The sequence below is a fragment of the Pagrus major genome, chromosome 5, assembly GCF_040436345.1.
Source record: "Pagrus major chromosome 5, Pma_NU_1.0".
NCBI lineage: Eukaryota > Metazoa > Chordata > Actinopteri > Spariformes > Sparidae > Pagrus > Pagrus major.
The window spans coordinates 42,270,726-42,341,150 of NC_133219.1; the positions used below are offsets into that span (position 1 = coordinate 42,270,726).

Genomic DNA, 70,425 nt, shown 5'->3' on the forward strand with positions numbered 1-70,425 from the left:
TTGGGTTGGTTCCCCCCCCCTCCCGACCATAAACGAGTTAAATGGAGTCTGATTGACTTTAACACGTCATCACCTCCGTGATTATGTTACTGATCAATGGTGAGAACAAACTGATCAATAATCAATGTTAGAGGAGCAACAGCTCCGTGCTAACGTGGTAGCATGCTAACATAATAGCATGCTAACATAATAGCATGCTAACTGAGTCGACACGGACTCAGACGGAAACTCACCGAGATTAAAAGTCAAACTCACCATGATCTTCTTCTTCTTCTTCTTCTTCTTCTTCTTCTTCTTCTGTTGTTGTTGTGAAACTCTTCAGAAGATCAGGTGTGGTCACGTCAGGTGAGTTAAAGGTGAAAGTCCTCTTAAAGGGGAAGAGTCCGGTTGATTAAGTATCCGGCCAAATAAAAACGTCAGTTTTCCTCGATTGTTAATAAAACTCTTTAATTATATTTCACAAAAGTGTCAGAACTGTTAATAAATAAACAAACAAACAAACAAACAAACTTTGTGTTCAGACAACACACAAACACACAAACACAACCTTTCACTGTGATCAATACCATGATTACTGCATGTTCCCACAGCGCCCCCTGTCTGTCTGTGTGTGCGTGTGTCTGTGTGTGTCTGTGTGTCTGTGTGTGCGTGTGTCTGTGTGTGTGTGTGTGTGTGTGTCTGTCTGTGTGTGTGTGCGTGTGTCTGTGTGTCTGTCTGTGTGTGTGTGTCTGTCTGTCTGTGTGTGCGTGTGTCTGTCTGTGTGTGTGTGTGTCTGTCTCTGTGTGTGTGTGTGTGTGTGTCTGTCTGTGTGTGTGTGTCTGTCTGTGTGTGTGTGTCTGTGTGTGTCTGTGTGTCTGTCTGTGTGTGCGTGTGTCTGTGTGTGTGTGTGTGTGTCTGTCTGTGCATCTGTGTTTGTGTGTGTGTCTGTCTGTGTGTGCGTGTGTCTGTGTGTGTGTGTGTGTGTGTGTGTCTGTCTGTGTGTGTGTGCGTGTGTCTGTGTGTCTGTCTGTGTGTGTGTGTGTCTGTCTGTCTGTGTGTGTGTGATTTGTCTGTGTGTGTGTGTGTGTGTGTGTCTGTCTGTCTGTGTGTGCGTGTGTCTGTGTGTGTGTGATTTGTCTGTGTGTGTGTGTGTGTGTGTGTCTGTCTGTGTGTGTGTGTCTGTCTGTGTTTGTGTGATTTGTCTGTCTGTGTGTGCGTGTGTCTGTCTCTGTGTGTGTGTGTCTGTCTGTGCATCTGTGTTTGTGTGTGTGTCTGTCTGTGTGTGTGTGTGTCTGTCTGTGCATCTGTCTGTCTGTGTGTGTGTGTGTGTGTGTGTCTTTGTGTGTGTGTGTGTGTGTCTGTCTGTGTGTGTGTGTGTGTGTGTGTGTGTCTGTCTTTCTGTCTGTCTCTGTGTGTGTGTCTGTGTGTGTGTGTGTGTCTGTCGTCTGTGTGTATCTGTGTGTGTCTGTCAGTGTGTGTGTGTGTCTCTGTGTGTGTCTGTCTGTCGTCTGTGTGTGTGTCTGTGTCTGTGTGTGTGTGTCTGTGTGTGTCTGTCTTTCTGTCTGTCTCTGTGTGTGTGTGTCTGTCTGTGCATCTGTGTTTGTGTGTGTGTCTGTCTGTGTGTGTGTGTGTCTGTCTGTGTGTCTGTGTGTGTGTGTCTGTGTGTGTCTGTCTGTCTGTCTGTTGTCTGTGTCTGTGTGTGTCTGTCTGTCGTCTGTGTGTGTGTCTGTGTGTGTCTGTCGTCTGTGTGTGTGTGTGTCTGTCTCTTTGTGTGTCTGTCTGTGTGTGTCTGTGTGTGTGTCGTGTGTTTGTCTGTCTCTCTGTGTGTGTGTGTCTGTCGTCTGTGTGTGTCTGTCTGTCTGACCGTGTGTGTGTGTGTGTGTGTGTGTGTGTGTGTGTGTGTGTCTGTCTGTCTGTGTGTCTGTGTGTGCGTCTGTGATTCTATCTGAGGTGTCAGAGGAGAGGAGGAGGTGTCAGAGGAGGTGTTAGACAAGAGGAGGAGGTGTTAGAGGAGAGGAGGTGTTAGAAGAGAGTAGGAGGTGTTAGAGGAGGTGTCAGAGGAGAGGAGGAGGTGTTAAAGGAGAGGAGGTGTTTGAGGAGAAGAGGAGGTGTCAGAGGAGAGGAGGAGGTGTTAGAGGAGAGGAGGAGGTGTTAAAGGAGGTGTTAGATGAGAGGAGGAGGGGTCAGAGGAGAGGAAGAGGTGTCAGAGGAGAGGAGGAGGTGTCAGAGGAGAGGAGGAGGTGTTAGAGGAGAGGAGGAGGTGTTAAAGGAGGTGTTAGATGAGAGGAGGAGGGGTCAGAGGAGAGGAAGAGGTGTCAGAGGAGAGGAGGAGGTGTCAGAGGAGAGGAAGAGGTGTCAGAGGAGAGGAGGAGGTGTTAGAGGAGAGGAGGAGGTGTTAAAGGAGAGGAGGTGTTAGAGGAGAGGAGGTGTTTGACGAGAGGAAGAGGTGTCAGAGGAGAGGAGGTGGTGTTAGAAGAGGTGTCAGAGGAGAGGAGGAGGTGTTAGACAAGAGGAGGAGGTGTCAGTGGAGAGGAGGAGGTGTTAGACAAGAGGAGGAGGTGTCAGTGGAGAGGAGGAGGTGTTAAAGGAGGTGTTAGACAAGAGGAGGAGGTGTTAGATGAGAGGAGGTGGTGTTAGAGGAGGTGTCAGAGGAGAGGAGGAGGTGTTAAAGGAGGTGTTAGATGAGAGGAGGAGGGGTCAGAGGAGAGGAGGAGGTGTTAGATGAGAGGAGGTGTTAGAAGAGAGGAGGGGGTGTTAGAGGAGGTGTCAGAGGAGAGGAGGAGGTGTTAGACAAGAGGAGAAAGTGTCAGAGGAGAGGAGGAGGTGTCAGAGGAGAGGAGGAAGTGTCAGAGGAGAGGAGGAGGTGTTAGAGGAGAGGAGGTGTTTGACGAGAAGATGTGTTAGACAAGAGGAGAAAGTGTCAGAGGAGAGGAGGAGGTGTTAAAGGAGAGGAGGAGGTGTTAGAGGAGAGGAGGAGGTGTCCCAGGAGAGGAGGAAGTGTCAGAGGAGAGGAGGAGGTGTTAAAGGAGAGGAGGAGGTGTTAGAGGAGAGGAGGAGGTGTTAGACAAGAGGAGAAAGTGTCAGAGGAGAGGAGGAGGTGTTAGAGGAGAGGAGGTGTTAGAAGAGAGTAGGAGGTGTTAGAGGAGGTGTCAGAGGAGAGGAGGAGGTGTTAAAGGAGAGGAGGTGTTTGAGGAGAAGAGGAGGTGTCAGAGGAGAGGAGGAGGTGTTAGAGGAGAGGAGGAGGTGTTAAAGGAGGTGTTAGATGAGAGGAGGAGGGGTCAGAGGAGAGGAAGAGGTGTCAGAGGAGAGGAGGAGGTGTCAGAGGAGAGGAGGAGGTGTCAGAGGAGAGGAGGAGGTGTTAGAGGAGAGGAGGAGGTGTTAAAGGAGGTGTTAGATGAGAGGAGGAGGTGTTAAAGGAGAGGAGGTGTTAGAGGAGAGGAGGTGTTTGACGAGAGGAAGAGGTGTCAGAGGAGAGGAGGTGGTGTTAGAAGAGGTGTCAGAGGAGAGGAGGAGGTGTTAGACAAGAGGAGGAGGTGTCAGTGGAGAGGAGGAGGTGTTAGACAAGAGGAGGAGGTGTCAGTGGAGAGGAGGAGGTGTTAAAGGAGGTGTTAGACAAGAGGAGGAGGTGTTAGATGAGAGGAGGTGGTGTTAGAGGAGGTGTCAGAGGAGAGGAGGAGGTGTTAAAGGAGGTGTTAGATGAGAGGAGGAGGGGTCAGAGGAGAGGAGGAGGTGTTAGATGAGAGGAGGTGTTAGAAGAGAGGAGGGGGTGTTAGAGGAGGTGTCAGAGGAGAGGAGGAGGTGTTAGACAAGAGGAGAAAGTGTCAGAGGAGAGGAGGAGGTGTCAGAGGAGAGGAGGAAGTGTCAGAGGAGAGGAGGAGGTGTTAGAGGAGAGGAGGAAGTGTCAGAGGAGAGGAGGAGGTGTTAGAGGAGAGGAGGTGTTTGACGAGAAGATGTGTTAGACAAGAGGAGAAAGTGTCAGAGGAGAGGAGGAGGTGTTAAAGGAGAGGAGGAGGTGTTAGAGGAGAGGAGGAGGTGTCCCAGGAGAGGAGGAAGTGTCAGAGGAGAGGAGGAGGTGTTAAAGGAGAGGAGGAGGTGTTAGAGGAGAGGAGGAGGTGTTAGACAAGAGGAGAAAGTGTCAGAGGAGAGGAGGAGGTGTTAAAGGAGAGGAGGAGGTGTTAGAGGAGAGGAGGAGGTGTCAGAGGAGAGGAGGAAGTGTCAGAGGAGAGGAGGAGGTGTTAGATGAGAGGAGGAGGTGTCAGAGAAGAGGAGGAGGTGACAGTGGAGAGGAGGAGGTGTTAAAGGAGGTGTTAGATGAGAGGAGGAGGGGTCAGAGGAGAGGAAGAAGTGTTAGAGGAGGTGTTAGATGAAAGGAGGTGTTAGAGGAGGTGTCAGAGGAGAGGAGGAGGTGTTAGACAAGAGGAGAAAGTGTCAGAGGAGAGGAGGAGGTGTTAGACAAGAGGAGAAAGTGTCAGAGGAGAGGAGGAGGTGTTAAAGGAGAGGAAGAGGTGTCAGAGGAGAGGAGGAGGTGTTAAAGGAGAGGAGGAGATGTTAAAGGAGAGGAGGAGGTGTCAGAGGAGAGGAGGAGGGGACAGAGGAGAGGAAGAGGTGTCAGAGGAGGTGTCAGAGGAGAGGAGGAGGTGTTAGATGAGAGGAGGAGGTGTTAGAGGAGGTGTCAGAGGAGAGGAGGAGGTGTTAGAGGAGAGGAGGTGTTTGACGAGAAGATGTGTTAGACAAGAGGAAGAGGTGTCAGAGGAGAGGAGGAGGTGTTAGACAAGAGGAGGAGTTGTCAGTGGAGAGGAGGAGGTGTTAGACAAGAGGAGAAAGTGTCAGAGGAGAGGAGGAGGTGTTAAAGGAGAGGAGGAGGTGTTAGAGGAGAGGAGGAGGTGTCAGAGGAGAGGAGGAAGTGTCAGAGGAGAGGAGGAGGTGTTAGATGAGAGGAGGAGGTGTCAGAGAAGAGGAGGAGGTGACAGAGGAGAGGAGGTGTCAGAGGAGAGGAGGAGGTGTTAGAGGAGAGGAGGAGGTGTTAGAGGAGAGGAGGTGTTTGACGAGAAGATGTGTTAGACAAGAGGAAGAGGTGTCAGAGGAGAGGAAGAAGTGTTAGAGGAGGTGTTAGATGAAAGGAGGTGTTAGAGGAGGTGTCAGAGGAGAGGAGGAGGTGTTAGACAAGAGGAGAAAGTGTCAGAGGAGAGGAGGAGGTGTTAAAGGAGAGGAAGAGGTGTCAGAGGAGAGGAGGAGGTGTCAGAGGAGAGGAGGAGGTGTCAGAGAGGAGGAGGTGTCAGAGAAGAGGAGGAGGTGACAGAGGAGAGGAGGAGGTGTTAAAGGAGAGGAGGAGGTGTTAGACAAGAGGAGAAAGTGTCCGAGGAGAGGAGGAAGTGTCAGAGGAGAGGAGGAGGTGTTAGATGAGTGGAGGAGGTGTCAGAGGAGAGGAGAAAGTGTCAGAGGAGAGGAGGAGGTGTTAGATGAGAGGAGGAGGTGTTAGATGAGAGGAGGAGGTGTCAGAGAGGAGGAGGTGTCAGAGAAGAGGAGGAGGTGACAGAGGAGAGGAGGAGGTGACAGAGGAGAGGAGGTGTCAGAGGAGAGGAGGAGGTGTTAGAGGAGGTGTTAGATGAAAGGAGGTGTTAGAGGAGGTGTCAGAGGAGAGGAGGAGGTGTTAGACAAGAGGAGAAAGTGTCAGAGGAGAGGAGGAGGTGTTAAAGGAGAGGAAGAGGTGTCAGAGGAGAGGAGGAGGTGTCAGAGAGGAGGAGGTGTCAGAGAAGAGGAGGAGGTGACAGAGGAGAGGAGGAGGTGTTAAAGGAGAGGAGGAGGTGTTAGACAAGAGGAGAAAGTGTCCGAGGAGAGGAGGAGGTGTTAAAGGAGAGGAGGAGGTGTTAGAGGAGAGGAGGAGGTGTCAGAGGAGAGGAGGAAGTGTCAGAGGAGAGGAGGAGGTGTTAGATGAGAGGAGGAGGTGTTAGATGAGAGGAGGAGGTGTCAGAGAGGAGGAGGTGTCAGAGAAGAGGAGGAGGTGACAGAGGAGAGGAGGAGGTGTTAGATGAGAGGAGGAGGTGTTAGAGGAGGTGTCAGAGGAGGTGATAGAGGAGAGGAGGAGGTGTCAGAGGAGAGGAGGAGGTGTTAGATGAGAGGAGGAGGTGTTAGAGGAGGTGTCAGTGGAGAGGAGGAGGTGTTAGACAAGAGGAGGAGGTGTCAGTGGAGAGGAGGAGGTGTTAAAGGAGGTGTTAGACAAGAGGAGGAGGTGTTAGATGAGAGGAGGTGGTGTTAGAGGAGGTGTCAGAGGAGAGGAGGAGGTGTCAGAGGAGAGGAGGAGGTGTTAAAGGAGGTGTTAGATGAGAGGAGGAGGTGTCAGAGGAGAGGAGGAGGTGATAGAGGAGAGGAGGAGGTGTCAGAGGAGAGGAGGAAGTGTCAGAGGAGGTGTTAGATGAGAGGAGGTGTTAGAAGAGAGGAGGAGGTGTTAGAGGAGGTGTCAGAGGAGAGGAGGAGGTGTTAGACAAGAGGAGAAAGTGTCAGAGGAGAGGAGGAGGTGTTAAAGGAGAGGAGGAGGTGTCAGAGGAGAGTAGGAAGTGTCAGAGGAGAGGAGGAGGTGTTAGAGGAGAGGAGGTGTCAGAGGAGAGGAGGAGGTGTTAGAGGAGAGGAGGTGTTTGACGAGAAGATGTGTTAGACAAGAGGAAGAGGTGTCAGAGGAGAGGAGGTGGTGTTAGAAGAGGTGTCAGAGGAGAGGAAGAAGTGTTAGAGGAGGTGTTAGATGAAAGGAGGTGTCAGAGGAGAGGAGGAGGTGTTAGACAAGAGGAGAAAGTGTCAGAGGAGAGGAGGAGGTGTTAAAGGAGAGGAAGAGGTGTCAGAGGAGAGGAGGAGGTGTCAGAGGAGAGGAGGAGGTGTGAGAGGAGAGCAGGAGGTGTCAGAGGAGAGGAGGCGGTGTTAAAGGAGAGGAGGAGATGTTAAAGGAGAGGAGGAGGTGTCAGAGGAGAGGAGGAGGTGTTAGAGGAGAGCAGGAGGTGTCAGAGGAGAGGAGGCGGTGTTAAAGGAGAGGAGGAGATGTTAAAGGAGAGGAGGAGGTGTCAGAAGAGAGGAGGAGGGGTCAGAGGAGAGGAAGAGGTGTCAGAGGAGGAGGTGTCAGAGGAGAGGAGGCGGTGTCAGAGGAGGAGGTCTCAGAGGAGAGGAGGCGGTGTCAGAGGAGGAGGTGTCAGAGGAGAGGAGGAGGTGTCAGAGGAGAGGAGGAGATGTTAAAGGAGAGGAGGAGGTGTCAGAGGAGAGGAGGAGGTGTCAGAGGAGGAGGTGTCAGAGGAGAGGAGGCGGTGTCAGAGGAGGAGGTCTCAGAGGAGAGGAGGCGGTGTCAGAGGAGGAGGTGTCAGAGGAGAGGAGGAGGTGTCAGAGGAGAGGAGGCGGTGTCAGAGGAGAGGAGGCGGTGTCAGAGGAGGAGGTGTCAGTGGAGAGGAGGAGGTGTTAAAGGAGGTGTTAGATGAGAGGAGGAGGGGTCAGAGGAGAGGAAGAAGTGTTAGAGGAGGTGTTAGATGAAAGGAGGTGTCAGAGGAGAGGAGGAGGTGTTAGACAAGAGGAGAAAGTGTCAGAGGAGAGGAGGAGATGTCAGAGGAGAGGAGGAAGTGTCAGAGGAGAGGAGGAGATGTTAAAGGAGAGGAGGAGGTGTCAGAGGAGAGGAGGAAGTGTCAGAGGAGAGGAGGAGATGTTAAAGGAGAGGAGGAGGTGTCAGAGGAGAGGAGGAGGTGTCAGAGGAGGAGGTGTCAGAGGAGAGGAGGCGGTGTCAGAGGAGGAGGTGTCAGAGGAGAGGAAGAGGTGTCAGAGGAGAGGAGGAGGTGTTAAAGGAGAGGAAGAGGTGTCAGAGGAGAGGAGGAGGTGTCAGAGGAGAGGAGGAAGTGTCAGAGGAGAGGAGGAGGTGTTAGATGAGAGGAGGAGGGGTCAGAGGAGAGGAAGAAGTGTTAGAGGAGGTGTTAGATGAAAGGAGGTGTCAGAGGAGAGGAGGAGGTGTTAAAGGAGAGGAGGCGGTGTCAGAGGAGGAGGTGTCAGAGGAGAGGAGGCGGTGTCAGAGGAGAGGAGGAAGTGTCAGAGGAGAGGAGGAGGTGTTAAAGGAGAGGAGGAGGTGTTAAAGGAGAGGAGGAGGTGTCAGAGGAGGCGGTGTCAGAGGAGGAGGTGTCAGAGGAGAGGAGGAGGTGTCAGAGGAGAGGAGGCGGTGTCAGAGGAGGAGGTGTTAAAGGAGAGGAGGAGGTGTCAGAGGAGAGGAGGAGGTGTCAGAGGAGAGGAGGAGGTGTCAGAGGAGACACCGGTCTCTTTGTGTGTCTCAGCAGCTGCAGTCTGCTTCTGTACCAGCCAGCACCAGCCTCCACACACATACAGACACACACAGTTCAGTTGGTTGTCATGACTCCTGACTCCTCCCCTCAGTCTCACCTGAAGATTTACTGAAGGTAAATATGAAGTAATGTCAACATTTAATTTTCATTGGCCGTCTGTTAAAGCAACGCTCGTCCTCCTGAGGTCCACGTTTTAGATCTGTCAATGATCTGCCAACGATCTGTCAATGATCTGTCAACGATCTGTCAATAATCTGCCAACGATCTGTCAACGATCTGTCAACGATCTGTCAACGATCTGTCAATAATCTGCCAACGATCTGTCAATAATCTGTCAACGATCTGTCAATGATCTGTCAATAATCTGTCAACGATCTGTCAATAATCTGTCAATAATCTGTCAACGATCTGTCAATAATCTGTCAATGATCTGTCAACGATCTGTCAATAATCTGTCAATAATCTGTCAGTGATCTGTGTGTAGAGCCAGAGAGCTCCTGTGCTGCTGTTTGTCATTATGTTTAACTGTTTTGTGTTTTGAGTCTGATCAGGGATTATCTGTGTTAACAGAGCAGGTTTGTGATGCGAGGATCAGGATCAGGTTCAGGATCAGGTTCAGGTTCAGGATCAGGTTCAGGATCAGGTTCAGGTTCAGGTTCAGGTTCAGGATCAGGTTCAGGATGATCAGGATCAGGTTCAGGATCAGGTTCAGGTTCAGGATCAGGTTCAGGATCAGGTTCAGGATCAGGTTCAGGATGATCAGGTTCAGGATGATCAGGATCAGGTTCAGGATGATCAGGTTCAGGTTCAGGATCAGGTTCAGGATGATCAGGATCAGGTTCAGGATCAGGTTCAGGTTCAGGATCAGGTTCAGGATCAGGTTCAGGATCAGGTTCAGGATGATCAGGTTCAGGATGATCAGGATCAGGTTCAGGATGATCAGGATCAGGTTCAGGATGATCAGGTTCAGGATGATCAGGATCAGGTTCAGGATGATCAGGATCAGGTTCAGGATCAGGTTCAGGATGATCAGGATCAGGTTCAGGATGATCAGGATCAGGTTCAGGATCAGGTTCAGGATCAGGTTCAGGATGATCAGGTTCAGGATGATCAGGATCAGGTTCAGGATCAGGTTCAGGATTGATTGATTGATTGAAATCTTTATTTTGAACATGTGCATGTTTTTTTCATAAACAAACGAAACAACAAAATAGTGCAGATGAAAACAGGCTATTCTAGTTTATATAAATACACACACAAATATGTGTATATGTGTATATGTATATATATATACATATATATGTATATGTGTGTGTATATATATACATATATACACACACATATACATATATATGTGTGTATATATACACACATATATGTGTATATGTGTGTATATATACACACATACCCACTTTGCTTTCTATAAATGAAAATGGGAAAATAATAATAAATATATATATAAAATATATGAACAACAAATAAAAAGCATCATGATCTCCTGGTGAAGGTTGAAGCTCTTCTGAACATCGTGAATAAAATGTTTTTGTACATTTTATTAAACCAGTTTTTGTTTGGACATGTTTTCAGCTCCACATTCAATCTGTTCCATAGTTTTACACCAAGAAGGACCAGGACCAGGTGGATCAGGACCAGGACCAGGACCAGGTGGATCAGGACCAGGACCAGGACTAGGTGGATCAGGACCAGGTGGATCAGGTCCTGGTTCTGATGTGAGGAGGTCTCACTGAATTAATTCGTCTTTTATGTATTTTTGTTCTCTAGTTTCCGGTGCAGACGGAGGAGATTCGTTTCTTTTGTACACCGGCACTGGGCCCGGTGGGCGGAGTCAGTGCTCGGTGGTTCCACGTCACACAGCAGCGCGTTGTACACTGTGCTGCGGGGGGGGGCGGGGTTAATCGACCCAGTCCAGATCGTTCGTGTTCATCACTCACGTGACCTCTGGCAGCTCTCTGATCGGCTGCTGCGTGTCACGTGACACGTTGACACGTTGTCATAGAGACTGTCTCCGCCCACACCGCCACGACACTGTCCCGGCGAAAAACCCAAGCGCTCCCTGACAGATGCGTTGGGCGGGCCTTAAAGTGCGTGCGGTGAGCGGATAGGCTGAGCGCAGCAGCAGCGGGCTGAGCTGTGATTGGTCAGAAGTAGAGAGTGGAGCTGTCCGTCAGAGAGAGGCTCCGCCCCTCGGGCTCACACTGCGGACTGCTCCGGGACCAGAACCCAACAGTCCTCCGGATTATTAATTACAGATCAGCGTGTGATCAGCGGATCGATCAGTGATCGGTTTGATTGTTGATCGGGGATGTCCCGGCTGCTGGAGAGCAGGAGACAGGACAGGATGAAGGAAATCAACCTGAAGGTGAGTTCACCGGGAAACAGAAAGAAAACGGCTCGTGGGCGCGTGCACGCGGACTTTAAGGGTCGATAATAATAGTAATCGATGATGTGGAGGTGATCAGACGGTTTGGAAGTGATCGATGAGAAACAGATTAACTTTGTGTCTGTTCCGCTTTGTTTTTCCGCTCTCTCTCTCTCTCTCTCTCTCTCTCTCTCTCTCTCTCTCTCTCTCACACACACACACACACACACACACACACACACACACACACACACACACACACACATCTGTAACCCGGGTCTGTTCCGTTACTGCACAGGCTGGACGGGTTATCGATAGTTCTGATAGATGGTTGATGAGTGTGTTCCGCTGTGTGTGTGTGTGTGTGTGTGTGTGTGTGTGTGTGTGTGCGTGTGAAGTTCAGCTCAGAAACGGGAAACGGGACTTTTTCTCTCAGTTCAGACTGAACCCGGTTCGATGTTTGCACACAGAATGTGTGTGTGTTCAGTGTGTGTGTGTCGGTGTGTGTCGGTGTGTACAGACGGACTTTCAGTGTGTTTCGGTGTGTTTGAGTGTGAGTCCGTTAGCAGCAGCGTGGCCGCTTTGTCCTGTAGGAGGAAACGAGGGGGGAGGGGAGACACTGTGTGTGTGTGTGTGTGTGTGTGTGTGTGTGGTCATACAGGAAGTGTTGGTCAGGATGAAGGTGGATGTTTGACCTCTGACCTCAGACTGTAAACTACAGATCAGACTTGATTATAAAGTGTGTTGTGTCTGAAATCAGCTGATCGTTCATCAAATACATCATGTTTATGTTTATTACCTGACGTGATGATGATGATGATGATGATGATGACGTGGTCCAGTTGTCTATCATATAACACTCTACACACTAGTGTTACCATGGTGATTACTGAGAGCCTTCATCAACATTTGTGTTGTTGTTGAGACTCTGAGGACCACACACATCAACAACAACAACAACAACACACATATGTGTGTGACAGACACACAGACCGCCACACAGACAGACACAGTCAGACAGACAGACAGAGAGACAGTCAGACAGACAGACAGACAGACAGACACAGTCAGACAGACAGACAGACAGACAGACAGACAGACACAGTCAGACAGACAGACAGACACAGTCAGACAGAGAGACAGACAGACAGTCAGACAGACAGACAGACAGACAGTCAGAGAGAGAGACAGACAGACACAGTCAGACAGACAGACAGACACAGTCAGACAGAGAGACGGACAGACAGACAGACACAGTCAGACAGACAGTCAGACAGACAGTCAGACAGACAGTCGGACAGAGAGACAGTCAGACAGAGAGACGGACAGACAGACAGACACAGTCAGACAGACAGTCGGACAGAGAGACAGTCAGACAGAGAGACGGACAGACAGACAGACACAGTCAGACAGACAGTCAGACAGACAGTCAGACAGACAGTCGGACAGAGAGACAGTCAGACAGAGAGACGGACAGACAGACAGACACAGTCAGACAGACAGTCAGACAGACAGTCAGACAGACAGTCGGACAGAGAGACAGTCAGACAGAGAGACGGACAGACAGACAGACACAGTCAGACAGACAGTCAGACAGAGAGACAGTCAGACAGAGAGACGGACAGACAGACAGACACAGTCAGACAGACAGTCAGACAGAGAGACGGACAGACAGACAGACAGTCAGACAGACAGTTTGTTAGGGTTAACCCATTTATTGTTATTATCAAGTTTTATTGTTTTTGTTCATTTTTAGTCTTTTTCCATGAAACTGATGTTTCTCTGATCAGACGTGTTGTCTGCTGATGATCTGCTGTTGACTGTTGAACAGGAAGTAGTGACTGACTGTAAACATTGTTACCATGGTGATGATTAAATGACCCAGCAACAGTTAATTATTAACCAGATCTGTCTGCCATCAGAGAGACTGAGGAGAGGCGTGAAGTCTGACAGTGGATCCAGTTTGTGTTCAGACTGACAGTGGATCCAGTTTGTGTTCAGACCGACAGTGGATCCAGTTTGTGTTCAGACTGACAGTGGATCCAGTTTGTGTTCAGACTGACAGTGGATCCAGTTTGTGGGACAGATCTGACTCAGAGATAAACTCAGTTACCTTCGTCTTTATGTTCACTCGGACTCTGCTGGTTTCAGGTTTCTGTCTCTTTTCTCCAACCCCCCCCCCCCCCCCCCCCTCTCTCTCTCTCGCTCTCTCTCCCCTCTGTCTCATGACACCCCCCCCCCCCCCGGTCAGACAGAGGTCTCTTTATTTCCCTCCATCACTGAGTTCTTTATTTATTGATCAGCTGATCACTGACTGTCACCAGTACATGGAACCTGTCTTAAACCATGTCGGGACACTTCACTGATCAATACTGTGGAATTATATTTACTGTTCACACTGATAATAACTGACTTCAGACCAGAGCTTTAACTACAGATTGTGTTTTTTATTGATTAAGCTGTGCGGCTGCTCGTTTGTCTTCAGATGTTTCTGTATATTTTATCATATTTATTGATTTCTGAACCTTTAACACTTAGCAGTCTCACACAGTAACTCCAACAGGAAGTGATGTCACATGTGACAACATGACCGATCTTCATCAGACCACACACACTCACACGCACGCGCGCGCGTGCACACACACACACACAAACACACTTCCCCTTCCTGCTCCGCCCAGTTCAGAGCAGAAGTTAATGTGAAAAACAGTCAAACAGAAAAGAGAAGTTCAGACAGGCAGGCAGAGAGACAGACAGAGAGACAATGAGACAGGCAGGCAGAGAGACAGACAGGCAGACAGACAGGCAGGCAGACAGACAGACAGACTGACTGTTACTGACTGTGGTGGCTGCTGATAGTCTGTCTTTTGAATAAGAACAAGATAATACTCCTCAGCTGTGATGCGTTCAGGAACCTGTCAGAGCCACAGGGACTCCTTAGCCATGATGCGTTCAGGAACCTCTCAGAGCCACAGGGACTCCTCAGCCGTGATGTGTTCAGGAACCTCTGAAGCTTTGGACAAGCGTTGTTTGGTTCAGTCTTAAATAAAGAAGTCCGGTGTGATGACATGTCACAGAGTGGCAGAACAGTTTGATTATTAATCAATTTATAAGTTATCAAATAGATCAATAACTGACTGATACAGTAAAAACTTGGTGATCCAATTGATCAGTTTAAAGATGGGGCGGCGTCATATAAAGAATTGATCAGTTGTGATATAAAGATGATTGGTCTGTCTGACATCACGTCTGTGTGTGTGTGTGTGTGTGTGTGTGTGTGTGTGTGTGTGTGTGTTCAGAACAAGGAGAAGGAGCGTCTGAAGGAGCGAGAGAAGGAGGCGCGAGAGAGGGAGGCCAGGCACAGCAACGGTCACCTGTTCACCTCCCTGACCGTGTCCTCCACCACCCTCTGCTCCTCCTGCAACAGGAGCATCACGGCCAAGGAGGCACTCAGCTGCCCAGGTAACATATACACAACATATATTCAACATATATACAACATATATACAACATATACAGCTGTGCTCATAAGTTTACATACTCAGCAGAATTTGTGATTTTTTGGCCATTTTTCAGAGAATATGAATGATAATCCAAAAACTTTTCTTTCGCTCATGGTTAGTGGTTGGGTGAAGCCATTTATTATCAAACAATTGTGTTTGCTCTTTTTAAATCATAATGACATCAGAAACTACCCAAATGACCCTGATCAAAGTTTACATAACCTAGTTCTTAATACCGTGTATTGTCCCTTTAACATCAGGGACAGCTTGAAGTCTTTTGTGGTAGCTGTGGATGAGGCACTTTATTTTCTCAGATGGTAAAGCTGCCCATTCTTCTTGGCAAAAAGCCTCCAGTTCCTGTCAATTCTTGGGCTGTCTTGCATGAACTGCACGTTTGAGATCTCCCCAGGTGGTTCAATGATATTGAGGTCAGGAGACTGAGATGGCCACTCCAGAACCTTCACTTGTTTCTGCTGTAGCCAATGACAGGTCGACTTGGCCTTGTGTTTTGGATCATTGTCATGTCGGAACGTCCAGGTATGTCCCATGCGCAGCGTCCAGGCTGATGAGCTCAAACTTTCCTCCAGTATTTTCTGATAACATGCTGCATTCATCATATCATCATTCATCATTCATATATATAATTCATCAATTTTGACCAAGTTCCCTGTGCCTCTGTAGCTCACACATCCCCAAAACATCAGCGATCCACCTCCGTGTTTCACAGTGGGATGGTGTACTTTTCATCATAGGCCTTGTTGACTCCTCTCCAAATGTATCATTATGGTTGTGGCCAAAAAGTTAAATTTTGGTCTCATCGCTCCAAATAACTTTGTTCCAGAAGTTTTGAGGCTTGTCTCTGTGCTGTATTGTAAGCGGGCTGCTTTGTGGCGTTGGCGTAGTAGTGCCTCCTCATTGTGCATCTTGAAATAGCCACACCACTTTTTTTCAGAGTCCTGTATGTCAGCTGAAGTTATTTGTGGGTTTTTCTTTGCATCCCGAACAATTTTCCTGGCAGTTGTGGCTGAAATTTTTGTTGGTCTACCTGACCGTGGCTCGGTTTCAACAGAATCCCTCATTTTCCACTTGAGTTTAGACTAGAGTTTGAACACTGCTGATTGGCATTCTCAATTCCTTGGATATCTTTTTATATCCTTTTCCTGTTTTATAAAGTTCATCTACCTTCTCCCGCAGATCCTTTGATAATTCTTTTGTTTTCCCCATGGCTCAGAATTCAGCAACATCTGTGCAGCACTGGATGAAACATGCAGGGGTCTGTCAGGAGCCCACAAACTCACTGACTGTTCACACACACACACTGATTACAAGCAAACGGATCACAGGTGAGGATGGTTACCTTTAGTAGCCATTTAAACCTGTGTCTATGTTATCAGGCCAAAACCTCCAGAGTATGTAAACTTTGATCAGGGTCATTTGGGTAGTTTCTGTTGTCATTATGATTTAAAAAGAGCAAACACAATTGTTTGATAATAAATGTCATCACCCAACCACTAACCATGAGTGAAAGAAAAGTCTTTTTATTATCATTCCTATTCTCTGAAAAATGGCCAAAAAATCTCAAATTCTGCTGAGTATGTAAACTCATGAGCACAACTGTACATGTACAACATACACAACATATATACAACATATACATGTATAATATACACAACATATATACAACATACACATGTACAATATACACAACATATATACAACATATACATGGATAATATACACAACATATATACAACATATACATGTACAATATACACAACATATATACAACATATACATGGATAATATACACAACATACATGTGCAACATACACAACATATACAACATATATACAACATATACATGAATAATTTACACAACATATATACAACATACACATGTACAATATACACAACATATATACAACATATACATGTATAATATACACAACATATATACAACATATACATGTACAATATACACAACATATATACAACATATACACAACATATACATGTACAATATACACAATATATATACAACATATACATGTATAATATACACAACATATATACGACATATACATGTACAATATACACAACATATATACAACATATACATGTACAATATACACAACATATATACAACATATACATGTACAATATACACAACATATATACAACATATACACAACATATACATGTACAATATATACAACATATACATGTATAATATACACAACATACATGTGCAACATACACAACATATACAACATATACACAACATATACATGTACAATATACACAACATATACACAACATATACATGTATAATATACACAACATATACATGTACAATATACACAATATATACAACATATACATGTATAATATACACAACATACATGTGCAATATACACAACATATATACAACATATACACAACATATACATGTATGATATACACAACATATATACAACATAAACACAACACATACATGTATAATATACACAACATATACATGTACAATATTCACAACATATAGACAACATATAGACAACATATTCACATGTATGTACAATATTTTCTGTATAAATTGTAATTTTTTCTATAAATCAACAACATGAAAGAAACAAAGCAATATGAGCGTGTGTGTGTGCAACACACGTGTGTGTGTGTGTGTGTGTGTGTGTGTGTGTGTGTGTGGCAGATGGTGTGTTAATCCATCTTCACAATGAACAGATGTACCTCTTCAGATTAACACACACTTGTGTGTGTGTGTGTGTGTGTGTGTGTGTGTGTGTGAGAGAGAGAGAGAGAGAGAGAGAGAGACAGAGACAGAGAGAGACTCTTGTCCTACATTGTGATTGGCTGCTGTGGATGAACCCTGAGAATTGGGTCGAGGGGACACATGTGTCTGACTGTGTGTGTGTGTGTGTGTGCATGTGTGTGTGTGTGTGTGTGTGTGTGTGTGTGTGTGTGTGTGTGTGTGTGTGTGTGTGTGTTCCAGGGGTTCTGATGGCGGTTCTGTGTGTCTCTAACTGATTCTCAATGATGGAATGTAACTAATTACATTTACTCTTTACATTTATTTGATAACTGTAGTTACTAGTTACTTTTTAGATTACATTGTGCATATTTTTTTTTATCAATATATTTTATTGGCAATCAGACAAAAAAACACATCCAGTAATCAAGAACTGTTGAATGTCAGGTCTGATCAGCCAGGCGGGTAATCAGTCGACCAATGGGACTGTGGCTGGATTCATAGATCCAGACTGTACAGACCCAGACTGCATAGACCCAGACTGCATAGACCCAGACTGCATAGACCCAGACTGCATAGACCCAGACTGCATAGATCCAGACTGCATAGACCCAGACTGCATAGATCCAGACTGCATAGATCCAGACTGCATAGACCCAGACTGCATAGATCCAGACTGCATAGACCCAGACTGTATAGACCCAGACTGCATAGACCCAGACTGCATAGACCCAGACTGCATAGACCCAGACTGTATAGACCCAGACTGCATAGACCCAGACTGTATAGACCCAGACTGCATAGATCCAGACTGCATAGATCCAGACTGCATAGATCCAGACTGCATAGACCCAGACTGCATAGACCCAGACTGTATAGATCCAGGCTGTATAGACCCAGGCTGAATTACTGATCTGAAGTTTATGTAGAATTATAGATAGGGACAACCTGACCAATAAACCTCCGAACAACACGATCAAACAAATAAATATAGAACAAAAGAACAAACAAAATGTTTCTAACCACTTACCTGTCTGTCTGTCTGTCTGTCTGTCTGTCTGTCTCTCAGCCTGTAATGTCACCATCCACAACCGCTGCAGAGACAGTCTGGCCAGTTGTGCCAAGATGAAACAGAGGGTAAGACCTGTCTTGTTGTCTTTACTGATTACCTGTCTGTCTGTCTGTCTGTATTAACTACTTGTCTCACTGCCTGTCTGTCTCCCTCTAACAGCAACAGAAGCTAACGCTGGTGAGAAACAGTTCAGCTCTGCAGAACGTTGCCCTGCGTACAAAAAGTAAGCCAACATGTCTGTCTGTCTTCCTTTCTCTCTACCTGTCTGTCTGTCTCTCTACCTGTCTACCCATCTGTCTGTTTGTCTCTCTACCTGTCTGTCTGTCTCCCTACCTGCCTGTCTGTCTGTCTCTCTACCTGTCTACCTGTCTGTCCGTCTGTCTCTCTACCTGTCTGTCTGTCTCTCTACCTGTCTATCTGTTTGTTTCTCTACCTGTCTGTCTGTCTGTCTGTCATCCTGATCCAGTGTTTTTTTTTTAAATTCTCTTTTTATTTAGAAAGGCAAACTTCCATCACATACATCAGTTACAGCCATAGTCATTCAAGGACATAGGAAAGGATGGATGTAGAAAGTTTAAGTGATTTGTCCAAACTGCCCTTCTGGGGTTTTCTTTTACGGACCACTCATTTTTCAGTTGGGAACAAAACAGAACCGGGGAGCGCTCCACAGGTTCACCCAAAGCACAAGTACATTCAAATGAAATCAGATCTAATTGGTTTTACATACTCAGTCCATTTGGACCAGATCTTATAACATTTTTCTTTTTCAACTTTGAGGGAAAAAGATATCTTCTCCATAACATAAATCTCATAGACAACTTCAGTCCAATCATCAATGGTGGGAGGTTCTACTTTAAACCATTTCCTCGTGACAGATTTTTTACTGGCTGCCAATAGTAAAGCCAGCAGTTTTTTATCTTTGATGTTCCATGTTTCACACAATATATTGTCCAAATACATAGTTTCACATTTAAATGGAATACATTTTTAATATGTTTGTGGATCTCTTCCCAGTAAGGTCTTATTGCCTGGCAGTCCCAAAAAATATGGAAGTGGTTGGCTCCATTAGACCCACAAAGTCTCCAACAAGCGTCCCCCTGATCCAGTGTTTTTGTACTTCACGTCAGAATATCTCCACTCTGTTTCTAGTCCGTTGTTGTCCAGTCCATTCTGTCAGAATCAGTACTTGTTGGTCTAACATCCGATCAGTGATCAATCAGATTCTGAGACTTTTGAAATTCTTCTTTCATTTCTTCTTCTCTGTTTTCAGCTCCGATGATGAAGGAGCGTCCCAGCTCAGCCATCTATCCCTCCGACAGTCTTCGTCAGTCTCTGCTCGGCTCCAGACGGGTTCGCTCCGGCCTCTCACTCGCAAAGAGTGTCTCCACCAATAACATCGCAGGGTGAGACTGAGTGGACACCTGATTGGTTGTCTAAACACTGTCAGGGTCTCTCACCTGTCTCTCTCATCTGTCTGTCTCTCACCTGTCAGTCTCATCTGTCTGTCTCTCACCTGTCTGTCTCATCTGTCTGTCTCTTACCTCTCTGTCTCATCTGTCTGTCTGATCTGTCTGTCTCTCACCTGTCTGCCTCTCACCTGTCCGTCTCACCTGTCTGTCTGATCTGTCTGTCTCTCACCTGTCTGCCTCTCACCTGTCCGTCTCACCTGTCCGTCTCTGACCTGTCTGTCTCACCTGCCTGTCTCTCCTCAGGGTGACGGAGGACTCTGTGGGTCTCAGGAGGATTCTGTCTCAGTCCACTGAGTCGTTGAACTTCAGGAGCAGGACTTTGTCCATGGAGTCTCTGACTGATGACGGTCTGATGATCAGTTTTATGTCAAACAATAATGTCATCATATTATTATCATCATGAAGAATATGGAGAATGTTTTTTAGATCATGCAGCTCATCATAGATTCACGTCAGTTAATGGTGTGTGTGTGTGTTTTGTTTGTTTGTGTGTGTGTCTGTGTGTGTTGTCTGTGTTTGTGTTGTGTGTGTGTGTGTATATGTTGTGTGTGTGTGTTGTGTTGCAGGTGAGTGGTGGTGGAGCCCCCTGCTGGAGGAGCTGCAGGTGGAGGGCAGCTGTGTTCAGGCTGACAGCTGGAGTCTCGTCGTGGAGCCAAACTTCCTGCAGACGCTTCATAAAGATCTCATCAAACAACAGGACGTCATATATGGTATATTAATATATACAGAACACACTGTATGTACCGTATATCTACTGTATATATATATATATATATATACAGTATATATACATATATAAACTGTATATACTGCGTATATATATATAGTTTATATATACAGTATATATACATATATAAACTGTTTATACTTTGTATACTGTATATATATAGTTTATATATACAGTATATATACAGTACCAGTCAAAAGTTTGTATTATTTTCTAAATTTATTTAAATTTATTCTAAATTTTATAAATTTGTATTATTTTCTACATTGTAGATCAAAACTGAAGACATCCAAACAATGAAAGAACACATATGGAATTATGTAGTAAACCAAAAAGTGTTAAACAAACCAGAATACACTTAATAAGGTGAAAGTGGCTCCATCCAATGTGAAGCGTCTGATCTACTCTGTGACAGAAGAAGTTTTTTTTTTCAACTTTATTGAGAAAGTGTATTTATCTCCTCAGCGGCTCTGCCTGTTAATATAATTGTTAAGGTGGACTCATGTCATTGAGGAGCTCTACAGCTCATCATGAACGTTAAACTTGGATTAAGGAAGTCCTGTTGCCTGTCTCTCTGTCTACCTGTCTGTCTGCCGTCCTGTCTCTCTCTCACCCCGTCTTTCCCCGTCTGTCTCTCAGAGTTGATCCAGACAGAGTTTCACCACGTGCGGACGTTGCGGATCATGGAGGGGGTGTACCGACGGGGGATGCAGGAGGAGGTGATGCTGGAGGCGGGCGTGGTTCACACCATCTTCCCCTGTCTGGACCAGCTGCTGGAGTGGCACTCGGGCTTCCTGTCAGAGCTGCTGAACAGGAGGAAGGAGGGTCTGATGGAGGGCAGCTCCACCAACTTCACTGTCCGCAGGATTGGAGACCTGCTGCTCAGACAGGTACGGCAGCCTGGGTGATCACTGAGGTTATTAATGCTCAGGATCAGGAGACTCAACAGGATCCAGCTGAATTTCCACATTTGGACTCTTACGGTCACATCACTGAGAGAAAGGACTCTGTTTATCTTTTAAATCAAACATCACAACACAGTGAAGAGTTCTTCTCTCTGGATGTTCAGTTTGCACATGTTGAACCCGTCGGTGTGCTGGACGAGCTGAAGGAAGCGTTTTTTCTCTGCCTTTGTTTTATTCATTGCTCCAGCGTCTAATTTCCTGCTTTACATTTAAACTTCAACTTGTTCTGCTCTGTCACATAGCCTTCTCTTTTTTAGCCACTTTATTGCTAGTCCCTCAGTTGTTTACATACTGTTCAGTTCTGGCAGCTAGCTTAGCCTTGCAGCTAGCTTAGCCTTGCGGCTAGCGAGGGCTTCTCTCCTCTCGGTGCTTGGTGTGTCAGCTGTTTAGCTCCTCCTCTGCGTCCTTTAGTGATACTGGCACATGTGATAAATGCAGTTTATTTCTGTGTTGGAGCTCAGGTTCATTTTACTGGAAACAGCGGCTGTAGTTAGCCAGCCCTCCGTAGCTGGCAGGGGCCGACCAAGTGTAGCTTCTCTAGCTGTCATCCGACAACACCCGAGCTGGCAGGAACAACTCTGATCCATCGAGGCCCCACCTCGTAAACCACAGGACTGCAAGATCCGCCCCCAATGCCATGGTGCCCGACACTACTGGACAATCCCAGAAGTCTTGTGTCCACTCCTCATTGAGTCAGAGCCAAGTCGAACTTTGTGACATCTCAGGTCATTCCTGAGCAGTTTCTGTGGTGTGACAGGGAACACTGATCTGCTTGGGGGGTTACTGACATCAGGGAGTGATGCTGCCATGAGGGGGGAGTAGCTGGTCTGAAACAGTGTCTGGGTGGACAGTGTCCAGTAGCATCCACATGACGGTCAGGACCAAACATTTCCCCACAGAACATTTAATCCTAACAAGGTGATCGATTTCAGCTGAGGGTCGCTCCACAACAGCAACAACAACAACTAAAATCTATTTTGTGTGTGTGTGTGTGTGTGTGTTTGTGTGTGTGTGTGTGTGTGTGTGTGTGTGTGTGTAGTTTTCAGGTCAGTCTGCAGACGACATGAAGAAACTTTACTCTGAGTTCTGCAGTCGACACCCTAAAGCTGTGAAACTCTACAAAGAAGTTTTAACTCGAGACCGAAGACTGCAGCAGTTCGTCAAGGTGAGGATCAGGACCAGGGCAGGTACCTGGAACTAGACCAGGGCCTGGAGCAGGTCCTGCAGCAGGACTCCAGGACTTAAACTTTCTTAACTTCATTACCAGGATGTGGATCTGATTAGAGCCCGTTTAGACAGCCTGAGACCTGACCAGGTCTCTGTGTGGTTAGGCCTTTGATCTGGTTTGATCTGGTTGACACAGCTCTTCACTAGACTTCACTAGACTCTTTGGACCTGCTTAGACTAGACTGGACCTGGTTTAGGCAGGTGGAAAGAGTGTTTATATCACATTTAATGTGACATTCTAGCTCAGGTATAGATCTGGTTTACATCTAGTTTAGCTCTGGTATAAATCTAGTTTACCTGTGGTATAGATCTGGCATAGATCTGGTTTAGATCTAGTTTAGCTCTAGTATAGATCTAGTTTAGCTCTGGTATAGATCTGGTTTGGCTCTGGTTTAGCTCTGCTATAGATCTAGTTTAGATCCGGTTTAGCTGTGGTTTAGATCTGGTATAGATCTGGTTTAGCTCTGGTATAGATCTGGTTCAGATCTGGTATAGATCTGGTTTAGCTCTTGTATAGATCTGGTTTAGATCCAGTTTAGATTTAGTTTAGCTCTGGTATAGATCTGGTTGAGGTCCTGTTTAGATTTAGTTTAGCTCTGGTTTAGCTCTGGTTTAGATCTGGTATAGATCTGGTATTTCTATCTTGATGTTCATGCTCTTGTTTCCCCTCCCATGATTCTCAGCGTGTCTGTCGTGGTCCTCTGCTGCGTCGTCATGGCGTTCAGGAGTGCATCCTGCTGGTGACACAGAGAATCACAAAGTACCCCGTCCTCATCCAGCGGATCCTCGACAACACCAAAGGTAACCTCTGACCCTCAGTGACCTCTGACCCTCAGTGACCTCTGACCCTCAGTGACCTCTGACCTTCAGTGACCTCTGACCTTCAGTGACCTCTGACCTCTGACACTTCTCTGATGTGAACTTGTTTCTGTGACCTCCTGCAGGCAGTGAAGAGGAGGCGCAGTCATTGAGTCGGGCGCTGCTCCTCCTGAAGGAGCTCATCAGTTCCGTGGACAAGGAGGTGCTGGAACTGGACCGAACTAGGAGGCTGCAGGAGATTCAGGCCCGTCTGGACCCGCGGGCCCAGGCGGAGCTCCAGGGAGGAGGAGTGTTCAGAGGAGGGGAGCTGCTGAGGAGGAGGCTCCTCCATGAGGGGACACTCCTCTGGAAGGTCCAGGGCTCCAGGATGAAAGGTAGAGAAGGTTGATACTGTACCACCTGTTTACCTGCTAGAGCTTCCTCTCGCTACCTCTCACCAGCTACTGTATGTTTTCCTCCAGATGTGCAGGTCTTGCTGATGTCAGACATCTTGGTTTTCCTTCAGGAGAAAGATCAGAAGTTCACTTTTGCATCACTGGTGAGTCACACCTGGTCACACCTACACCTCCTCATGCTTCTCCTCCTGTTCTCTCCATCCATCCGTTCGTCTTCCATCCTTTCTGACCACTAATTCAGGTCCAGGTCTCGGTGTCAGCTGAATAAAAATCGTAGCCCAAACAGCTATCTCCCCCCAGCTCCTTATTTGGGATCTCAAGGTGTTCCAGGTCTGACAGGATATGGAATCCCCTCATTGTCCAGCAACCAGGAGGTCCATGTCAGATACTGATCCAGCTTTCAACATAACAGATCAGTGGTTCTTCTCTGAGCTCTTCTCCCTGTCTCTGATGCTGAGTCCAGACAAACTGCAGAGAAAACTTATTTCACTTGACCAGGAGACCAGACTGAAACAGAGACCAGGACCAGAGCTGAATACTAAAACAGAGACCAGGACCAGAGCTGAGGACTGGAACAGAGATACACTGGTGGATCCAGAGCTTCACCTTTAGGATCAGCTCGTTCTGAGACCACCACAGTCTGAGTGAACCCAGAAGAACAACATCATCACCAATGGCTGAGATTCAAACACTTCTCTCATCCTGTGTTCTCGCTCGGGTATGGCAAAGACTGAAGGAGTAGTCGTGGCGGCCCTCGTTCCCCTAGCTTAAACAGTTGATTCACTGATCCAGGACCAGAACAGAATCTACATCGGCCCACAATCTGCCATTGTCTCCTTTCAGCAGCCTGACCGATACTTTCCCAGCGACCTGAGCAGTGTGATATCCTGACAGTTGGAGTTCTTGGAGCTTTTGAACCATCACTCTGGTCTGCCGGTCCACAGGTACTGTCCCGTGCCTCAACCAGTCAACCATCAAATCAATTTTATTTATATAGCCCAAAATCACAATCACATTGCCTCAATGGGCTTTACAATCTGTACAGTGAACGACATCCCCTGTTTAGACCCTCGATTTAATTGAGGGAAAACTTACCATGTTGATGGAAAAAAAAACAACCTTTTAACAGGGAAAAAAAAAGAAGATGGAAGAAACCTCAGTAAGAGCCACAGAGGAGGATCCCTGTCCCAGGACGGACAGACATGCAATAGATGTCACATGTACAGAAAAGAACAACAAATTAAAGTTGCATTGACAGAATGTCTGATACAAATTATAATATGTAAAGTGTGTGGATCCAGGAGACGACTGAGCAGGACGAGGCAACGCCAAGTGGTGCCCGAGCTACACGACCTCCTGTCCACCGTGGTGACCTGGAAGAGGGCAGGATCATCAGTAACAGACAGAGAGATCAGAGTGAAGAGGAATCAAATTTTACAGGAATACAGATATAAGGAGAAAACAGAGGAGAGCGAGGATTCAGCGGAGCACAGGGTGTGATGATCCGGATCCGACAGTATGTGAGGCAGCAGGAGCCAGGAGAGGTAGATGGTCCCAGGGGCCCATGGTCGATCAGAAGGGAGCCTGAATGAAAAGAGAGGAGGAGGAGGAGAAAAAGAGGAGGAGAAAGAGGAGGAAGCTATAGAGAGTGAGAGAGCGACACAGCTTGCAGCTTGTGGGGACAGAAAACAAAAGTTATAGAAATGTGATGTTAATCAGAATAAACAGATTGTTTCTCGTCGGCAGGACATTGTGAATTCTAATACTATAGCTTACCCATTGAGACTGAGACCGACCCACTGAGGAAGCTAGCAATCGCAGTCAAGGACTAATTAAAGGTTAAGTCAAAGAAGTGAGTTTTGAGTTTAGATTTAAAGGCATCAATAGAGCCAAATTGTCTGATGTCAGCTGGGAGGTTATTCCAGAGGAAGGGGGCCCGATAGGAAAAAGCCCTGCAGCCAGCTGACTTCTTCTTAACCCTGGGAACCGTCAGGAGCCCTGAATTTTGAGAGCGTTGGCCGAGTTGGAGTATACGGTATAATGACATCTGGACATGTACGATGGGGCAAGGCAGTGTACACTTCCCCCTGCTGGAACAGTATAGATTGATAAACATGTTGATCGTTGATCTGTAGCCTCAGGTGTCCGGTACACTGAGTAACCATCTAATGCACCAAACATGGGGCTTGTTACAGTCACAGTCTAACCCAACTGGTACAGACCAATCAGAAGACAGCAGTCAGGTTCAGCCTGTTCATCCAGGTCTCTGTGTTGGTCCCCACGAGTGTTTAAGTCCCCCAGCAGAACTGTGAGATCCACAGGTCTACCTGCCTGTCTTCATGTCTGTCTACCTGTCTGTCTGTCTACCTGTCCATTTACATGTCTCTCCACCTGTCTCTCTGTCTCAGGACAAGTCTCCAGTGGTCTCTCTGAACAACCTGATCGTCAGAGACATAGCCAATCAGGAGCGAGGAATGTACCTGATCAGTGCCTCCACCCCTCCAGAGATGTACGAGCTGTACGCTTCGTCCAAAGACGACCGCAGGACCTGGATGAGCCGGATCCAGCAGACTGCCCTCAGGTCAGTACTGCAGTACATTTGTACATTTGTTACCATGCAGTACTGCATGGTACTACTCTATAGTTCTCTGTAGTACTCTGTGGTACTCTGTAGTACTCTGTATGGATGGTATTGTGTTGATGACAGTCATTCAGTCTGTTCAACACATAGTGCGATCATGTTTCAGGTTTCTGTGTTCTGATCTCCTCCCTCTCTGGTCTCAAGAGGGTGAACCCTTCAGGTCTTAATGAGGAATGATCTTTCCTCTACAGTACAAACTTCACATGTTTTGTCCACTGATGATTAGACTGAACACACATTAATCATCAGGATGTTGTTTGTTCAGATTGTGATAAACTCTGCACCCTGTAGGGGTAGCTAACAGGACTGCAGACTGGTAGACCGATGGGGAGACAAAACAACCTCTCCTTAAATGAATAGCACAACACAGGAGGACCAACTCCTCACGTCAAGTCCACTTACATCTGAAGGAGACAAATCATTCCTTTGAGGACAACAATGTAAACATCTTGTCCAGAGAAGACAGATGGTTTGAAAGAGGAGTAAAAAAATCCATCTATGTCAAACTGGAACCGTTTATCAGAGCTAATGATGGACCCGAATGAATACGGTTTGGACCAGAACTAGATCAGACTGATATGAGCCATGAGGAGTGCTTGGCTGGACTCTGGTCCTAAAACAGTGTGCAGGTCTGAGGACAGTCCATCTCTGTCTGTTTCCAGACAGTGATGGTGGAGAGAATAAGGAAGCAAGAAGAGAGGCTGTAGTACAGTATGTACAGTTTGTAGTTCAGTATGTAGTACAGTATGTAGTTCAGTTTGTAGTACAGTATGTAGTACAGTTTGTAGTACAGTATGTAGTTCAGTATGTATTTCAGTTTGTAGTTCAGTTTGTAGTTCAGTTTGTAGTACAGTATGTAGTTCAGTTTGTAGTTCAGTCTGTAGTTCATTTTGTAGTTCAGTATGTAGTACAGTTTGTAGTACAGTATGTAGTTCAGTATGTATTTCAGTTTGTAGTACAGTATGTAGTACAGTTTGTAGTAGTCAGTATTTCACAGTGTGTATTTTTTGCAGTTGTCCGTCCAGAGATGAGTTTCCTCTCATCGAGACTGAAGATAAGGCTTTACTGCGCAGACTCAGAGGTACAACACCTCCTTTTCCTCCATCTCCTCCACCATCTTCACCTCTGTTGTCACCACCTCTTTCACCTCCTCCTTCTCCTCCACCATCTTCACCTCCTTTGTCACCTCCTCCTTCTCCTTCCCCTTCCTCTTCTCCTCCTCCATCACCTCCTATGTCACCTCCTCTTTCATCTCCTCCTTCTCGTTGCCCTTCGACTCCTTCTTTTCCTCCTCCTTCACCTCCTATTTCACCTCCTTCTTCTCATTGCCCTTCACCTCCTTCTTCTCCTCCTCCATCACCTCCTTTGTCATCTCCTATTTCACCTCCTCCTTCTCGTTGCCCTTTGACTCCTTCTTCTCCTCCTCCTTCACCTCCTCTTTCACCTCCTCCTTCCCCTCCTTCTTCTCCTCCTCCTTCACCTCCTATGTCACCTCCTCTTTTACCTCCTCCTTCTCGTTCCCCTTCACCTCCCCCTTCACCTCCTCTTTCTTTACCTGTTCGTCATTTTACTTGGCATAACTCAGTGTTGCTCCTCTTCCCCACCTCCTGCCTCTCCTCCTCCCCAGCTGACATCCAGCAGAAGGACAGGGAGGTGCTGGAGCTCCTGCAGGAGCGAGTCACTTTGTTTTCTGACCTGGTGGAGGCGACAGGAAGAGGAGGAGGAGGAGGAGAAGAGCTCAGCACCTCCTCCTTCAGGACCTCCTCGTGCAGCAGGAACCTGTTCAGAGCCGACACTCCTCACGCTCCTCAGGCGGAGCCGCTCCTCAGCGCCTCCATTGCTGAAGGTGAGTTTTTCTCTCCAGGTTTCATTAAAGACGAGTCGTCAGAATCAAACTGAGTTTCTGTTTTTCTGTTTTTCTGTTCCAGTCGACAAACTGAGCGACCTGCTGCTCAAATCCAACGTCCAGAAATCCTCCGTAACCAACAGCAACCAGGAGCTCAGCAGTAAGTCACCTGTTCACACCTGAGTGTCTGTCTGTAGTCTGCTGTTCATGTTTGACCTGTGTTGGGACCCTCGCCACATGGTTCGGACAATAGAGCAGCCTGCATGTAGACCAAAGCTTAAATGCGGCCTCCTTGCACTAACAAAGCAACTTAAGTGCACCGACCCTAATGTCCAGTAGGTGGTGCCTGATTGTCACAGTCCCCCCAGATGAAAACTCCCATCTCCCATTGTCTGTGAGCGCACCTGAACACATCGTCAGTGCCGCAGCGACTGGATATACGGAGAAGCACGCCAGTTTCAAGCCAGTCCCATCGTAACGTGTTGCTGGAAGCATCAGCTTTCATCTGCATCTGTTACTAAAAGGGAGCACAGAAACGTTTGGATTTTACCCGCTAGGCCACAGTGTTTAACCCTGCTGGATGAGCCAAAACTGCCCCGTGTTTAGTGAACACGTTCCGGATCAGGAGAAGACGCTGCGAAACCAGCCTCTCTCATCCCTGCAGAAGGAGGTTTCTCCTCAGAAAACGCCCGCTTTGCCCGTTTTCTTTGCCCACGTCAACTCTGCTGTTTGAACAGCCACCGCAGGACGCTGCAACGCCTTTAATCCAGGCAGAGGAAGCGAGCCATCTTGGCTCTCTTTCTCTACGACCGCCATCTTGGCTCTCTTTTTTCTTTGTCTCTCTGACACACACACACACACACACACACACACACACACACACACACACACTGCATGCTTGTTTGTTATTTGTTGCTTGGGTTTGTCTTAGTGTTTGAGTTTCATAGTTTAGCTGCTGTAGTTGAATGATGGATTTTTGTTGATTGAAGTTTTATTCACCGTTCTTTTAATACTAAATATTTTGCAAATATTTACAGTTAAAGTGAATTCTTCTTTGGGACTGTTTTTGGTCTGGTTATTGGCCCCTGATTCCAGGGTGGTGCCCCATTTGAATGATTTGATTATTCATTTTTATACATTTTTATTGATTTAATTTTAATAATTACGATCAATAATTATTCATTTCTAATAACCACACCTGCCCTACCATTTATCCCAACACCTGTGATCATCAATTATTCTGCTGATTATTTCATCTTCATCAATTCATCGATGATGATGGTGATGATGATGATGGTGATGATGATGATGATGAAGATGATGGTGATGAAGATGATGATGATGATGGAGATGATGATGATGATGATGGAGATGATGATGATGATGATGACGATGATGGAGATGATGATGATGATGATGATGATGGAGATGATGGTGATGATGATGATGATGATGATGGAGATGATGATAATGATGATGATGGAGATGATGATGATGATGATGATGATGATGGAGATGATGATGATAATGGAGATGATGATGGAGATGATGATGATAATGATGATGGAGACGATGGAGATGATGATGGTGATGATGATGATGATAATGATGATGATGGAGATGATGATGATGATGATGACACTGCCCTCTGCTGTCTGACTGATGAAACATTTCCTGTCTGTCTTTCTGTCAGATGGTGAATCTGGTTCTCTGAACGGTTCTTTAGAGATCAACAGCAGCTCCTCAAAGGTAAATCACCTCCTCACCTTTACCACTGATCACTGATCATTGATCAATGATTAGTCTGTCTGATTGTATACTCATAATGTAGTCAGGTCAGTTTAAAGATAAGTTATGTTTAATGTTGTTGAAGAAAAGATGTGGCTGAACACTTTGTTCCATTTTGTCTCTCAGGACAGAAACGGTAACCAGCTGCAGGAACGAAGTCTCAACGAGGTAACAATCACTTCCGGTTTTCTGTCCACAGATCAGCTGCTGGATCTATATTCTCTTTACTTCTCTATATTTATATTATTGTTACATCTCTATATCTCCATATTGTAATATCTCTTTACCTTTTATCCTTTATGATTGTCGCGTGACCCAGAGATAAAACCTGATGCCATGAAGATTATCATGAGGGAATGTTAACTTTAAAAATGGGGTTGTTAATGAACCAGAAAGCATCCTCAAAGCTTTCAAAATGATGTTGGCCTGGCTACTGCTGATTGGCTCAGCTGACCTAATAAGCAGCGCTTTATGAAAGACTTGATTGGCTGTGAGGTCTCCATCTATGCAGAGGGAAAGCAAAAATGATAAAAACAGGAAGTGATTTTCAGTCGAGATGCCCGGTCTCGTGCTTTTGCTGTCGATACTGTTGGCGATCAGCTGATACACGGCCAATACCGATTGTTTTTGGGTTTCTTATAGCAGCTGGTCAGTCTGACTGCTTTGTAGTGGATTGGGGTCTCCACCAGGGGGCAGTGTGACGTGTGAAGTGTGTAGTACTTGTTCACCTTCAGGGCAGAAATTATTTCATTAGCTGGGTATTTTAAGTATTGAACAAATGATCAGATAACTGAGACTTGTTTTATTCTGCACCAGTTGTGTGAGCGTTTGTAAATGGATGTTTGGATGCATTTTTGTTGCAGTGAGTGGAATAACAGTAAACAGTATTTAGAAAACCAACAGTGATTTTCAATTTCATCAGAAGTTAAATCAATCAAACCTTTTTGTTATTGTGGAGCAGCATGTGGTGCATTGATGTTGTGGTGCAGATATGTTGCTGAAGCAGACATAAAAAAACTGAAATTTAATTTGGAACTGAAATGAGCCGTGAGTACCAGCTGACACCTGTCGTCTCCACAGGAAGTCCGTCAGCGATTGGTCAATCTGAGCACTCAGCTCCACGCCCTGCAGGTATGACAACAGGACGTTTTTTTACAGACTTATCATATAAATGATATTTGATTTAGTAAATAAAGTGACACGTCTGCCTTCTTACTCTTTGACTCCACCCCCAGGCTGCTGTGATTCGTCAGGACTCGATCCTGGAGCTGTTACTCAGAACATGTCCCACCCCCTCACCTTCCCCTGGCTCCACCCCCTTGCCCCGCCTCAGTCGGTCGATGTCACGGGACACGGGGCTGGATGCTGGCGGGGAGGCAGTGCTGCTGCGGCGACAGGTAGAGCTGCTCCAGGAGGAAGTGACGCGGCTGCGTCTGAGGGGGGAGGAGCCAACCAGAGAGGGGGTGGAGCCAGGCAGCAGGAAGACCAGTAATGGAGAGATCATTGATGTCATCAGGGAAGAAAAGGTGGGTCAGGTGTGATACCGAAGTGTGCCGAGTAATCCGGGATAAACTAAACCAGGGTAAAAAAACTGGGATGAACTAAACCAGGATAAAGTAAACCAGGATAAAGTTAACTGGAATAAAGTAAACCAGGATAAAGTTAACTAGGTTCAAGTAAACTAAGATAAAGTAAACCAGGATAAAGTAAATCAGGATAAAGTAAATCAGGATAAAGTAAACAAAGATAAAGTAAACCAGGATAAAATAAGCCAGGCTAAGGTGTCTCTGTGAGGAGCAACAGGAAGTAAAGCATCCAGTGAACTGAAGACGTCTGTTAGCATCAGACTGTTCTGCCCAGGTGAGACTCAAGAAATCATCTGTACCTGCTGTGATGTCATGATGAGGCCCAATGCCAAACCAAGACCCTCCATCTTGATGAAGGAAGACCCTCCATCTTGATGAAGGAAGACCCTCCATCTTGATGTAGAGACCTTCCATCTTGATGAAGGAAGACCCTCCATCTTGATGTAGAGACCCTCCATCTTAATGAAGGAGACCCTCCATCTTGATGTAGAGACCCTCCATCTTAATGTAGAGACCCTCCATCTTAATGAAGGAGACCCTCCATCTTAATGTAGAGACCCTCCCTCTTGATGTAGAGACCCTCCATCTTGATGAAGGAGACCCTAACCCTAACCCTCCACAGCTGTCAGTGTGATTCTGTCAGAGTGTGTCGGGACTGTTTGATCTGGGCCTTGATGATGTCACTAATGACTCAGATGGTGTTTGTAGTGAGGACTGTGTTGATGTTGATGATGTCATATATAACCTTTAAATATACATTAACATAAAGGAACACGGTCACATGGATGTTTACAGGATTCTTGTTGTCCTGCCTGCTGTCTGTCCTGCATGCTTCACCGCCGGGGGAGTCATTAAGTATTCTGTGTTGTTTGTCAACAGGTGAGCAGGAGGCGTGGCAGCAGGGAACTAGAGCCCCGCCCCCTTGCCCCATTGGCCAGTCAGGATCCAGTTGACCAATTAGATGGCGTCCAGGAAGGAAACGAGGATGAGGAGGAGGAGGTGATGAGGATCTCTCCTCGCTCTGACAGCCCCAGAGGTCAGTTCACCTCATCAATAAATATTGCTAATGATCCATTTATTATTTCTGTGATGACATCATACATCTCAGTCATGTTCAATAATGTTGTCACCATGGTAACCTCTGACCTCTGACCTCTGACCTCTCAGACCTGCAGGACATCCCAGAGGAGAGCGAGTGTGGAGCTGAACCCAGTTAACCTCACACCCTCACCTGCTGATGTCACCGTGATGTCACTGTCAGAGAGCTGGAGACGATGTCATTTCCTGTTTGACGTCAGCTGAAACATTTTCTGAATATTGTTGTCAGGTCAGAAACAGGAAGTATAACCATGTGACCTGTTTACATCATCATGTTAGCTGGAGCCCCGCCCCATATGCTGGAGTGGGCGGACTTTGTGTTCAAGGGGGCGGGGTTTAAATAGTTATATAGGACTTTTTATAAGGCTGGGTAGAATTTCTCACCACACTACATTACCCAGAATGCCTTTTAGACATCAACAGCTGCAGTCACTTCCTGCTGTGTGTGTGTGTGTGTGTGTGTGTGTGTGTGTGTTCAGTTCAGTTCAGTTTAAAACCTGTATTTAACTTTAAACTAGTTTAACTTTAGAAACATGAGATTATTCAGACGTTAGTTAAAGTTTCTGTCGTGTGTGAAACCAAAAACAAATCTTTGCATTTCAAAGTTTACAGAAATCTTTTTTTAAAATAAATTATGACTTCAGCCACGAAACAAGTAAACAATAACTCAGCAGAAAGTTTAGTGTGTGTCAACAATAAACAATAAAATAACTGAAGACTTTACGGGGTTCGGGGGCAGTATGGTGTCGAGTAGTAGCTCAGTGGTGTTTTAAAGAAACAGGAAGCTGTCTGACTGAAACAGAACATCACTGCTGTCTTTTAGCATGTTAGCATGTAGCTCAGTGGTGTTTTAAAGAAACAGGAAGCTGTTTTACTGAACCATGACATCACTGATGTCTGTAAGCATGTAAGCGTGTTAGCATGTAGCTCAGTGATGTTTTAAAGAAACAGGAAGCTGTCTGACAAACAGGACATCACTGCTGTCTGTTAGCATGTAGCTCAATGATGTTTTAAAGAAACAGGAAGCTGTCTGACTGAAACAGGACATCACTGCTGTCTGTTAGCATGTAGCTCAATGATGTTTTAAAGAAACAGGAAGCTGTCTGACTGAAACATGACATCACTGCTGTCTGTTAGCATGTTTCTCCTCTACTTGTATAGAAGCTGAACGTACAGCGTGTTATTGGTTGGTTTAAACCAATCAGCTTGTTTGTGTATTTTTTTGTCAACTCTTTGTGATGTTATTTGAACCAAAACACTTTCACACTTTCTGCTGAGCAGAACTTTATCGACAGCCTGATGGACAACAGCTGCTGCTGCTCAGTGTGAACTCGTTATTTAATTATCAGAGCTGCTGAGGTAGAAGCTCTACAGATATTTGATATTCGTCATCAATGTGAAGACAAAACTAAGATTAAAATCACGTGATACAAAAACAATCTGATATCTAAACAAGAATGTTGAAGAGGAGAAATAATTCACATGTTAAAGCTGCTGTTAGGGTGTTGTTTAGCTAACTTCCTGTAGTTTTGCAGTTAGCAGTCCCCTCCTCTCTACGTCACTTCACCGCTCCTCTCAGCTCTCTTTGCCTCGTTCTTATTTTCAAGTGTTTGTCTTCTCTTGGCCTGTTGGGAGTGTCAGCCGTCACTGGACACACCAGAACTGGTAACTTTTCTTGTTGCTCCACTGCCGGTGTCGACATTAGAACAGGAGGAGCCTCTCTGACAGGACCGCCTCTTTATGGAGTCCTCTGTCCTGATTGGATAAAGTGGGCAGGGATACCAGAACATTTATTTTCTCCTTCACTGCATGAAGAGGAGGAGGAGACGTGTTACTGACCAACACTCTGTAACAGTGATTACTGCTGGAATACACAATGTTTAACATTTATTACACTTACAGCAGCTTTACTGTATAAATTAATGACATCAGTCGTCACAAACTTCTAACTAATGATTTAAAATAAACTTCATAGAATCTGAATGAAAACAAAATAAAGATGTTTGTTGTATCATGTGATCTTTACGATCTCTCAAACATTTTTCTTCTTCACAGACAAAAATGACTCGTTCGGGTTAGGGTTAGGGGTTAACTGAATTTAACTGAACTTAAACCAGACTTGAACCAGTTTTCATCTTTTTTAAAACAACATTTTTTATTAACGACAGCTGAGAGCTTTACAGACTGATTCGGGTCAGTTTGTTTAAACCGATCTGGAGTCAGAAACGCAGCAGCTTCTTTTCTTCATGTATTTTTAGTGTCTGTATAAAGATTTGATCAGAAAACTGTAAATGATGTTTGTTGTTGTTGTTGTTTGTGTGCTTGTTACGAATCTAATCCGCTGGACAAATTATTGCTGTTTTTATTTCTAAAGACTGAAATCATAAAAAAGCTTCATGTTTAACATTCAGACTCGTCTCATTCTTTTCTCAGAATTTGTGACTGCTGACATGTTGATCAACGTGTTGTCACGTTTACAGCTGGAGGTGGATCTTTTGTTCTGACCGTTGATCAACACGTTGATTAATATAAATATAAAACAGGATTATAAATGATATTTAGTGTCAGTGTTGGGACCCACAGATGAAGTCATTCATTGTGGTTTTCAAAATGGACTCTGAACTGAACTCAGTGTCCCAGAATTCCCCATTCTTCACACCTGTTCTCTGTCTCTTACTCCAACGCCCTCCACTCCTTCGACTTCTTCTCCTCAAGGGCTCCTCTCCATCCCCCCCAACATGGGAATCCCAACGTTCTCCTGCAACCACCAGCACCTTTTCTTCAAAGACTGGTAACGTTGAACTGGGCTTAGATAGCATAGCATAGCACGGCTAAGCACAGGACTTTAAACTCTGGTTGATGTAATGCACATGTTCAATTTATGTGTGTCCACTGTTTGAGTGTTATTGTGATCTCAGGTCAGGTTATTGGTAGTTTGCTTTCCTAGACGGCTAATTCGACGTTAGTTGAATGATGCTTCACATAGACTCAGGGTCTTTGCATGCAACTAACCATCTTCTATAACCTGGCATCACGTCACACACACACACACACACACACACATTCCTTGAGCCTGGAGCACATCACACCCACATGTGATGTCAGTGACCACCATTGTTTCTTTGTTCTGCCAGACACACACACACGCACGCACACACACACACGCACGCGCACGCACGCACGCACACACACACACACACCTGTATATAGTACATGTTAGTTAGTGTGTTTTCATCTTTGTGTAAATAAAAGACTTTGAACCTTCATGTTGTCTATTTAATATTGTACAAGAGTGAATGTTGCCAACCTCGACTCTGTCAAGAACTCCAAAATCCTTCGACCATTACAGCTGTTACGGTAATATTGGTTGTAATTAATTATTAATGAGAGTAACAAACAGTTTAGTACCTTTTCTGAGACTGATTTGGTGAATTGGCTCTTTTCCCTTCTTCAAGGGTGGTGCCCAGAGGTGATCTAATGTAAATTGGATCATATTATTAATAATAATTAATAATTATCCCTGATAATCATTAATTATTATTGAAAGCCAAATTTAACCCAAAACTCCCCATTACTGTTGCATGAAGCACTACAAAATAGTGCGTCGTGTGATGTGAGCACAACATCAGAGTCTAAAACAGGATTATAAATGATATATTCAGTGTCAGAGTCTAAAACAGGATTATAATGATATATTCAGTGTCAGAGTCTAAAACAGGATTATAAATGATATTCAGTGTCGGAGTATAAAACAGCATTATAAATGAACACAGTAACTTGAGGACTGTCTTTTACATTTTACAGGTCAGAGAGCAGAAAACATGCAAAACATGAGCTGATTAAAGATCCACATCTCTAAGTGTGACAGAGAACGTTATAATTTACATGAGTTATGAGTGAAGACAAAGAGCTGACAGAACAGTCTGACGTTACCTTTGTTTTTATTATATTCCTTCAGATAATGCAGCTGCAGTCAGACCACATTTAAATAGAAACGGTTTCAAAATGTCATCTGTAGAAAGTCTGATGATCGTCTGAATGAAGACGACAAGGTGCAGCAGGATGTTTTATACCTGTTGATGGGTGTTGCCTTCAGGTGCAGCAGGATGTTTTATACCTGTTGATGGGTGTTGCCTTCAGGTGCAGCAGGATGTTTTATACCTGTTGATGAGTGTTGCCTTCAGGTGCAGCAGGATGTTTTATACCTGTTGCTCATCCTTTAGTTTCCAGACTTCACATTAAGCTCATTAACTAACAAGATGTGAACAACGTGAACAAACCAACAGACGGATGGAACGAAGCAGATGATTGGATGAATTACTTAAACTTAAACTTAAATTTAAATTTAAACTTAAACTTTATTTATTTATATAGCACCTTTCATACATATGAAATGCAACACAAAGTGCTTTACAGGTTAAAAGACCCGACCCGACCCGACCCCCCCCACACACACACACATACACACACATACACAAACACACACATATGCACAAGACACACACCTACTCACTCACTTAGGCATGCACACACAGCCGCAAACATACACTCATTAAGATATGGTATGGCTGGGCACTGAGGATCCAGTTGAGGAAAGCATCGTTGGGGAGCCATCCACGCCGGGAAGTCATGTAGATATGTGGCCACAAGGGGGCACCGCCACAGGAACCGCCCAACCAGGACAGACAGAGGAGCCCACACCACGGCTGGGGAGATGGCCGTGGTGCAGTGCCACCCCATCCCTCCAGGCCAGGACAGCCCCCAGGGCAGCACCCCCACAGGCGGATCAAACTACTCCCAGCGTGGAGGGCCCCCCGTGAGGAAAACACTGGAGCTAGAAGATAAAAAGAAAACAGGATAAAATCAACATTAAAATAAGTTAAAAGTAGTTAGGAATAATAAGAAAGAGACTAAAAGAAAAAAGCTAAGAATACCATTCTTAAAGTTGTATCCTAAAAGGTCCTTAAAATAAATAAATAAATAAATAAAACAAACAACCTAAGATCTGAGTAAAATGCCAGAAATGACTAATAAAAAGGAGTTTAGAAGAAGGATAAGAAGAAATCAATTAAAAGCCAAGTTTAAAAGGTGTGTCTTGAGCCTGCTTTTAAAAACATCAACAGTCTCTGCGGCCCTGAGGCTCTCCAGCAGGCCATTCCACAGACGTGGGCCGTAGTAATAAAAGGATGCCTCACCGTGGGTTTATGTCCGAACACTTGGGATGACTAAAAGGTTGGAGCCGGAGGACCTCAGGGTCCGCGAGGGTTGGTAATGTAAAAACAAATCAGATAGATAAGAAGGCCCAAGACCATTAAGACACTTAAAAACTAACAAAAGAACCTTAAAATCGATCCTGAAACACACGGGGAGCCAATGCAGCGATTTTAAAACAGGTGTAATATGCTCCTGCCTTCTTGTCCTCGTCAGCACACGTGCGGCTGAATTTTGAAGTAGCTGGAGTTTGGAGGTGCTCTTTATGGGAAGACCAGAAAGCAGGGCGTTGCAGTAATCTATGCGACATGAGATAGAAGCATGCATCAGCACCTCCGTGTTCGACCGAGAGAGAAACGGGCGGATTCTGACTATGTTCTTGAGATGATAAAACCCTATCTTTGTAATATTTTTAATATGAGGAATAAAATCAAGCTCAGAATCAAAAATGACGCCCAGGTTCTTGACACATTGTGAAGGTTTAAAGTCTTGTAGTTTTTGTAAAAGTTTCTCTCTCTTGGCTTCAGGACCAATAATTAAAACTTCTGTTTTGTCCCGGTTGAGCTGCAGGAAATTCTCTGCCATCCATGATTTTATATCTAAAATGCAGTTAAGAAGAATGTCAACTGGCCTCGTGTCTTCAGGAGACACGGCGATATAGAGCTGTGTGTCATCAGCATAACTATGAAAATTTACGCCGTGTCTCCTGATGACGTCGCCAAGCGGGAGCATATATAGATGAAAAAGTATTGGGTCTAAAATTGAGCCTTGGGGCACCCCACAGTGTATTTCATAGGTTTTTGAGGAACATGCATCCATACTTACAAAAAATTGTCGGTCATGAAGGTAGGAGTTGAACCAGTTTAAAACAGTGCCAGAGAGGCCCACCAGGTTTTTGAGTCTGTTTATTAGGGTGTGGTGATCTACTGTATCAAAGGCAGCGCTAAGATCCAGTAGCACCAGGACTGAAAGTTTCTGTGAGTCCATGTCACACCTGATGTCATTAACAATTTTCAACAGGGCTGTCTCGGTGCTGTGGTTCGTCCTAAATCCCGACTGATACTTCTCTAAAATATTGTGTCTATTTAAAAATTCATTGAGTTGGATAAAAAACAGTTTTTCTAAAATTTTGCTTAAAAAAGGTTAGTTGGATACAGGTCGGTAGTTGTTAAGAGTGTTGGGATCTAAGTTACTCTTCAGAAAGGGCCTCACCACTGCTGTTTTGAAGGCAGTAGGGAATACACCAGTCTGGAGAGAGCAATTCACAATGCTTAACAACTCATCCTCAAAAAATCCATAAAATGTCTTAAAAAGTGATGTGGGAATGGGATCTAAAAGGCAGGTTGTTGGGTTAACTTGGGAGAAAACTCTACCAAGCATCCCTGCATCAACCAGGACAAAACGCTCCAGTGTTTCCTCAGGTAAAAAGAACGGTTCAGAAGTGTCACACACTGTCTTCTGTTGGGATAAAAGATTGGATCCGATAAAACCGATCTTACTTCTGAAGTGGTCTGCAAAGTCCTCACATAGAGAGACTGTTGGGACGCTAGAGGACTGTTTAAAATCAGGGTTGGTTAAAAGGTCAATAGTGGAAAAAAGAATTTTGGGGTTGTTTTTGTGGTCTGTAATGAGTTTTGAAAAGTGGGATATTCTTGCCTGTTTGACAGTGTTATTGTAGGTTTTGAGTCGTTCACAGAGTATTTCAAGATGGATTGTCAACTTAGTGCTTCTCCATTTCCTTTCTGCACTCCTGCATTTTCTTTTCAGTTGTTTTATCTCATCATTTCTCCACAGGGGTATGAGTTTGTGTTTAATTGTTTTAGTTACTAGTGGAGCTGCTGAGTCAAGGCTTGACTTCAGTTTACTGTTAAAATGGTCAACAATAAAATCACAGGGTGCAGGTACAGTGACAGCGGGGGAGTTGTGTATGTTCTCAATAAAATTTGCAGCCACTTCAGAAGTAAGATAGCGTTTCCTCACGGTTCTCACTGGGGCCTCCTCATGGCTAAAACTGGTGATATTAAAAAAGATGCAGTAGTGGTCGGATACAGCCAAGTCAACAACAGAGGACACACTGGTGGACAGGCCATGTGTTATGACCAGGTCCAGGGTGTGTCCTCTGTTGTGAGTGGGCTGTGAAACATGTTGTTTAAAATCCAAGCAGTTAAGAAGGTTTAAAAAATCATTTGAGATGGAGTCCGACTTGTTATCAATGTGTAAGTTAAAATCACCAGTTAAAATGATTCTGTTGTATGTAGGGTGCACAAGTGATAGTAGGTCAGAGAATTCGCTGATAAAACCACTGGAATGCCTTGGTGGCCTATAGATTGTGAGGCATAAAATAGGAGGGCTGCTAAAAACACTGGCGTAGTACTCAAAGATGGTGTAGTGGTGTAGTGAAATTTCCTTGGATGTTAATGATTCTGAAATAATTCAGGCAGTACCACCACCTTTTTTGCCCATCCTGGTAGAAAATAAAAAATTAAAATTAGGAGGAGAGGCCTCAGTGAGAAAAACCGGTGCGTCAGTGCCCAGCCAAGTTTCTGTTACAGCAGCTGGTTCTTCTTGAGGTGACATAAAGAATCCAGAAAACATCTTCAATGTCATGATGAGTTTTATTGACGGAATATTAAAGTCTGTCTTCAGTCAGCAGGACGTTTCAGAGAAACAAGCTCACTGAGTTTGTCAATCGATTCGATCGAACACATCGTCATTTAATTTAAGTCAGATCAGCCGATGAGTTTATTATTAACTGTCAGCTGGTAACAACCTCATCTGTCCACGACAACACCAGCAGAACTGGACCCACAAACACCAGCAGAACTGGACCCACAAACACCAGCAGAACTGGTCCCACTGACACCAGCACTCAGATCCAGTTTGACAGTTTGTTTCATATCTGAAGTGACTTCATGCAAAATGACTGAGAGCAGTTATTACGAATAATAAACTAAACTACAGCTGATCAGTTTATTCAAATACAGTCAGCTGTTATCTGAGAGGCAGTACACACACACACACACACACACACACACACACACACACACACACAAACATCATATAATGTGTGAGCGTCCCGTCAGGAGAAGATCAGTTCGTCTTCAGGTCGACTGACGGTGAGTCTGCTTCTCTTTATATCTGAATGATGAAGATGATTCCATGTGATGAAGATGATTCTGAGCGATGAAGATGATTCTGTGATGAAGATGATTCTGAGTGATGAAGATGATTCTGAGTGATGAAGATGATTCTGAGCGATGAAGATGATTCTGTGATGAAGATGATTCTGTGTGATGAAGATGATTCTGTGATGAAGATGATTCTGTGTGATGAAGATGACTCTGTGATGAAGATGATCCTGTGGTGAAGATGATTCTGAGTGATGAAGATGATTCTGTGATGAAGATGATTCTGAGTGATGAAGATGATTCCATGTGATGAAGATGATTCTGAGTGATGAAGATGATTCCATGTGATGAAGATGATTCTGAGTGATGAAGATGATCCTGTGTGATGAAGATGATTCTGTGATGAAGATGATTCTGTGTGATGAAGATGATTCTGTGATGAAGATGATTCTGAGTGATGAAGATGATTCTGTGATGAAGATGATTCTGCGTGATGAAGATGATTCCATGTGATGAAGATGATTCTGAGTGATGAAGATGATCCTGTGTGATGAAGATAATTCCTGTGTGATGAAGATGATTCCATGTGATGAAGATGATTCTGAGCGATGAAGATGATTCTGAGTGATGAAGATGATTCTGTGTGATGAAGATGATTCTGTGATGAAGATGATTCTGTGGTGAAGATGATTCTGTGATGAAGATGATTCTGTGTGATGAAGATGATTCTGAGTGATGAAGATGATTCTGTGTGATGAAGATGATTCTGTGATGAAGATGATTCTGTGGTGAAGATGATTCTGTGATGAAGATGATTCTGTGTGATGAAGATGATTCTGAGTGATGAAGATGACTGAGTGATGAAGATGATTCTGTGATGAAGATGATTCCTGTGTGATGAAGATGATTCTGTGTGATGAAGATGATTCTGTGATGAAGATGATTCCAAGTGATGAAGATGATTCCTGTGTGATGAAGATGATTCTGAGTGATGAAGATGATTCTGAGTGATGAAGATGATTCTGTGATGAAGATGATTCTGAATGATGAAGATGATTCTGTGATGAAGATGACTCTGTGATGAAGATGATTCTGAGTGATGAAGATGATTCTGTGTGATGCAGATGATTCTGTGTGATGAAGATGATTCTGTGATGAAGATGATTCTGTGATGAAGATGACTCTGTGATGAAGATGATTCTGTGATGAAGATGATTCTGAATGATGAAGATGATTCTGTGATGAAGATGACTCTGTGATGAAGATGATTCTGAGTGATGAAGATGATTCTGTGATGAAGATGATTCTGAGTGATGAAGATGATTCTGTGATGAAGATGATCCTGAGTGATGAAGATGACTGTGTGATGAAGATGATTCTGAGTGATGAAGATGATTCTGTGTGATGAAGATTATTCTGAGTGATGAAGATGATTCTGTGATGAAGATGACTGTGTGATGAAGATGATTCTGAGTGATGAAGATTATTCTGAGTGATGAAGATGACTGTGTGATGAAGATGACTGTGTGATGAAGATGATTCTGAGTGATGAAGATGATTCTGAGTGATGAAGATGATTCTGTGTGATGAAGATGACTGTGTGATGAAGATGATTCTGTGATGAAGATGATTCTGTGTGATGAAGATTATTCTGAGTGATGAAGATGATTCTGAGTGATGAAGATGATTCTGTGTGATGAAGATGATTCTGTGTGATGAAGATGATTCTGTGATGAAGATGATTCTGAGTGATGAAGATGACTGTGTGATGAAGATGATTCTGTGTGATGAAGATGATTCTGTGATGAAGATGACTGTGTGATGAAGATGATTCTGTGATGAAGATGATTCTGTGTGATGAAGATGATTCTGTGATGAAGATGATTCTGAGTGATGAAGATGATTCTGAGTGATGAAGATGATTCTGAGTGATGAAGATGATTCTGTGTGATGAAGATGACTGTGTGATGAAGATGATTCTGTGATGAAGATGATTCTGAGTGATGAAGATTATTCTGAGTGATGAAGATGATTCTGAGTGATGAAGATGATTCTGTGTGATGAAGATGACTGTGTGATGAAGATGATTCTGTGATGAAGATGATTCTGAGTGATGAAGATTATTCTGAGTGATGAAGATGATTCTGAGTGATGAAGATGATTCTGAGTGATGAAGATGATTCTGTGTGATGAAGATGACTGTGTGATGAAGATGATTCTGTGATGAAGATGATTCTGTGTGATGAAGATGATTCTGTGATGAAGATGATTCTGTGTGATGAAGATGATTCTGTGTGATGAAGATGATTCTGTGTGATGAAGATGACTGTGTGATGAAGATGATTCTGTGATGAAGATGACTGTGTGATGAAGATGATTCTGTGATGAAGATGATTCTGTGTGATGAAGATGATTCTGTGATGAAGATGATTCTGTGTGATGAAGATGATTCTGTGTGCTGAAGATGATTCTGAGTGATGAAGATGATTCTGTGATGAAGATGATTCTGTGTGATGAAGATGATTCTGTGTGATGAAGATGATTCTGTGATGAAGATGATTCTGAGATGAAGATGATTCTGAGTGATGAAGATGATTCTGAGTGATGAAGATGATTCTGTGATGAAGATGATTCTGAGTGATGAAGATGACTGTGTGATGAAGATGATTCTGTGTGATGAAGATGATTCTGAGTGATGAAGATGATTCTGTGTGATGAAGATGATTCTGAGTGATGAAGATGATTCTGTGATGAAGATGATTCTGAGTGATGAAGATGATTCTGTGTGATGAAGATGATTCTGTGTGATGAAGATGATTCTGTGATGAAGATGATTCTGAGTGATGAAGATGATTCTGTGTGATGAAGATGATTCTGTGATGAAGATGATTCTGTGTGATGAAGATGATTCTGAGTGATGAAGATGATTCTGAGTGATGAAGATGACTGTGTGATGAAGATGACTGTGTGATGAAGATGATTCTGTGATGAAGATGATTCTGTGTGATGAAGATGATTCTGAGTGATGAAGATGATTCTGTGTGATGAAGATGATTCTGAGTGATGAAGATGATTCTGTGTGATGAAGATGACTGTGTGATGAAGATGATTCTGTGATGAAGATGATTCTGTGTGATGAAGATGATTCTGTGATGAAGATGATTCTGTGTGATGAAGATGATTCTGTGTGATGAAGATGATTCTGTGATGAAGATGACTGTGTGATGAAGATGATTCTGTGATGAAGATGATTCTGTGTGATGAAGATGATTCTGTGATGAAGATGATTCTGTGTGATGAAGATGATTCTGTGTGCTGAAGATGATTCTGAGTGATGAAGATGATTCTGTGATGAAGATGATTCTGTGTGATGAAGATGATTCTGTGTGATGAAGATGATTCTGTGATGAAGATGACTGTGTGATGAAGATGATTCTGTGATGAAGATGATTCTGAGATGAAGATGATTCTGAGTGATGAAGATGATTCTGTGTGATGAAGATGATTCTGTGATGAAGATGATTCTGAGTGATGAAGATGACTGTGTGATGAAGATGATTCTGTGATGAAGATGATTCTGAGTGATGAAGATGATTCTGAGTGATGAAGATGATTCTGTGATGAAGATGATTCTGAGTGATGAAGATGACTGTGTGATGAAGATGATTCTGTGTGATGAAGATGATTCTGAGTGATGAAGATGATTCTGTGATGAAGATGATTCTGTGTGATGAAGATGATTCTGTGATGAAGATGATTCTGAGTGATGAAGATGACTGTGTGATGAAGATGATTCTGTGATGAAAATGATTCTGAGTGATGAAGATGATTCTGTGATGAAGATGATTCTGAGTGATGAAGATGATTCTGTGTGATGAAGATGATTCTGTGATGAAGATGATTCTGAGTGATGAAGATGATTCTGTGTGATGAAGATGATTCTGTGATGAAGATGATTCTGTGTGATGAAGATGATTCTGAGTGATGAAGATGATTCTGAGTGATGAAGATGACTGTGTGATGAAGATGACTGTGTGATGAAGATGATTCTGTGATGAAGATGATTCTGTGTGATGAAGATGATTCTGAGTGATGAAGATGATTCTGTGTGATGAAGATGATTCTGTGTGATGAAGATGATTCTGTGATGAAGATGATTCTGAGTGATGAAGATTCTGAGTGATGAAGATGATTCTGAGTGATGAAGATGTCTCTGTGATGAAGATGATCCTGTGTGATGAAGATGATTCTGAGTGATGAAGATGACTCTGTGATGCAGATGATCCTGTGTGATGAAGATGATTCTGAGTGATGAAGATGACTGTGTGATGAAGATGATTCTGTGTGATGAAGATGATTCTGTGTGATGAAGATGATTCTGTGTGATGAAGATGATTCTGAGTGATGAAGATGATTCTGAGTGATGAAGATGACTGTGTGATGAAGATGATTCTGTGATGAAGATGATTCTGAGTGATGAAGATGATTCCTGTGTGATGAAGATGATTCTGAGTGATGAAGATGATTCCTGTGTGATGAAGATGATTCTGTGATGAAGATGATTCCAAGTGATGAAGATGATTCTGAGTGATGAAGATGATTCTGAGTGATGAAGATGATTCTGTGATGAAGATGATCCTGAGTGATGAAGATGACTCTGTGATGAAGATGATTCTGAGTGATGAAGATGATTCTGTGTGATGAAGATGATTCTGAGTGATGAAGATGATTCTGTGATGAAGATGATTCTGAGTGATGAAGATGATTCTGAGTGATGAAGATGATTCTGTGATGAAGATGATTCTGAGTGATGAAGATGATTCTGTGTGATGAAGATGATTCTGAGTGATGAAGATGATTCTGTGTGATGAAGATGATTCTGAGTGATGAAGATGATTCTGTGATGAAGATGATTCTGAGTGATGAAGATGACTGTGTGATGAAGATTATTCTGAGTGATGAAGATGATTCTGTGTGATGAAGATGATTCCTGTGTGATGAAGATGATTCTGAGTGATGAAGATGATTCTGTGATGAAGATGATTCTGTGATGAAGATGACTGTGTGATGAAGATTATTCTGAGTGATGAAGATGATTCTGTGTGATGAAGATGATTCCTGTGTGATGAAGATGATTCTGAGTGATGAAGATGATTCTGAGTGATGAAGATGATTCTGTGATGAAGATGATTCTGAGTGATGAAGATGATTCTGTGTGATGAAGATGACTGTGTGATGAAGATGATTCTGTGATGAAGATGATTCTGAGTGATGAAGATGACTGTGTGATGAAGATGATTCTGTGATGAAGATGATTCTGAGTGATGAAGATGACTGTGTGATGAAGATGATTCTGTGTGATGAAGATGATTCTGTGATGAAGATGATTCTGTGTGATGAAGATGATTCTGAGTGATGAAGATGATTCTGTGTGATGAAGATGATTCTGTGATGAAGATGATTCTGTGTGATGAAGATGATTCTGAGTGATGAAGATGATTCTGTGATGAAGATGATTCTGTGTGATGAAGATGATTCTGTGTGATGAAGATGATTCTGAGTGATGAAGATGACTGTGTGATGAAGATGATTCTGTGTGATGAAGATGATTCTGTGATGAAGATGATTCTGTGTGATGAAGATGATTCTGAGTGATGAAGATGACTGTGTGATGAAGATGATTCTGTGTGATGAAGATGATTCTGTGTTATGAAGATGACTGTGTGATGAAGATGATTCTGTGTGATGAAGATGATTCTGAGTGATGAAGATGACTGTGTGATGAAGATGATTCTGTGATGAAGATGATTCTGTGTGATGAAGATGATTCTGAGTGATGAAGATGACTCTGTGATGAAGATGATTCTGAGTGATGAAGATGACTGTGTGATGAAGATGATTCTGTGTGATGAAGATGATTCTGAGTGATGAAGATGACTCTGTGATGAAGATGATTCTGAGTGATGAAGATGACTCTGTGATGAAGATGATTCTGAGTGATGAAGATGACTGTGTGATGAAGATGATTCTGTGTGATGAAGATGATTCTGAGTGATGAAGATGATTCTGACTTTCAACCCTGTGGGAAAAGCATTAACCCTCACAGAGGTGTTACAGTCACATGTGAGTCGTTGGCCCAACCGGCCATCATGTGAGTCAGTGGGTTCAGGTGAGCCCAGGTGTGAATGGTGGTTAAGCTGTCTGGGGAGAGAACTCAGTACAGCATTGTAGGTGGGTGATCAGTAACGTCTTAGGCCTCCTCCTCTGTTCAAAGACGGTCGTTCCCGTTAAACCCCAGACATGAGCCCCATTCACACTGCCGTTTGCACGTGTGGATCCTGCACCAATTCTCCGCATCCGCCTCTGCGTGAAAGTCTCAGATGCGGCAAGAGGTGAAATTTCCCTCCGCCTCTGATGCGCCTCCGGAGGTATCAGAGGTAGTGTCAGAGGTAGTATCAGAGGTAGTGTCAGAGGTAGTATCAGAGGTAGTGTCAGAGGTAGTGTCAGAGGTAGAGTCAGAGGTAGAGTCAGAGGTAGTATCAGAGGTAGAGTCAGAGGTAGAGTCAGAGGTAGTGTCAGAGGTAGAGTCAGAGGTAGAGTCAGAGGCGTAGTATCAGAGGTAGTGTCAGAGGTAGTGTCAGAGGTAGAGTCAGAGGTAGAGTCAGAGGCGTAGTATCAGAGGTAGTGTCAGAGGTAGTGTCAGAGGTAGAGTCAGAGGTAGAGTCAGAGGCGTAGTATCAGAGGTAGTGTCAGAGGTAGTGTCAGAGGTAGAGTCAGAGGTAGTATCAGAGGTAGTGTCAGAGGTAGTGTCAGAGGTAGTGTCAGAGGTAGAGTCAGAGGTAGAGTCAGAGGCGTAGTATCAGAGGTAGTGTCAGAGGTAGAGTCAGAGGTAGTATCAGAGGTAGAGTCAGAGGTAGAGTCAGAGGCGTAGTATCAGAGGTAGAGTCAGAGGTAGAGTCAGAGGTAGAGTCAGAGGTAGTGTCAGAGGTAGTGTCAGAGGTAGAGTCAGAGGTAGAGTCAGAGGCGTAGTATCAGAGGTAGAGTCAGAGGTAGAGTCAGAGGTAGAGTCAGAGGTAGTGTCAGAGGTAGAGTCAGAGGTAGAGTCAGAGGTAGTGTCAGAGGTAGTGTCAGAGGTAGAGTCAGAGGTAGAGTCAGAGGTAGTGTCAGAGGCGTAGTATCAGAGGTAGTGTCAGAGGTAGTGTCAGAGGCGTAGTATCAGAGGTAGTGTCAGAGGTAGTATCAGAGGTAGTGTCAGAGGTAGTGTCAGAGGTAGTGTCAGAGGCGTAGTATCAGAGGTAGTGTCAGAGGTAGTGTCAGAGGTAGAGTCAGAGGTAGTAACAGAGGTAGAGTCAGAGGTAGTGTCAGAGGCGTAGTATCAGAGGTAGTATCAGAGGCGTAGTATCAGAGGTAGTATCAGAGGTAGTGTCAGAGGTAGTGTCAGAGGCGTAGTGTCAGAGGTAGTATCAGAGGTAGTGTCAGAGGTAGTGTCAGAGGTAGTGTCAGAGGCGTAGTGTCAGAGGTAGTGTCAGAGGTAGTATCAGAGGTAGTGTCAGAGGCGTAGTGTCAGAGGTAGTGTCAGAGGTAGTATCAGAGGTAGTGTCAGAGGTAGTGTCAGAGGCGTAGTGTCAGAGGTAGTGTCAGAGGTAGTATCAGAGGTAGTATCAGAGGTAGAGTCAGAGGTAGTGTCAGAGGTAGAGTCAGGTAGTATCAGAGGTAGAGTCAGAGGTAGAGTCAGAGGTAGAGTCAGAGGTAGAGTCAGAGGTAGAGTCAGGTAGTATCAGAGGTAGTGTCAGAGGTAGTGTCAGAGGTGTAGTGTCAGAGGTAGTGTCAGAGGTAGTATCAGAGGTAGTATCAGAGGTAGAGTCAGAGGTAGTGTCAGAGGTAGAGTCAGAGGTAGTGTCAGAGGTAGAGTCAGGTAGTATCAGAGGTAGAGTCAGAGGTAGAGTCAGAGGTAGAGTCAGAGGTAGAGTCAGAGGTAGTGTCAGAGGTAGAGTCAGGTAGTATCAGAGGTAGAGTCAGAGGTAGAGTCAGAGGTAGAGTCAGAGGTAGTATCAGAGGTAGTGTCAGGTAGTATCAGAGGTAGTGTCAGAGGTAGTGTCAGAGGCGTAGTGTCAGAGGTAGTGTCAGAGGTAGTATCAGAGGTAGAGTCAGAGGTAGAGTCAGAGGTAGTGTCAGAGGTAGTATCAGAGGTAGTATCAGAGGTAGAGTCAGAGGTAGAGTCAGAGGTAGAGTCAGAGGTAGTGTCAGGTAGTATCAGAGGTAGTGTCAGAGGTAGTGTCAGAGGCGTAGTGTCAGAGGTAGTGTCAGAGGTAGTATCAGAGGTAGAGTCAGAGGTAGTGTCAGAGGTAGAGTCAGGTAGTATCAGAGGTAGAGTCAGAGGTAGAGTCAGAGGTAGAGTCAGAGGTAGTGTCAGAGGTAGAGTCAGGTAGTATCAGAGGTAGAGTCAGAGGTAGAGTCAGAGGTAGAGTCAGAGATAGTATCAGAGGTAGTGTCAGGTAGTATCAGAGGTAGTATCAGAGGTAGTGTCAGGTAGTATCAGAGGTAGTGTCAGAGGTAGTATCAGAGGTAGTGTCAGAGGCGTAGTATTGGCGAACCGAACCAGAGTGAACGGATAAGCCGGTGGCGCGGAGCGAGGACGTGTCGGTCTGATGGTGTTCACTGTCTGATAACTAAACAGGTCCATCACTCAACAAAATATAGAGAAATGTCCCACAAAGCAACGTTACAGGACCAAACAACAGTAACGTAGTAACCGGTCGTGTCTTTGCCAACTTATATGAGGAAAAAAATACTGCAGTTATACGTAGAGAAGTGTCTGTCCCCGGCAAAAAACTTTAACTCACCAACTGTGTGTCGCGGTGAAAAAAATCAACGCGACGTCAGCCCTCCACCGAGACTTCAGTGAACTTTCCCCCAGAAAACAGCCTCCCTCCCCGCGAGTGACAGAGTCAGACAGCGTCCAGTTTACTGATGGCGATTATGTAATTATGTAATTTAGAGAAAAACGTAACTTTGTCATTTTCCAGGGTGTTTGGTGGGTCAGGATCTCATCACAACACATTATAACTGCATCATATGATGATAAACAGTCAGCAGGTACATGTTTAGATTAACAGGAGGACTGTTGAAGCCATTTTGCTGATTTGCCTTATTGATTCACAATTATGTTGAGACATCATGCATTTTCTGATGTGAATTATGCTGATCATGTGTTGGAATGTACTGTGTTGAGGTTTCTGTTTTGTTGGAGTTATTATGATAATTATGATGATCGGATGTCTGATAGTGTGACGTGATCTGTAGGCGTGGTATGCCCTTTGATTTAGGACAGGTGAACAGGTGTTCACTGGAGCGGAAGGGCAAACAATTTTCAACCGCACAACACGAAACCCTTTGTCTGAAGCCGAATTTATTTTATAATCATTCTGTTATCGTCCTTCAATAAAGGCCAATGCGACACTGAGAGCCGAGTGCGCGTTGATTTACTGACCGCTCCTAACAAGGACACCGGGGGAAACACGTTGAAAAAAACACACAGACGTCATCATCATGACGTGTACCGTCATCATCATGACGTGTACCGCCATGACGTGTACCGTCATCATCATGACGCGTACCGTCACGCCTCTTTTGGAGCCGCGGCGCCGGCTTGCTGTGTGAATTATACTCTGGTTCGTCTTTTACGCCGGAGCTGCTCGGCTCTGTGTGAACAACCAACGGCGGAGAATTGGCGAACCTCCGCTACAGCGATAATGCAGTGTCTCTGTGTGAAAAGGGCTATAGATGGATTCTTTTACTCCTCTTTCAAACCATCTGTCTTCTCTGGACAACATGTTAACATTGTTGTCCTCAAAGGAATGATTTGTCTCCTTCAGATGTAAGTGGACAGCAGAGTCTGGACCTGAGGAGTTGGTCCTCCTGTGTTGTGCCATTCATTCATGGAGAGGTTATTTTGTCTCCCCAATGTACAAATCTGTGCAGTCCTGGCTGCATTGAACAGCATCAACTACATTACTCTGTTTATGTCTCCCCTGGGTGTCCTTAGGATGGACAAGTTTCTGCCTCAGTGTGTTGGTCGTTTTGAAGTGAACCAGGATGTGATGTTTATTAAAGATCCTGTTTAAGTATTTATTATGGATAGTCCACAACTGGCGTTGATGTATGACGTTTCAACTGTGTGACAGCAGTGACATAATTAACGGCGCCTGAGTGTCCGAAAGTGCTTTTTTCTTTCTGCTGATAAGCTCCCTGTATAGTCCACTGTGTTGGACTCCCTATGTAGTGACTAGGGAATGAACTGCTGTTCCGACAAAGTAGGCTACTACTTGGAGCGGAGCGGCGGTCTGCGATTGTTTGCACTCTGCGTTCTGATGTTTGCTGGGCAGATCTGTCCCCCTTGCTTTCTACCTCACTCTGTTGTGGGAGATCTCCCACAGAGCAAAAGAAATACACATTTTTTTCTCTCCCCGCTCAACTCGAGCGCGGCTGAACTCTGGCTTGAGCCCACTTCACCCAGGCATGAGCCTGACCAATAGTATCTTAAAGCTGAATTTGCACCTGGGTCCCAACAATCCTCTGAGTTTCTCAGATGTTCCTGCGACATGAGGAATGACCATGTTGTTACGTTTCCTCGTTTCCTCCTCTCTGTCTGCTTTGGATCCTTAAGAGGTTTTGACAGAGGTCCAGTTTGGGTAGCCACAGGTTTTAAGTGCTCCCCTGATGTGCTTCTGTTCCTTCTCCTTCCCCTCTGACTTAGTGGGCACGGTCTCAGCCCGACGGTTTAGGGTTTAGGGCAACTGTTGTGATGATGCCTAAGGTGACTTAAGTAAATGAAGGTGGCTGATATTGTCATATTCCAGTTCATTATTTGTACAATTTGGATGAACACAGTGATCATCAACAGATGAGTTCACCCTCAAGACACCTTTAGACGTAGAGGCAGCTTTTCTTAGAGCAGAATAAAGGACAGTGATAATGTGCAATTAATAAAACCATTAACATTTCAACTTTACTTGAATGTTTCCATTTTATGCTACTTTCTACTTCTACAAAGAGGCAAATATTTTATTTTTTACTCCACTCTTGATGCACTGCTGTAGATTACAGCAGTTAAAATGAGCTCAATCTGCAGTGAAATTACACATACACATTAATGCAGCTTCAATATTAATCCAAAAACATCAGATATAAGAGGAAAACCGACCATTTTACTGCAAGAATTCCCAGTTATATGACTCCCCTCCCTCAGTTGATACTTCTTGAAGCTTAAACTTAGTCTGGGTGTTTCTAATTATTTCACTGCCAGTTCATCCTGATAACTATGACTGAGTGGTATTTCTCTTAACAACATGGTCGACTCGCTCCTCTGAGTTGTGGTAACGGTAGCCATGTTGACTTGACCATGGTGTCAGAATGATTGGAGAAATGAGCTTCCAACCTCAGAGCAATACTATAGTGGAAACTGCTAAAATTGAACACACCTTCTATATAGTGGCTGTGTTGTTTCCACTATAAGAGCCAATGAAGCAAATTAAATCAACAAAGTCGGAAGAAAAACTCTCCACGTCGGAAAGGGGACCATTCAAGGAGCTCTCGTGCCGTTAGACTGTGAACACCATCAGACTGAACACCATCAGACTGTGAACACCATCAGACTGAACACCATCAGACTGAACACCATCAGACTGTGAACACCATCAGACTGTGAACACCATCAGACTGAGAACACCATCAGACTGAACACCATCAGACTGAACACCATCAGACTGTGAACACCATCAGACTGAGAACACCATCAGACTGAACACCATCAGACTGAACACCATCAGACTGTGAACACCATCAGACTGAAGACCATCAGACTGTGAACACCATCAGACTGAACACCATCAGACTGAACACCATCAAACTGTCAACACCATCAGACTGAACACCATCAGACTGTGAACACCATCAGACTGAACACCATCAGACTGAGAACACCATGAGACTGACACACTCCTGATTCGCGCCTCTGGCTTTTCCGTTCACAGGGTTAGGGTTAACCCTAACCCTAACCCTAACCCTATTCACATAAGTCCCCCCTTTCCGCGTCAGTAACTTCACAGATGGCGAGGCGGAGTAACTGAAAGGGCAGTGTGAATGGGGCTTTCACCGGCGCCTTCTGATGACCCTCCTGTGAAATTTTCCATCACATCTGTTGGCCTGGCTCTGCTCGGTTTGATACAGCATGGCAGAGATTTGTTTCAGTCACAGCTGGCCTACCTGCTTCAAGGTGTATCTTAAAACAATGATGCTCTTGTCCCGATCCAGGCAGTACTATCGAAGAATCACCGCTAACAAAGTGGCTCCGCTAATTCAGTTACAAACATGTTTCATTTCCTCACAATAAAAGCCCCCAGTTATTTAGTCATTTAAAAGCTTTTATTATAAAGCAGCATAACAGGAAACGTTGTGTTTTCAGCAGCAGTAACTGAACATGACTCCAGAACCAGCTGAAAGTGAACACATGAAACAGTGAAACACAGCAGATGTTTGAAACAAACAGGACGAGATAAACTAAAGAGATTCAGTTAGAAGCTACAGAAGCACTGAGAGCTGAACACACTGACTTTAAAACCTTCTTTCTCTCAGGTTTCCTGCACAGACATGAGTTCAGTATCGATTTGAGGGGGAGACGGGTGTTTGTTACGGGCTGGCCACAGTTGCGAGACGTCACTGCGTGCAGTTGGAGGTGGGGCAGCCGCAGCTTTGCCCTACTCTGGAGCAGGGCCATCGCCGACTCAGCTTAACTTGGCGCAGTGAAACCGTTGATGGAAAAGCAAATTGGCACGGCTCGGTTTGACTCGGCACAGCCAGAGGTGCTGGTGGAAAGACGGCACCGGACTCCTGAGCGCTGCTGCCTGCAGCAGTGACGCAAGGGCCTTCTAAGAACCGAGGTTTAGTTAGCACCAGCCGCTGTGGCACAAAGCCTGAGATATGTGACTTTGATAGGACACTGACAATGTGTCAGATTATCAGTACGACCATAAAACATACAGCCAAAGACAGCACAAGTATGTTGACGTCACCCTGATGTTATTTTCAGGTATCAGCTGGTTAAAGGTTCTTCATTCACAGGATCTCTCATTACTGACTGCTGTCTGCTGGTTTTGTGTGTTTTTATTCTGTTTCCTGCAGAAGAAGATCTGTACGTCGCCATTGCAGATAACATCGGTACCGTGGATGCTCAGACCTGGCAGTCTAAGGAATCAAGTCACGTTGAGGTCGAAAATGTGAAGTGTATCGGGGTTGAGGGGAAAAACTGGATACCTACAAAAGATCATTCCAAGTGATGTGTGTCTAGAGACAATGAACTGTTTTGCTGATTTAAATAGAAATCAGAACAGACCAGGGGGGGCGCTGTGCATTAAAGACCATAGAGTGAAAGACATATTCAGGGGTTTCATTAAGAAGGAAAATGATTGTCAAATTCCAGGTAAAAAGTCCAAACTGACCTAATTATCCTGTAACTCCTGTTTGTTTTCTTCTGTTTTCTTCATTGACCAACTTTAAAAAGTTCTGTTTAAGTCTGTCGTCAGTTTGAGAGTCTCTGATGAATCCTGCTGAACTTGAATCTGCTAACGAGGTGTAAACTAACGAACTCAGCAGTAATATTTGTGTAAAATGTCTAAATTATTAACGTTTGTTCCATTAAAGTTTTTTTAAAAGTCTTTGTATGAGAGTGTGATAGGATGTGATGATGAAATCTGAAGCTGTCTTTTAAAAACACTGCAATCAGTAGCCCCATTCACACTGCCCTTTGAGTGCAGGGATCCTGCACCAATTCTCCCCATCCTTCTCTGTGTAAAAGTCTCAGATGCGGCGAGGGGTGAAATTATGCTGCGGCTCTGATGCGCCTCATGAATCAGAGGTAGTATCAGAGGCGCAGTATTGGCGAACCAAACCAGTGTGAATGGATAAGCTGGCGGCGCGGAGCGAGGGCGTGTCCATCTGACACTCTGATAATCAAACGGATCCATCACATCATCAACAAAATATAGAGAAATGTCCCACAAAGCAACGTTACAGGACCGAACAACAGTAACGTAGTAACTGGTGGTATCTTTGGCAACTTATATGAGGAAAAAAATACTGCAGTTATAAGTGGAGAAGCGTCTTTTCTCCTGACTGTCCTCCTGTCTGTCAGGACACGGGGGAAACATGTTGAAAAAACCACACAGACGTCGTCATCATGACGTGTATCGTCATGCCTCTTTTGGATCCGCAGTGCCGGCTTTCTGTGTGAATCACACACTGGTGCGTCTTTACGCCAGAGCTGCTTGGTTCTGTGTGAACAAACAACGGCGGAGAATTGGTGAACCGCCACTGTGGCGATAATACAGCGACTCTGTGTGTAAAGGGCTACTGAATCAGTTAGTTCTGTAGATGTATTAATTAATTTTATTAATGAGAAGTCAGAATGGATCAGAACCAGTCTGTTAGAGGAAACAAAGAGCTGATGTGTTTGTCTTCATATTCCACTGTGTGATAATCACATGTCAACCAATCAATAATCAATCACATTAAAGGTCAGTGAACTGAACCAACATGTGTCTGTCTCCTTTTGATTCCCAGTAACACCAGCATCAAGTGTAAACTGGTTTTATAACTGGTCCACCATCAGAGTTCATTCAGTCTTCAGCAGAAACCAATCATTTTATCAGATTTTATCGTGTGTTCTTTTTCTGACACACTGGACAATAATGTTGATCAATAATGTTTACCAATAATGTTTATCATTAATGTTGATCAATAATGTTTACCAATAATGTTTATCAATAATGTTGGTCAATAATGTTGACATTAATGTTGACCAATAATGTTGATCAATAATGTTGGTCATTGGTTTGGTGATGGGGTCTTAAGGTTGAGTTGTTATTGTGTGGTCAGTTGTGATGTAAACAATCTTTAATAGATAGTTTTTAAAACAGTCTTTGTGACAAAATGTTTACTGACTTTTAATTTGTAAGGAACGTCGGGCTGCGTCATTTCCTGTGGAGGGAATTTAACGCGGAAGTGGGTGTAGTCCAGAGCTGGGAGTTGGCTGGATAAGGAAGCGGCGGAGAGCAGAACCAGAACCAGCAGAGACCAGAACTCCGGGACCAGAACACTGAGGACCAGACACCGGAGACCTTGCACCAGTTCAGACCGACACTAAGCCGCAGTTTGTCCGCTCATTCTGAAACTTTCCTCAGCTTATAAAGTCCGCACAGTTAGCCTGCTAACAGCGAGTTAGCCAGCCTGCTAACAGGGAAGTGACGGTGTCAGGTGAAGTTGGACTCGAGCAGCAGGTGTTTCCTAAGACGACCCAGACAGGTAAGAAGAGTCGCTCAGGTGCACCTCAGCTGTGGTCTGTTAGCTCTGAACTCTGCTAGCATGCTAACAGGCAAACAGGGCGGTGGTCCGCTGTTAGCATCAGGAGCTAGCGTGCTAACAGCACAACAACACGTCAGACTGAAAAAGGTGATAAATTATCCAAAAGATTAAAAATAAACATCACAAACAGAAGAGATAGGAGATAATGTGACTTTACATGTATACAATAAACTGTATTATATATTTACGCTGTTGTTTACAGTGTCAGGACTTTAAATATATAAGACCCGCAGCTTCCGGTCCCACAGATTGACGCTGTCACTGCACCGCACCGTGTTCAATGTTATACATGTTTACATCTGTGGATACATATTCTATATATTCTGTATATTTATACTGTTGTATATTTAACCTGTTTACACCTGCAGTCATCACTGTACAGTGTGTTTGTCACCTGCCACATTATTCATGTTAGCACGACGGTACAATGTTTAATATGACTTTTATTATATATTTAAATGTTGTTGTTATTATTATTAATTTATTCTTATATTTGAATTATTTCATGTCTGATGTCAGAGTGTCTTTTCTTTTTCCACAGCAGGATTTTATTTTTATTCTGTATTTTTTGAGGATTGTTGGAGGAGTCTGTGACTGTTGACCACGTGACAAATTCAGAACTTTAAAGTATTCAAATTAAACTTTATTTAAATGTCCTCCACACACAGCAGACTGATTCAGCAACTAAAACAGATGGTGTCAATAATCACGTGTCAGTCTGAACATGTTCATGTGCAGGTCTGAAGTACTGACACACTTTAATTGATTCTTTCAGGATCTTAATTGTCATATTTTTATTAATATGTAACTCAATTTTCTGTCTGTTTATTCTTGTTGTCAACCAGAGATCGTGATCTCAGAAATCACCTGATTAATTATTGATTCATTCAAATCAGTCACCTGATTGATTATAGAACAACAAAATTAATTACCGAACAACATGTTAGTACACACGCAGTACGTGTTAGTACTCAAACTCAGTACTTGTTAATACACACACGCAATACTTATTAGTATGTAGACTCTGTACTTGTTGGTATACAGACTCAGTACTTGTTGTTTGGAATGCGACCAGTCAGCAGTCTGACAGCTCCTTTTCCTCCTGCAGTAGAAGAAGATGAGTGGAGGCGTGAACAGCATCGATGCAGTGAAGAAGAAGATCAAAGTGCTGCAGGAGCAGGCGGAGGAGGCCGAGGACAGAGCGGAGAGGCTGCAGAAGGAGGTGGAGAAGGAGAAGAGGAGCAGAGAGGAGGTACACACACCTTCATACACCTGCACAGGTAGTGCAGGGGGTGGAGTCGCATTCCGTGTGTGTGTGTGTGTGTGTGTGTGTGTGTGTGTGTGTGTGTGTTATCACAGGCTGCATGTGTCCTGCTGCAGCTTATCACACTGGAGACACTCTGATGCACTCTACTGTAGTACTACAGTTTACTGAAGTACCCGCTGTACTCTACTGTAGCACAGAGTAGTCAGGCATACCGCACATTCCTCTGTCAACACACACGCACACACACACGCACACACACCCCTTCTTGGTGAGCGCAGTGAGTCAGTCTGACAGTGTTGGATTCATGTGATGGTGTCCTCTGACCACTGTGGGGCGCTGTGACCTTTTTGTTCCTGTGTGAATGTGACTGTGCTGCAGATGAAGAAGTTGGAGGAGCTCCTCATACGATAGAATATCTGTGCAGAGATTTAAATACATTATAAACAGAAAGAAATAAGAGTTACTGAAAATCAAATATACAATAATATACAAATAAATAAAAGATAAAATAACTGAATAAAAATGCATCAAAACATCACTCTGATATCTAATGAGGCAATTCACACACACACACACACACACACACACACACAGAGTGATCAGTTGATTGGCCTTTACTGATCAGGGGTAAGTTGAGTGTCTGATGGAGGTGGTGGGCTCAAGGCTCCCTGCTGTGTGTCTTACAGGCTGAGGCAGAGGTGACGGCACTGGGTCGACGTCTGCAGCTCACTGAGGAGAATCTGGACCGAGCTCAGGAGAGACTCGCCACCGCCCTGCACAAACTGGACGAGGTGGAGAAGGCTGCCGACGAGAGCGAGAGGTCTGACGCACACCTGTGACGCACACTTGTGACACTCACCTGTGACACACACCTGTGACACTATCACAACACTCATGTTTCAGTTTCTCAGTACACGTGCCGTTTTTCCACTCACACTTGTGGCTGCGCCAATTTACTTTACCATTACTGGTTTCACTGAGCCAAGTTGAGCCAAGCTGTGCCCGTGCTGGTCCTGCTCCGGAGCAGGCACCAGGCTGAACTTTAGGCTGAGTTTATGAGCTGCTGATGACTGTTACTGCAGCACTGATTCTGGATCAGTACTGCGTCTGTCTGTCTGATTGTGTGTGTGTGTGTGTGTGTGTGTGTGTGTCAGAGGGATGAAGGTGATTGAGAACAGAGCTCTGAAGGACGAGGAGAAGATGGAGCAGCTTGAGGTTCAGCTGAGAGAAGCCAAACAGATCGCTGAGGAGGCCGACCGCAAATATGAAGAGGTAACACACACGCACACATACACACACACACACACACACACACACACACACACACACACACACACACACAGACTTCTGTCTGTAAATGTAGCCATGTTAGCATGCAGGTTAATTTTGAACTTAATGTTAATCAACCATTTAATCTGTTTTATTTCCATCAGAGATCGTTCCAGAATAAAAGCTGATAAAGAAATAATTTCATCTTTTAAACAGTTTGGTGACACTTGAATGGTTGACGGTCCTCCTGACAGAATACTTTGTCAGACTCGTCTTCACAGTTCAGTCCATGTTGTTGATCGGACGCAGGTCCAGATCCTTTTTGACTGTGAGCTGTTCTGTCCCATCATTATCGGTGTTATGTTGACGATCGTTGTCCTGCTGAAAGCTGCAGGTGTGTGGAGGTGTAGCTTCAGTGTTTGCAGACGATCCTTCTTCTTCTTCACGATGTCAGCTGCCCCATTTCCTGCAGAACAAGCCCACAGCACAGTGCTGTTTATTCACCCTTGTCATGTCCAGACTGTGTCCAGATTGAGTTTAGGAAGTCTCGACATTACGATTTAGACACAGCGGCTGGGAGTCCAGACACAGGATGGATTCAAACTGCATTTGGTTTGAATGTGTTTCAGATCTGATTTCTACAGATGAGTCTCAGGCCGGACACTCATATCAGATTTCAAAGTGTCTTTTGTGTCACTAGCAGCGCGACACATGGCGGTGACGTCAAATCCAGAGAGACCGAAGATATCGGAGCAGCTGAGCAGAATCCAGTCTGCTGTTTGCGGGAAAGAAACAGTCTGTGGAGTCACCGAAATAAACTGTTTGCTCTGTGACGTGACATTGATTGGTTGGAGAGTGAGATGATTGATCATGTGTCCGTGTTGGAAAGCCTCCTCACGTTACGTTGAGCCTCGAATGATGATAACTGACCAATCAGAAGCTTCCAAAAGTAATTCCACAGTTTAATAAACAGTCAGCTTTAACTTCTCACTCTGCAGTAAATCCTAATGTAAGTATAATATGACACCATTCACATATCGATGGGTTTACCATAAAGCTGCAGTTTTCCTGGAAAGTGAAGGAAGAATTACGGCACAGAGGAAAGTGTGGCCATGTTTTCCCCGGTCACTATCTTCAGGTGTAATGGTGGAACAGCGTGAACAACCGGGAAACTCTACACTGAAAAGGAAAAGAAACCTGCTGATGGAGGAGGCAACGATGGTGAAAGGGGGAGTGATAGAAACCGACGTAAAACAAGCGCGAACAGACGGACAATCACTGATGGAGACGATCTGGTGTTGTGTCAAAATCTGTCCCCCCGTTGATATGTGTCTCCTCACCACTGCGACCTGAGACGCTTCAAAACTCTATGAGACCAGTGAGAAACAAAACCTGCCTGCTTATTAATACAACCGGCCGCGTTACTTTACTTACACATCTTTGATTCTGAAGTGATCTCTTATGGAAACTAAAACCAACTCATGATGATGAAAGTGATGATGATGATGATCTCCACCATCATCACCTTCATCATCACCTGATGTGAGAAGTCTCACAGTTTTAATGTTTCAACATGTTGTAATAACTAGTGTGTGTGTGTGTGTGTGTGTGTGTGTGTGTGTGTGTGTGTGTGTGTGTGTCAGGTGGCTCGTAAACTGTTGATGGTGGAAGGAGAACTGGAACGAGTTGAAGATCGAGCTGAGCAGGCTGAGAGGTTTATAAACACAACACGACACAACAAGTGCACGTCTGACACCTGCTGAGACAGACAGACAGACAGGGAGACACACAGAGAAACAGACAAACAGACAGACAGACAGACAGACAGACAGACACTTACTTAGTAATTATACTACATGATGTCACTGCTTCATTAACAGCCTAACTTTCTGCAACCACATTTCTCTTGTTTGTTTCCATTAAAACGTGTCGCTGCTGCTGCATGTGCTACCTGTCTGTCTGTCCTCTTTGTCTGTCCTCCTGTGAGTTTGTCCTCCTGTGTCTGTCCGTCTGTCCTCCTGTCTGTCTGTCTGTCCTCCTGTCCGACTGTCTGTCCTCGTCCCTCTCTATCAGTAAGGTTCGGAGGTTGGAGGAGCAGTTGAGGAGTTTCGACCAATCACTGAAGAGCCTGCAGGCGTCTGAGGACAAGGTACTGAGGGTCACCTGACCTCTCACCTGCTGTCAGTCAGAGCAGAGTAGCTCCTCCTCCTGACCTCCTGCTGCCTCCTATGACCTCTGACCTTTAGCTGCTGCTTCAGCTCCTCCTCCTGCTGACCTCTGCATGACTCTAACCTGCTGCACACACTGACACACACACACACACCTCACACACCTCACACACCACACACACCACACACACACACACACACACACACACACACACACCTGTATGACATCGTGGGTGTTTCAGGGAGCAGGTGTAACATCCGTGTGGAAAAGACTTGCTTTCTGAAAACACACACACAGCAGGTTACCATAGTAACTAAATCAGTTGCCACAGTAACTGGATACAGTCATCTGTGTGTGCAGTGACCAGCTTCCTGAATAAACAAACAAACAAACATAATCATGACAGAACTTCCTGTGTGACTCGGTGTGTCTGATGTGACCTTTGACCTGCAGCAAGAGTCGAATGTTGGAGGAGGAGCTGAAAACTGTCTTCACTGGTACAAAGAGTCTGGAGGCCCAGGCTGAGAAGGTAGGGGGAGGGGGGGGGGAGGGTATGCAAGACGAGACCTCTTAAACTTCACACAAGTGAAAATATTTTAATAAATATTTGGTTGTACAGTATTTAAATATTTATGTAATATTTGATGGGTGTGGTCAACGTCAGAATTTCTAGCTACAAACACAAGATTTACCAGGACCCACTCAGGTGATCAACACGTGTTCAACCTCCCACGCAGGTGTCCTCATACCTGATATGTCAGTACACCTGTTCTCTGATTGGCTGTCTCTCCTGTTTTCTCAGTACTCTATGAAGGAGGACAGGTACGAAGAGGAGATCAAGAACCTGAGCAACAAACTGAAGGAGGTGAGACGGGAAAATATTCTTCAAGTGTTTCTAAACGCTGCTGACCTCCTGTTTACCTGCTGACTTCCTGTTGACTTCCTGTTTGTTACCTGCTGTCTTTCTGTTGACTTCCTGTTTGTTACCTGCTGTCTTTCTGTTGACTTCCTGTTTGTTACCTGCTGACTTTCTGTTGACTTCCTGTTCACCTGCTGACTTCCTGTTTGTTACCTGCTGTCTTTCTGTTGACTTCCTGTTCACCTGCTGACTTCCTGTTTACCTGCTGACTTCCGGTTACCTGCTGTCTTCCTGTTGACTTCGTGTTCACCTGTTGACTTCCTGTTTGTTACCTGCTGTCTTTCTGTTGACTTCCTGTTTGTTACCTGCTGACTTTCTGTTGACTTCCTGTTCACCTGCTGACTTCCTGTTTACCTGCTGACTTCCTGTTGACTTCCTGTTCACCTGCTGACTTTCTGTTGACTTCCTGTTCACCTGCTGACTTCCTGTTTACCTGCTGACTTCCGGTTACCTGCTGTCTTCCTGTTGACTTCCTGTTCACCTGCTGACTTCCTGTTTACCTGCTGTCTTCCTGTTTGTTACCTGCTGTCTTCCTGTTGACTCCCTGTTTACCGGCTGACTACATGTTGACTTCCTGTGTGCAGGCGGAGAGCAGAGCAGAGTTCGCTGAGCGTTCGTTGACCAAACTGGAGCGAACCATTGATGACCTGGAGGGTGAGACAGGAAGAAGAAATGAATGATATTGTCAAAGATCTGATATGATGGACTTATTGATTATTAGAAAGCTGTATTGATTGGACAGCATGACGTCATCATCTGTTTGTTTGTTGTTTACAGAGGCTCTGGCTTCAGCCAAAGAGGAGAACAAAAAGATTCACGCCACCCTGGATCAGACCCTGCAGGACCTCAACTCCTTCTGAACCTTGTCCTCCTCCCCCCTTGTCCCCCTCTGCTGCCTGACAGACGGACATCAGGGCCTCTGTGGCGCCTCCTCCCTCTCCTCCCCCTCCTCTCTCTGTCACATTCCTTCTCTGATCCTTTAAGTCTCATTCAGTGTTGCTTTAATTTACTTCTCCTGTCTGGACCTCCTGCTCCCCCCCCCGACATTTCCAACCCTCCCCCATGACAGTGCCAAGCCCCCTCCTCCCCCCTAGCATTAGGTGGTAGAGTCCAGACGAGGAGTGGGCGTGTCAAAGGGACCCTCGTTTCCCTCGTTAAACTAATTAATGACTAACGAACCTGTTTGTCTTAACAGTTTGTCTTTATTTTGCCACATATTAATTATTGATTAATTGATTGATTAGAGCCAATGTCTTGTTACCCAATGATTGATTATTTTGTATCATGGGGGCGTGGTTTAAGCTATCCAATCACAGTGAGGCATTCCACTGCCATATATGGTAGACCAGGGGCCAATCAGAGGTCACAGACAGGTGACTTTTGACCTGATGACATGAATAAAGTGTAGATGTTTTTACCTGGAAGCTGATGTCATCACTGTGCTGATGTCACATCTCATTGTAATAAATCAGGATTTTATAAAATAAAAGCACCGTCACTGGTCTGTAGATCCAAAATGACTCTGGTTTTTATTTAATTAATTGTCAGTTTAATCAGATGAACACATTAAAGCTTGTTAATTAGAAAATGTACAAATATGACGTACAAATAACTTCCCAGTATTGAACCACAGGTTAATCTTCTCAGATGTTCATGTTTTCTGATTGAAACATTTTTAAATAAGTTGTGACACGTCTGACTCCAGAGTTATGGAATGATCGAGCGCGTCTGACACTTGATGTAAATCAATAAATACTGTGTCTGCTGCTGAAGACATCGGTCAGTCTGTCCGGTCTGGTTTACGAGCTCCAACTGATTTGATTTTATATGAACCGACTGAAGCTGCGTCTCAGGAGGAGAGCGAGCAGCATGCAACAGTGTTGAACTGTCATGTTGTCTGTTTCACCTGTCTTCCTATACACTGCTCACAATAATCAAGAGAGAGCAAGTGTCTGTGGCCACCACATGAAGAAACATTCTCTGTCTGTAGGCCATCTTGTTTTTGTCTCCACTGCACCTGTTGTCTCTTTCATTTACACCAAAGCAGCTGAAACTGATTCACAGTCACTTGTGTTTCCTGAATGTTCCGATTGAACTTGGTGTTAAACTGTGAACATTAAGTGTTCCCTGCAATGTAATCACTCCGGACACAAAGGACATTATTCATTAAATATTTATTAACAAAATCATTCAAAGAATTAATTTGAAGCTTTGTAAAATTACATGAAAGCAGCAAGATGTGAACTTAAAGGTCACAGAATTAAACCTAATCCAACTGATCTGCTGCATCTTCTCCTCCAGCTGGCTGAAGTGAAGGAGTACAGAGTACTGATACAGTAAATGAAACTACTGTAAACTGTTATAATAATAATAATATTAATAATGTGAGGTTCTAAGAACGACACACCTGAGCTGCCTCTCTGGTTACACTTCACACTGATTCACTCTGTTTGTCCGTTAAAGTTGTTGCATCAAATCAACACTCGCTTCTCTGACACGTCCGTTCTGTCGCTCGAAGGGACAGAAAACATCTGGTGGCGAAACAAATCCCCATCTAAGTTTTCATCTTCGGTGAAGTTTGACCAGCGAAGTTGTCGTCAAGTGAGAGAAGGTGGTGAGGAGAGGTGGTGAGAGAAGGTGGAGAGAGAAGGTGGTGAGGAGAGGTGGTGAGAGAAGGTGGAGAGAGAAGGTGGTGAGAGAAGGTGGTGAGGAGAGGTGGTGAGAGAAGGTGGAGAGAGAAGGTGGTGAGAGAAGGTGACGAGGAGAGGTGGTGAGAGAAGGTGGTGAGGAGAGGTGGTGAGAGAAGGTGGTGAGGAGAGGTGGTGAGAGAAGGTGGAGAGAGAAGGTGGTGAGAGAAGGTGGAGAGAGAAGGTGGTGAGGAGAGGTGGGGTCAGGAGTCAGGAGGTGCGATCTCCGATCAGCCCTTGCTGCTGCAGTGATCAGCTGCTGTTATCAATCAGATTATTGATCAGTGATTATCAGCAGCCTCCTCGGCCAGCTTCAGGATTGGCTGCAGCTGCTCGTCTAATGAGGGGGCGTCGGCCTCGTTAGTGATGATCCAATCAAATTCAACCCCGCTGTCCAACCCACACTCTGACTCTGCATCGTCCACACCTGAGAGATAGACAGACAGGTGAACAGACAGACAGGTAGACGTACAGACAGACAGGTGAACAGACAGACAGACAGACAGGAGAACAGACATACAGGTAGACGTCCAGACAGACAGGAGAACAGACAGACGTGAGCAGACAGACAGACAGGTGGACAGACAGACAGGGCACCTGACCTGTGGTGAAGCTCCACCCCCTCTCTCTGCGTGTTTTTTCTGAACTTTGCACTCGGACACTTCGAGTCTGTTGAGGAAACTCGGACCAGAACCAGTGCAGGTCAGACAGCCGCCGCGCATCACTCACCACCTGACCAATCAGAGAGCAGGTTGCTAGTTGGTTGCTAGGGAGCACTTGATGGTTTTGGAGTCAACAAACGAATGACAACAAGAGATGGAGGAGGAGGAAGTGACATCAGTAGTGACCTACCCACACAGGTTGTCGTGCTCCTCTGGTTGCTAAGCGACAGAAGAATCCAGGGTCCTGGCATCGGCGAGTTTCTCCCCAGCGAATCATGTCGGCCCGATGCTGCTCCTTATACAGACCAGGACCCAGCAGCTGGTCCAGGTCCAGACCGTGCTCCTGCAGAACCCACAGAACCAGCATGACTCAGCAGTAACCATGGTAACGTGTTTGGTCAACAGGTGTTGGTCTCACCTGAGCGTACTGCTGTTTGAGAGGTCCAGACAGACGCAGGATGCAGCAAACATCCGCTCCTAAACTGCAGAATAAGAAACAGGTTCAATGTGTACTGAAGACAGGTGCAGACGGACAGGTCCAGACACAGACAGACAGGAGCAGACACAGACAGGTCCAGACACAGACAGACAGGAGCAGACACAGACACAGAGAGACAGGAGCAGACACAGACACAGACACAGACAGACAGGCGCAGACACAGACAGGTCCAGACAGACAGGTACAGTCACAGACACAGAGAGACAGGTGCAGACACAGAGAGACAGGTACAGGCAGACAGGTACAGACACAGAGAGACAGTCACAGACACAGAGAGACAGGTACAGACAGACAGACAGGAGCAGACAGACAGGTACAGACACAGAGACAGTCACAGACACAGACAGACAGGAGCAGATAGACAGGTACAGACACAGACAGTCACAGAAACAGAGAGACAGGTACAGACACAGACAGGTACAGACACAGACAGACAGGAGCAGACACAGACAGATGCAGACAGACAGGTACAGACAGACAGGTACAGACAGACAGTCACAGACACAGACAGGTACAGACACAGACAGACAGGAGCAGATGATTCTGGACAGGAGACAGTTTCACCTGGACAGGTAACCAGCCAATGGTAGGTTCAGTTTAACATGCAAAGGTGTTGATGGTTCTGTAGAGGAGCATCATGGTTCCTGTCAGTGATCCAGTCCGCCATTTTATCTGCACCTGACTGTCTCACCTGTGTCACCTGACTGTCTCACCTGTCTCACCTGTGACTGCTCCTGTCAGACGTCTTTTATTGATTTTGACTCAGTGGATTAACAAACTAATCAACACGTCGTTATCTGGTTTCAAATGTTGTAGAACAACAATGATAAAATAAATCAACTCTCAGATTAACACAGTATAAACGGATGATCCAGCCTGATTATTGATTAGTTATTATTTGTTGTCTCTGATCAGCTGTCACGACGCTGTCAGATTGATTACTGTGGTTTTATCTTCATCAGCTGATTTCAGATCAGTCTCCTCACAAACCAACAAAAATCAGTCGCACATGTCTTCATTAAAAACTGATCACAGAACAATAACATATCGATATGAACTGTTTTTACCGGCTGTGGATCAGGTCCGTCACATAATCTTTTCCGGACTTCCGTTTCCCGCTGAAGACCAGAATCAGTTTGGGTTCTGAGAGTCGAACGTCCATTTGTCACAATCACCTATCAATACCTACTGCTGATCGATCAACTGCTGCTTTGAGCAGATCCGTGTTCCGACTGTCGGACCACACCGGGCCAGTACCGTAACTGTCAGAGCAACCGGGAGAACTTCAAATTGTAACTGCTATCACATTAATTTTAACACCCATGGAATGCGCATGAGATCAATAATCGATGTTAAACTGATCAGATATTGATATCATGTGACGTGCGAAGTTCGTTGTTGAGAGAAATCAGCAAATAAACCGGAGTCTATTTCTAGAGTCACAACATGTAGACACATTACGGTAACACGTGATCGTCGTCACATTCTGGACTGGACCAATACAGTCCGGATGGTGGGTGGTGGGGGGGGGTTCCTCTGTCTAAAATAATACATTACAATACAATACAATACAATACAATACAATACAATATGATATAATATAATATAATATAATATAAGTTATAATTTATAGAACATAAACGAACCCTAACCATTGTAATGGATTTCATAAGAGGCGTGTCTTCCAGCGGCTGTGAGTCCGCAGAGAGACTGGACCTACTGGTCCCTGTTGGTATGATCCGGGTCAGAGGTCAACACGTCTTGGGCAAGATGGCGGCTGCTGTGAGTTCGAGAAAAGCAGAACTTTTTTTCAGATTTGTGAGGAGTCCATTTCACAGGGTGAGAACAACTTCATGAACTTTATAAAATAAATTAAAGTCTTTAAAACTGTCGATAAAATGTGACGTCAGAGAGCAGCTGCAAAAACAACATAAACAATCAATAACCAATCATCAGTCAGAGTTTGTGGTAGTAAAGTTTAAATGATATAAACCAGAGAAGAAGAATAATTTTAAATCACACGAAACATATTTAATAAAGAAGGTGTACTGCAGTTTGACCTTTCACCCATTTTACAACAGAACAACAGAACAGGTCCCTTCAGGACCAGATCAGGTCTTGAAGGAACCAGATCTCTGAGGCAGTCTGTCATTTACTGATAAGGTTTGTGTGCTGGGATCTGTTTTATCTTCAAATACTGTGAATATAATGAAAATAGAATCTAAAATATGACAAAGTGGAGTCTGACAGTGAGCACACACCTGCTGTAGTTCAGTCATGTGAACACCAGGTGGTGCCGATAACACCCAGATTAATTCAGGTTGTTAGATCACTGTAGTTTGTTCATATATAAAGAGGGCAGAGAGACGGACAGGTACAGACAGACATCTACAGACAGACAGGCAAAGACGGACACCTACAGACAGACAGGTACAGACAGGCACAGACGGACATGTACAGACAGACAGGTACAGATGGACAGGTACAGACAGACAGACATGTTGTTGTTTTAATGAATCAATCTAACCATGTGTTATTTGGATGATTGACACCTGAATGTGAAGTATTTACCTGTGTTTGATTCAGTCCAGGTACATACAGACAGGTACAGATGGACAGGTACAGACAGACAGGTACAGACAGGCACAGACGGACAGGCACAGACGGACAGGTACAGACGGACAGGTACAGACGGACTTGTTGTTGTTCTAATGAATCAATCAAACCATGTGTTATTTGGATGATTGACACCTGAACATGAAGTATTTACCTGTGTTTGATTCAGTCCAGGTGCATCAGAGCTGCAACAATTAGTTGATTAATTGATCAGTCGATCAAAAGAAAATTAATTTTCAGCTATTTTGTTAATCAATCAAAACGTCCAGTAATTTATCAAGTGAAACTTCTGAAACATTGTTCGGTTGCAGCGTCTTCAGTCTGAGGATTTGCTGCTTTGAAGACGTCACTTTGGGTTCTGAGAAACCGTGACGAGCGTTTTCACGATTGGTCGACAGTTTAAAGACAAAATGATGAAGCAGGAAAATAATCTGTGAAATTGACAAAGAAAATAAACATTAATCTTGGAACAGTTCAAACAAACCATGATGGAGCTCTCTTCTGTTTCTTTCAGTCATGCCTCCACAGCTCGGCGGTTCTTCCTCAGCAGTCCGGTTCTCCTCCTCCTCATTCACAGTTCTTCCCGCCGGCTAAAGACGTCATGCTGCCGACAGGAAGTTTCAGCAACAGAGTGGCGTTCATCACAGGAGGGGGGACGGGACTCGGCCGAGCCATGACCACCACCCTGTCCCAGCTGGGAGCTCAGTGTGTCATCGCCTCCAGGTCAGAAGTCAAATCTAAACTTTAAAATAATGCGGTGTGAGCTGTAGACCCTGACGTCATGTGTTTGTGTTGATCTTCAGGAAGTTGGACGTCCTGCAGCAAACAGCCGAGGAGATCAGCAGCCAGACTGGAAACAAGGTCAGAACCAGAACCAGACTGAACTAGTCAGGTTGTTCTCACCAATGTGGACGCCAAGTCCCACACAACAAGTTGGAGTCAGGAACACAAAATTGATGAAACTCTGAAACAGATTCATGAACCAGAATCTTCAGTTAGAATCGGTCTGAAGCAGCAGAATTAAATCCAGCTAACATGTAAATCTGAGTGTAATGTCAGTAGCTGTGCTGTTAGTGGAAACATTAACAGCTGCTGCTGTGTTTCCATTCATAAATGTTAATCATAAGAACTGGTCTGAACTGGTCTGAACTGACCCCCCCTCTGATCTCAGGTCCATGCTCTTCAGTGTGATGTCAGAGATCCCAAGGCCGTCTCTGTTTGTGTCGACCAGATGGAAACCCTGACAGGACTCCCTGACGTAAAGCACAGTCACACGCGCACACACACACACACACACACACACACACACACACAGGTTTTGCTTAGTAGCTGAGATCGAGGACTAGAGTCACATGATCTGACTCGAGACAGTATCGAGTCACGACTTGTGACTCGACTAGTACTGACAAAATATTTGACTTTGGTATTCATGACTTAGACTGGAGACAGATGACTTGAAAGGACTTTATTCATTCGATATTTGCATTTTTCCATATATTGAGACTTTTTGAAACATGATTGGCTGATTTCTAGTACGGTTAGTTCCCAACTGGCATCTTACTGGGAAGCAGCAGAGGCAGCCGTCATGGAGGGGTGATAGAGAGATAGACAACTTTATTAATGCCTGAGGGGAAATTAGGTTACCATAGCAGCGGTTACATTGAAGTACAAGGACAAATATAGAAACAATAAAATACGATATACAATATACAAAAACAAAGTACTATATACAGTATTCAAAAAACAATAAAATACTATACACAATAAAATGCAAAAGTAGTTAAAAAATAAAACAAAATACTGAGGTAAATAAAATAAAATGCTGAGGTATCGAAGAATAAAGGTAAATGGAACATAAGGTACGAGAAGATAAGGTGCAGTTTTATTGACCGTAATAATAATAATTTAAAGTGCACAATTTGTTTTTTGTGTTGTGGAGTGAGCGTTATAAAGTCTGATGGCACCAGGTAGGAATGATTTCCTGTTGCTGAAGCTGCTCTTAAGCTTGTCCAGAGTTGTGTGGAG

At 44.6% G+C, this 70,425-nt stretch overlaps 5 protein-coding genes across 7 annotated transcripts in view; 3 read left to right on the top strand and 2 right to left on the bottom strand.

The window, feature by feature from the left end:
• The window catches only part of LOC140995885 (transmembrane protein 79-like), a 5,464-nt gene extending 4,995 nt beyond the window's left edge, over positions 1–469 (bottom strand). The window contains exon 1 of the mRNA XM_073466038.1: positions 256–469. The gene's annotated coding sequence lies outside the window, so the exon portion shown is untranslated. The remainder of the gene's footprint in view (positions 1–255) is intronic.
• A 10,016-nt stretch (positions 470–10,485) lies between these two features.
• On the top strand, positions 10,486–34,960 carry LOC140996042 (rho guanine nucleotide exchange factor 2-like). Its single transcript, XM_073466255.1, has 22 exons — positions 10,486–10,656; positions 13,956–14,118; positions 17,993–18,060; positions 18,155–18,218; positions 19,266–19,398; positions 19,708–19,811; positions 20,031–20,174; positions 20,831–21,081; positions 22,196–22,321; positions 23,067–23,184; positions 23,328–23,576; positions 23,664–23,740; positions 26,006–26,178; positions 27,252–27,319; positions 27,866–28,084; positions 28,167–28,244; positions 29,778–29,833; positions 29,999–30,040; positions 30,953–31,003; positions 31,108–31,398; positions 32,338–32,494; positions 32,626–34,960. The coding sequence occupies exons 1-22, from the start codon at positions 10,600–10,602 to the stop codon at positions 32,673–32,675; spliced, it is 2,739 nt and encodes a 912-aa protein (XP_073322356.1). The 5' UTR covers positions 10,486–10,599; the 3' UTR covers positions 32,676–34,960.
• A 20,994-nt stretch (positions 34,961–55,954) lies between these two features.
• LOC140996080 (uncharacterized) lies at positions 55,955–63,453 on the top strand. 2 transcript variants are annotated; one of them, XM_073466317.1, is made up of 9 exons: positions 55,955–56,252; positions 57,421–57,564; positions 58,266–58,399; positions 58,734–58,851; positions 60,492–60,562; positions 61,471–61,546; positions 61,820–61,882; positions 62,521–62,590; positions 62,714–63,453. In XM_073466317.1, the coding sequence occupies exons 2-9, from the start codon at positions 57,430–57,432 to the stop codon at positions 62,794–62,796; spliced, it is 750 nt and encodes a 249-aa protein (XP_073322418.1). In that variant the 5' UTR covers positions 55,955–56,252; positions 57,421–57,429; the 3' UTR covers positions 62,797–63,453. The 2 variants fall into 2 exon arrangements, with proteins under 2 accessions (XP_073322418.1, XP_073322419.1); XM_073466318.1 differs by lacking the exon at positions 61,471–61,546 and adding an exon at positions 60,922–60,997 and having other exon boundaries at positions 55,966–56,252.
• Positions 63,454–64,091: 638 nt separating this feature from the next.
• On the bottom strand, positions 64,092–66,996 carry pmvk (phosphomevalonate kinase). 2 transcript variants are annotated; one of them, XM_073466320.1, is made up of 5 exons: positions 66,852–66,992; positions 65,704–65,767; positions 65,476–65,628; positions 65,226–65,355; positions 64,092–65,050 (listed from the first exon to the last, which is right to left on the bottom strand). In XM_073466320.1, exons 1-5 carry the CDS (start codon positions 66,944–66,946, stop codon positions 64,905–64,907), a joined length of 588 nt encoding a protein of 195 aa, XP_073322421.1. In that variant the 5' UTR covers positions 66,947–66,992; the 3' UTR covers positions 64,092–64,904. The 2 variants fall into 2 exon arrangements, with proteins under 2 accessions (XP_073322421.1, XP_073322420.1); XM_073466319.1 differs by having other exon boundaries at positions 64,909–65,355; positions 66,852–66,996.
• Positions 66,997–67,522: 526 nt separating this feature from the next.
• decr1 (2,4-dienoyl CoA reductase 1, mitochondrial) overlaps positions 67,523–70,425 on the top strand; it is a 5,920-nt gene continuing 3,017 nt past the window's right edge. The window contains exons 1-4 of the mRNA XM_073466316.1: positions 67,523–67,623; positions 68,915–69,123; positions 69,204–69,261; positions 69,572–69,658. Coding sequence (XP_073322417.1) covers positions 67,555–67,623; positions 68,915–69,123; positions 69,204–69,261; positions 69,572–69,658 — 423 coding nt within the window. The 5' untranslated portion in view covers positions 67,523–67,554. The remainder of the gene's footprint in view (positions 67,624–68,914; positions 69,124–69,203; positions 69,262–69,571; positions 69,659–70,425) is intronic.

What these genes read in the sequence shown, in the direction of transcription:
- LOC140996080 (XM_073466317.1), top strand. Translation starts at nt 57,430, where the DNA reads ATGAGTGGAGGCGTGAACAGCATCGATGCAGTGAAGAAGAAGATCAAA. An exon ending in GCTGCCGACGAGAGCGAGAG is followed by an intron (nt 58,400 to 58,733) that starts GTCTGACGCACA and finishes TGTGTGTGTCAG; the next exon opens with AGGGATGAAGGTGATTGAGA. An exon ending in TGAGCAACAAACTGAAGGAG is followed by an intron (nt 61,883 to 62,520) that starts GTGAGACGGGAA and finishes TCCTGTGTGCAG; the next exon opens with GCGGAGAGCAGAGCAGAGTT.
- LOC140996042 (XM_073466255.1), top strand. Translation starts at nt 10,600, where the DNA reads ATGTCCCGGCTGCTGGAGAGCAGGAGACAGGACAGGATGAAGGAAATC. An exon ending in GGAGTCTCTGACTGATGACG is followed by an intron (nt 19,812 to 20,030) that starts GTCTGATGATCA and finishes GTTGTGTTGCAG; the next exon opens with GTGAGTGGTGGTGGAGCCCC. An exon ending in GACTGCAGCAGTTCGTCAAG is followed by an intron (nt 22,322 to 23,066) that starts GTGAGGATCAGG and finishes CATGATTCTCAG; the next exon opens with CGTGTCTGTCGTGGTCCTCT.
- pmvk (XM_073466319.1), bottom strand. Translation starts at nt 66,946, where the DNA reads ATGGACGTTCGACTCTCAGAACCCAAACTGATTCTGGTCTTCAGCGGG. An exon ending in ACGGACCTGATCCACAGCCG is followed by an intron (nt 65,768 to 66,851) that starts GTAAAAACAGTT and finishes CTTATTCTGCAG; the next exon opens with TTTAGGAGCGGATGTTTGCT. An exon ending in GAGCACGACAACCTGTGTGG is followed by an intron (nt 65,356 to 65,475) that starts GTAGGTCACTAC and finishes CTGATTGGTCAG; the next exon opens with GTGGTGAGTGATGCGCGGCG.